The sequence below is a fragment of the Sipha flava genome, unplaced genomic scaffold (assembly GCF_003268045.1).
Source record: "Sipha flava isolate LNK unplaced genomic scaffold, YSA_version1 82_pilon_pilon, whole genome shotgun sequence".
Classification (NCBI taxonomy): Eukaryota; Metazoa; Arthropoda; class Insecta; order Hemiptera; family Aphididae; genus Sipha; species Sipha flava.
Genome location: NW_020273624.1, coordinates 1,142,062 through 1,214,150, shown reverse-complemented (window position 1 = coordinate 1,214,150; position 72,089 = coordinate 1,142,062). Strand labels below are relative to the sequence as shown.

Genomic DNA, 72,089 nt, shown 5'->3' with positions numbered 1-72,089 from the left:
GGGTTCCGGTCCCGCGGACCATCTACGTGTGTACTCGTAATAATTTTTATTCTCCCTAGTTACTATGAAAATATTTTCTGTGTATTGAAAATAGTCTGACCGATATGTTTTCAGGTGAAGGACAAACCGTAGTCGAGACGATGTTTTCGTCATCAAGTAAATAGTAAATTCTAGAGCAAATTCATATCAAAAAGATTTTTTCTGCACCAACAGTTGAACTACGTTCTATAACCAGTCACCGTGAAAATGGATTTTCATACTATACTTTATCAGGCGCAGAAAAATAACACCAGGGACAATGAAGTGAGTAATGTCAACAGCAATAAATATTTAGTTCATAACCAGATGGAACTTAAGTGCTTTTGAGTTAATGTAACCATCATGTACTGATACCATTGATCATAAATTTATAATTTATGAACAAAAATAATCTTTACCTTGGAAAAATATTAGTCCTCTGGACTGGTATTGATACTTTGAAAAATATCTTGAACCTAGCATTGAATAGTTACTTAAAACCGTTTTTTTTGACTGTCGATTAAAATCATTATGAATTGTATCTTAATTGACCTATTATGTGTGGGTACTTATTTTAAAAATGTATGTTATGTCTGATAGTTCAGTATGTTAACTAAATAACAAATTTTAACTTAGTAGTGTCATTTTTTTATTAGAAATGCAATACTGAAATAAAACAATACTCATTTATTTAAATTGTTTAAATAAATCCAATTTTACAATTTACACTTAGTAAAGTAGCACTTTTTTTTTCTTTTAAAAAAGCTGGGATTAAATAATTTTAGCATTTCTAAGTAAATAATAATGCATTTTTCTGCTAGGTTAAATATTTTAAAGCTTCATTGGATCCACCAAAAAAAGTTACAAAAGAAAGTAGACAGTTATCTGAGAGCATTAAAAAATTCTTAGCTAAAAAAGAAGAAGAAGATCGACAAAAACAATTGGAAGAACAAAAAAAAAAAGATGAATTGATATCATTGAGAAGTCAAGATCGAAAATCATTTAAACGTGTACAGTCTATGTTAAATCGAACAAAATCAGCAAATAAATCAGTTATTGAGGATGCTAAAGATGATGTCAATACATCTGTTACCATGGCAGGTTTGTTAATTAAAATTACTTAGATTATTGTTAAGGTAAACCATAAATTAAATCCTTTAGTAAGTATTTTTTTTTTCTATTAAACTTTGAAACTATATGTTTACACTGTTTATTTTAATACTATTATTATTTATGAATTATTAATATATTTTTTATACACTTTAATGGTACATAATATATTTATTTTAAATAAATATTATTTTTTTAATTTTAAAACAATGACACCAAAGGAATTCATTCAAGATCACTTGTTCAATTTTAATTCACTCATTCAAGATAACAGAATAAATTTTAAAATGCTTATTATAAGTCCTGTATTGTTTATATTAATTTGACTAAAAATACCTATATATTCTATGTTCTTAATTTCTATGTTACTTAATTTGATACAGGATTTCATCAACCAGATGAAGATGACTATGGATATGTTTCAAAAGATGCCATGGATATTTATAATAATATCATAAATAAATATGTTAATACTCCTGCTGATTCAAGAAGTTCGAAAACAGTAAATCACAAAAGTCATGATATTTCTGGAACTAAAGTAAGTATACTATATTTACATAATATTTTTGATAAATGGTGCAAAATACTGTTGATTTAGTATGAAGTACAAAGATTGGTAACAGGTAAATTGTTCTAATAAATTTAAGATTAATGTATCTTTAGTTTCCTAAGTGAAAGGAGGGAGTTTTGGCTATAGACAGTAGTTATTAGTTATTAAAAAAAGATATATAGTATTGTCTTAATTTGAACATCAAAATAATCACAAAAGAAGTTATGAGTTACAGTAAAAAATAAATTACTTGTGAATTTTACTTTTTTTTTTTGTATTTTTTTATCGGTTTTTTTGAAAGCTGTAGAGAAATTCATCTATTAGCTATCTAGATGTATACTCAAGACACAGTTTTTTAAAACAAAAAAATAGATATTCAGAGCAATTCTTCTGTTGAAATATTGTAAACAACATAAACATTAATTAATAAAAAAAAAAAAAATGTACATATCTTAGTGAAACAAATATATTCTTTTCTATCTTCAAAATTTAAAATGACAAAATTTGTTATCAGAAATCATTCCTCCACTTAAAAATTAAATCAAAATTTTGATAACAGGCATAACATTAAAATAAAATATAACACATGCGACATATATTCGCTATTATATTTACTACAATAGTAAAATCAAAAATTTAAAAAAAAAATTTGTTTATGTTTTAGGATCGTGTAAAAGCAGCACTGTTGAAAGAAGAAGAAGATCAATTATTACCACATAAGCGGAAAAGAAAACCTAAAGAATTAGAAAATATGGAGGATAATCAAGTAGATCCAGAGCCACAACAAAAAAATTTGAAAAGTGATACAGATAAAATTAAAAAACGTCCTATGCAACCACCTCCATTGAATTTCCAGGAATTACTTAAAATTGCTGAAAAAAAGCAACATGAACCTATTATTATTGAAAAACCTAAGAAAGAAGAATCTTTACCCATGATGACTAAAAAAGAAAGAGAAAAATATTTAGAAGAAAAAAGAATTGAAACAATGAGAAATGCTCGGCGACAAGGTAAAATTGCACCTTCTACTGAAAATCCAAAAGAAGTTAGACCAATTGAAAAGGTACACAAACCAATTGCATCTTCTTCAAAAGTTGATTTAAATGCTGAAAATAAATTAAAAAAAAATGCTTCTGTATGGACCAAAGATTTAAAAATTCATAAAGAGCTCAATAATAATAGTAAAAATGATAAATATGTACCTAGATCATTAAATAACTCAGAAAGTGTTGGATTTAAATCTAATAGTGGAAATAAAAGCATACCTAAAACCACTTTGGAAAGTAATTCTTACAATGACAAAAAATATAGTTCTAATGATGAGCGTTATTCACCTAAACCAAAATCAATAAATGATAAGTATATACCTAAACCAAAACATACAATTCAAGAAAAATATTTACCAAAATCTAAAGGCATCTCAAACCGTGATCAATATGTGCCAAAATCAAGTAACGATTCTTATGAAAAGTATTCACCTAAACCTAAGAATTTTTCCCATGATAAATATTCATCAAAACCAACTTCTACTGAAAAATATGAACCTAGAGCGAAAATCTTGACTAATGAAAAATATCTGTCTAAACTTAAAAGTCAATCTGAATTATATTCACCTAAAGCTAGAAATGAACCTGAAAAATATGTGCCCAAGGGAAAGAGCTCATCTTCCACTGAGCTATATACACCCAGTGCGGTCAAACGATCAGTTGATAGATACAGTCCAAAACCAACGTCATCTCAAAGCTTAAAATCAAAATCTATCAGTTCAAAAGATAAATATGTCCCAACTCCTGTAAATAAATCTAAAAATGTACCACCCAACAATAATGTTAAGCCTAAACAATTTCCGCCTAAAGACATAGTGCCCAAACAATTTCCTCCTAAAGATATGGTGCCTAAACATTTCCCCCCTAGAGACATGGTACCTAAACAATTCCCGCCTAGAGATTTGGTACCTAAACAGTTTCCACCCCCTGATATGAGAAGACGAGATGATCGAAATATGCCCATGCGGAATAAACGTAGAGTTATTGAATCTGATTCAGATGAGTATGATTCAGAATTAGATGACTTTATTGATGATGGTCCCGAAGAAGGAGCAGAAGATTACTCAAAAGTTATTTCTGAAATTTTTAAATACGACAAATCAAAGTAAAATACACTTATTATTATCATATAATTTAATTCTTATTATAAAACAATTTATTTTTAATTTTTTAGATACAGAGGAATAGATGAAGATGATGAATGTATGGAATCTGACTTCCGTACTCTTCAAAAAGAAGAATATCGAAGTTCTCGAGCTGGTAATTTTGTTTTTAATATTTCAGTGTTAGCAAATTTTTATTTTACATAAGAATTTTCAATTTCTATAAGTCTAATATTATTTGAAACTTTTAATATTTTATCAAATTACTGAATTTCAAGTAATATATTTATATTCAAATATACTTTAAAAATCACAGCTTTGTATATTAATTATATTAATATTAAAAATCTAACTCAAACTACAAAATAATACAAATTAAAATAATTGAATAATAAGTTTATTAAATTTATTTATACAATTATTATTCTTGTTAAATAATTTAAATTTTTTAAATTTTATTTACACTACATTCATTTATAATAAGTTATCTTTTGTTTTAGGACTTCTTGAAGATTTAGCAGACATTCGTAGAGAAAAAGCCATGATGAAACGACGAAAAAGGAATTAAAATGTTTAATTGTATTAGAATATTTTAATTGTATAAGTAAGATGTTTACTTATATTTAAAAATGTGTTACCTTAATCTATATAATCTTGAATTTTTAAGATTCTTTATAACTTTACATTCATAAAGATACCTAATTTTGTTAAATCTAATAAAAAAAATTAAATAAAATTTTTTGATATATTTATTCAGTTACTTTTCATTGTAATACTATTATGAGATAAATATTTATTTTGAATTTAAATGATTTTTCTAAAAAAATATTACCAAGAGTGTTCAAATATTATATTAAAATCTTAATATCAAATAAACACCTTAAAAAATATTTCTTTGTAGCCAATTTATAAAAATTTTATTAATGATAATTTGTTGTACTATATTAAAATGATACAACTAATTGTATTTAATATTTAAATCTATAATATTCCAGTAACTGGTAAATAGTTTATAAATAATAATGTTTTGATAGATTCAATAAAATTAAAAATTGTTAAATTTCTTCTAAAATATGTGATATTTACATGATTAAATACATTTTTATGATAAAATTATTTTTCTTATAGTTTAACTATTAATTTTAATTAGTTGATTATTTAAAGAATGTCAAAAATAATAATTTACTTATTCATAACTGATTTATTTTCTTGGCAGAGTATATAATGGATTTTACAAATAGTTTTTGAAAAACAATACGAAAATATAATATTTTCTATCATTGTGCCTAAATACTTTATACTTATGTGCGCCTTAGTACTTTATGAAGTATATATATCTGTAGACATTAGGCCTAGCTTTAATTATTTTTGTACAAGTAAAGATAATTAGGTTCACCACCATGAGTATTGTGGGCTAATTAATCAGTGATAATATTTATTTTATGCGGTAATGTTGTGACTTAAGCAATTGTGTTTCATCATGCTTAAAGCAATTTACATATTTTTGAAACTATTTTTGTAACCCAATTTATGTGCATATTATATACTGTATTATTTCTATAATTTAAAGTTATTCTAACTTTACTAGCTATTATAGTACTTTTTTTCTGCAAATGGGGATGGTATACATAATTTTTAATGAACTTTTCTATGTTATTTTTTTGGTCATATTGTAAAACATATTTTTATATTACATTAATGCCAATCACTTTTTTCTCCTAAGTTTTTGTACAGTTGAAGTTGTTTATTGTTAAAAATTTTTCATTAAAATTATATATTTATTATAATTAATCAGTATATTATAAGACCTCCGAATATTTGTACATACTAATATTGTATATTATCAATCATTCATTCTGTATACAAAGTATTACTTTGGGAAATTGTTTGTTATTGTTTTTTTGATTTATTAAAATATATTTGGCGTAAACCATTTGTGTTTGTTATTTCATTATTTTTTCATTACATTATAATCGTTACCAAACAATTAATAAATTGTCTTATTATAGACACATAATTTAATATTTTCTGTTTTATTTTCGGCGGTCATCAACACCGCACACTTTCCATTCATAACCGCACATTTTACATCGTTCAATACCACACACATTTATTCTATTCTTAAAAAGGGAAATTTGATGAAAGGTCGTTAGTTCAAAACCATACACATTTGATTAACAGTTCTTTCTCCCTGCATACTTTGAATGTACGGTTCACGTTGCCGTTTCGTATGATGCTCACTCATAATTGTTTTTTTTTATCCTGTAACCTGTTTGGGGTGGTGTTGCATAGCAAATCGGGGGATATTTTCGTTTTTAACTGTTCGAACGAGCGCAGCGATCGAATGACCCCGCCTGGTCTCGAGTTGCACTCATGTTATTTTAGATAAATGCATACGTTATTGATATATATATCAATGTGTGCTGTATTGAACGGTTTAATTTGGCAGACATATGTAGGATTAAAGTATAAAAGTGTGCGGTTATGAACGAACGCCCTTTATTTTTACATTGAAAGTAAATTCATTTATATGCTTGTATTTAAATTCTTCATATTCTTTGAATTTTTAAATTTTTAAAAAAATCATATTTCGAAGTGTAATTTATTAACAATAATAATATAATTTAAACTACGAAAGTAATAAATGTTTCACCACCAATAATAAGAAAGTATAACTCGATTGCTAATACAGAGTGTCATCTAGAATATATTTCCGTGCTTGAACAGTAAACATCATAAGATTTTATAACAAGTAATAATGCTGAATAAAAAATTTACCATAGTCTGATCGAAACAGGAACCGACCATGGCCTTCCACAAAAAAAAAAATCCTGACGCCATCACTGGATCAGACCATTGATGATAATATTGTGAGATGTATAAGTTAGCCTTTAAGCATGCGCATCCCCAAAATTTTCTTTTGGGGAGGGCTAAATTAATATTGAATTAATATTAATTATATTGAACATTGTCAGGTTGGGATGAACTGATACTTAAATTCTTACGTGGATGAACAATTCTTACAATTTTGGTCTATCTACCAAATAATTGTTTTACCCCTGAACGGTATGTACTCAAAACGTTTTACCACTCATCCCCGTAGTACTATCCTACGTACTGTTTATTTTTCAAATTTTGTTATAATTTAAAAATGTTCTAGCTTGCAATAACACCTAATTTAAATCCCTCTAAAAGTGATTTAATGGACCGATTTAACGAATGTTACCGAATGCTTGAATTCGTCCATGGATTCACTAATGATTCTGCCGCACCGTGCAGATTATTCGTTCGTGTTCGTTCCTAAGTGCATAGTTTTCTTCGGTCATACTTCCCTAGAAGTGAACTATTCCGAACGCGAAGGAATCCATTCGCAATCAGTCAGACCGTTTATACTTTCTCGTTCGGTAAAATTCGCTCTCGTTCGTCCCTGTTCGGACAATAGTCTCTAAACGCTAATAAATTATATATAAAAATAAATATTAATAGCACTAGTGTTCTCGCTGAACATATTAAACATATGTGTACAAATACCGACACCATATACTCTCAAGATGTTTTTGATAAATTATGTGTATAATGTGTTTACTCTCAAAACGCTCGCAAATAATGAAACTCGTTAACCTGGGAGAGATCTTGTCGGTGTTTTCACCAAACTTTTGTTTATGAAAGTTAGCAACGCAGTAGTATAACATTACATGAATTAAATGGCATCATATAGAATAATTAAGAATATTGTTGTTGAATATAATTGTTTGTTTTGTTTGTTAACCGCGTCATATGGAATCATTAGATTACAGACGTGGAACAAATTTATTTAGGTGTACTTAATTGATTTTTATTAATTATTTTCGTACCTAGGTACATCAAATACGAACAATTTTATTCGTCTTATTAAATTCGTTATTTATAAATAAAACTTCTGTGGCTTTTTCAATTATTTAATATTAAATTAATAAAAATACAACCAACGCATCTTTTTGCGTATAAATATGTATGTATCGTGAAGTCCTGAAGATACAACAGTGAATTTAAAACAGTTGAAACCGTCTGTAATAATTTCAAATAATCGTTTTCAATTTTCGAACACCTAATAAACTTTTATATGTTATCAGCTAACAACCAGTAATATTGAATGTATACTTTTTCGAAATCTGTATAAAGAAATGAAAAAAAAGCTATGAAATGAGACCACAACAAATTACGATTATATCATAATATTATATAGTTTATTTTGATTTATTTTTGTAGTTACTATAAAAACTATATGTATATATTATATTTCTTTTTTAACTTTACTACCCTAGTGTACAAAATCAATATTTACTTTTGATTTCCGAACAACAATTTTATGTGTAATACACAATATACTCGTATTGCACTCGGAGCCGTCCTAAGGATTTTTAGTGCCTAGAGCAAATTAATTCGAGGGCTACTCAATCGCTCAATCATCACAATAATATACAAGTACGATAAAAAAATACACATCAAACTTACAAAATGTTGGTAAATATAGGTTTCCAAACTTCAACCAATCAATGTAATTTAAATGCATCGATATAATTAATTATATTTTATTAATTTCTAAAAAATATGTATGCATTTATATGGCATTTTATACGATAAGAGAATTCCAAAGAGACTGAAAGATAATTGTACAGGAGTGTACTGAGACCAACTATGCTGTATGGTTCAAAGTGTTGGACGATTAACAGGAGAATAGAACAGAGTGTTGCGGAAATTAGAATGCTTAGATGGATGAGTGGAGTGTCAAGAGAAGATAGAATAAAAAACGAATATGTGAGAGGTAGTATTGGTGTAGCATCTATACTGGACAAGATGAGAGATAATAGACTGAGATGGTTTGGGCATGTGATGAGACGAGAAGAAACAAATGCAGTAAAAGTTATCATGAAAATGAAGGGAAAAGAGATTTGGAAGACCAAAAAACAGATAATTAGGACAAAGGTAGCCGATCCCAAATAGTGATAAGATAGTAAAAATACATTTCATAGTTTTACTATTTTAAGAACCTTTTTTATAAAATTTTTCAGTTTAAAAAATATTTTTGAAAAGCCAGGGGGGAAATGCCCAAGCTTGCCCCATTCCCGGCGCCTATGGTTATAATTATTTAGAAATAAAAAATGAAAATTTAGCCTATATATAGAGCTTAAATATCAATTTAAGTTAATTTAATTTATTATTTTTTCATAAAAAAAATAGTTTAGAAATAATGTACTAGTATCAATAATCTCCAATGGATAATGCCGAGTATTTCTAATCAATCTGGACTTAAGGAGGACACCTTTAAATTTTTCTTAACTGAAGCCCGGGGAAAAATGATTTCCTTCCCCTGCAATGGCCCTGATTGCACTCATTGACGCACAATAAATAAAATGTATAAAATAAATTTACGTTCATAGATTAATAGAAAAAAATTTATACCTGGTTCACATACTTCACATGAAAACCAACCATTACCATTTGGCTCCCACTCCCAAATTAAGTTTTGAAGCAGCTCCTACAATATTGTATTCTATATAAATACAATTATTTTAATGAAATGTTTGGCGTTAGTCAGCATAATATCTACTAAATAGAGGCATAATATAACAACAACAGTCGACAACAACTTATAATAACAAAATATTAGATCTACCAACTATCTACGTGATATCTTAGTCCGTACTCTTTACTCTTATGAGTCATACAATATTATAGTGATGGAAAAAAAAGTAAGGGGGGCTTCGTACAGTAGGGTCCCACTGGTAATCGGCGGTCTAAAGTATAGGCCAGTCCGACCCTGAATTGAACTCGTAACAACTGATTCAATTTGATAGTTACGAATTCAAACTATACAGTTATTATTTACCTAATAATATTACGATTGTTAATACAACATAATATGTATATTATTACCAAAAGTTTACCTACCTCGTGGAATTTCAAAACATAAATGTAATACAGTTTTGAGCTTATTTGAAAAGTTGAAAATGCATGTTGGTTGTAGTCACTGGTAAGTATTACGGACCGACCAGGGAACAAGACATATTGCTTCGTCATGGGTCCGATGACGAATTTCTCGTTCTACCAATAGATTCTTTCGAGACGATAAAACGTTTCTTCCGCGGAGGGAAATCTGTGTAGTGGACCATGTAGAGACGTGCCAAAGAGAATAACTTTTGCTTGTTCTGGCCGAGGAGCATCTATATCGATATACGGTTATAATTTACGACGTACTTGGACGTCAATAAATTACATGTGATGTAGACACCACAGAGAGATATATATATATATATCTGTGATAGACACACGGAAGCGTGGTCTCCGTCGAATACTGCGGTACAAGACGAACGGTCGTTTGTTACACGTGCAAAGGCTATCATTGTCGGGTACGGGTATAAGACCGTAAGCGTCTTGGATATCAATCGATTTATTCAAATCGTCGATACCATACACGTCTCGTATGGCCAAGAAAGAACTACAAAAGAGTATCCAGTACTCACGCTACACACGGATACATCGGCGCATGGATGATGGATGTGTTTTACATGTAACACAAACGAGTAAAATTAACCGATTTGGTTTATGACGAGTGTGACGTTTCGGACAAAATGTTAGCGAGACCCCTATGCCACCAACCGTAAGACATATTGCAAAAACGCGTGCAGGATCGAGTTTTCAAACTAAGACCAATAAAAATAAATTAAATTTTATCAAACTCCCCGCGGTCTAATATTTATCACAAAATAATATTATATTTCTTGAATCATGGTCAAGTATTGCAACCTTGGGTGCAGTCTCGGGCTACTTCGAAACCAGAATTCTAAACTCATAGTTTTAAGATTCTGCTGAGAGCGTTGGTTGCAATGCGTCGAATTATCCTCCTCATCGATGTAACGTTGCGGCAGATTAACATTTGACAGTAGTTATTGCGCTGCATTCCAATTATTATATCCCGTAATAGTTTGAAACGATTCTAACGATTCAAACATTACATTTATAAATTTATAATGTTATAAGTTTTCAGCGCTAATATTAGATTCATAGATTACAAAATTAACTAAAACGTACCACATTATACAGTTATATTGTATAAATAGTACAAACTGCTATCTTAATAAATCGTGTATATTTATTTATTTTATAATAATCATTTATTTAATTTAAGTTTTACTGACATCAACATCATATTATTTGCAATCGTTTCTTTTTTTAAATTCCATAACTATAACTTCACGTTCGTACTGAATGTAGTACGCTTGGTGCATTATACACTACAACTACACAACAGAAAAGTAAATATCACGGCTTAATAAACTCATAAAGAATAATAAGAACCGAAATGGTAAAGGTTTTACTTTTCAGAAAGAGATTTTTTTACAACTAGAAATATAATTACAACGAGAGGTAGTCTTAACTGAGAGAATATAAAACTTATATTCGTGAATTCCTTCAGCATTAAATACTAAAACTAAACATTTATAAATAATGTTTTTCCGACGTTTTTTCGTTAAAAATGCACGAATGATATTCATTGAATGTACTAATATAGTTGAGTAAATATAGTTATACATCGTTGAGTTGGACAAACGTATTGTAAGAAACAAATAGTTAGAAATTTCATTTTTTGTAGCAAAAAAAAAAAAACATTGGAAATTTTAAAAGTGATTTGTAAGCTTTACAAAATGAAATGTTGACGAAATTAAACGACATTAGAATTTAGTTAACTATATTTTATGGTTTCAAAATATAATGAAGTTCGTCTATGGCCACATGCAATTTTTTTCAACATTTTAGATGTCCTTTTTTTTTGTGTAAGTCAGAACATTTAATTTCAACTTATCTTATTAAGAAATTTAGTTCTTTTACTATACACCTTCAGATAAACTGATCAGATAGATTTTGAGTGCACTGAAAATAATTTTTAGTTTTTAATTTTGAAAAATTAATACATTAATACCATTCACCCTTCCCTGTATTTTATCCGACCCCGGAGTTTCATTCTTTTTTTGTGTGGTATGTTAGTTGTATGGAGTTGGTGCAAGGTACTATGGAGGTAGTGCCAAGCAGGGACGTATTTAGGGGGAGTGATATAGGTGTTAGAACACCCTCCTCCCATCGACCTTATTTTATGGTATTTCACCAAATTATAAACATACTTTGATCATTTGAATAAACGTTGTATACTACTTGTAGGTTATACATATGCTGTCTTATCGTAATCATTTTCATTTATATAAATACATGGAATTTATTCATGTAATACGGGGGAGGGGGCAGAGGCTCTACTTATTATAAGTCTATTAAATTTTAAAACACCCCCGTTAAATAAATCCTGGATACGCCACTGGTGCCAAGTGATATGGAAATAGTGCTGGATGTTACAAAGATAGTAAGGAGGTTATATGCAGGAGTTCTTTGGGTACGGAGAGTAACCTTTATAATCATCAAATTTCAATTAAATAAATAGTTAGATGATATTACAAGAGAAAAACAATATATGTAATACCAGGATTTTGACGAATCTTGTGTATACCATAATTAAAGAAAAAATAAAATTTCTAAACAATTATAAATCTTTATTTATAGATTTCTAAAATTTAAGAATAAAAAAAACTTTGTAAATGAATACGTTAATATGTAGAAATTTGATTAAAAAATAAATTTAAATTTAAACAGTTCAAAGAAAGTATTATAAAAAACAGTATTAGTACATAAATATTCAGAGCTGCATAGTTCTTCAATTCGTGGACGAATGGTTGACAAGCTTACACATAATTTACTCTCAATATCTATTTTGCTTATTGTTATTTCCAGTGTCGAAAATGCTGATTCACACATGAAGTTGGAAAAAAAGCAAATTATTAAATTCTTATTTGCTAATTTCCGCGTATTCGTTTTGCAAAGAAATGCAATATAAATAATTTTACGATCTATAAATTTAGATTTTAATGTTGTACTTAATGATAAATTTCAAATAAATGAGATAAGAATCAATAAGAATATATTTATAATTGTTCTTCTTATATGTAGCTTTTATTATTACATCATAGTATAATATGTTAATACTTTAAAAACACCGTTTTAATTAATGTTTTGGTGACAACGCACCACGGTAATACGTGACACACTAGTGTTGAGAACCACGGCTATATACGATCGACTATTGTTTCATGGAAATCCTATTTTTAGTTTTAACCATCACTAATATTAATTTATCTTAAAATAAAAACAAATTAAACAAATTCTTCGGAACCTTTTTTCCTTTTATTTTGAGTACTTTTCTAGATTCTACGAACTTGTAATGGGTACCGGACAAACCGAATGTCTGGTCTTGAAAATTCAAAACTTTACCAACTTAATTGGGAAAATTGAAAAATAATACATTTATATTAAATAAATCTAGAAGTAAACGAGTTAATAATTCAAGTCGATGTACCAGAAGGAAATAAGTAAAACTAACTTGAATTCTAACTTATTAGTTTGGCCAGCCGTGTGCAGGACGCGGGAGCGAGTCGCCCGCTGAACGCGACCGTGTCGGTGTTGTTTCGCGGACTGCACACGTCGCGGTCGTACAAGATAACGAGCGAACGTCGCAAGCTGCAATTACATCTGTCGCTATATTGTTGTGTTCGAACGGTCAGAGTTTATCTGCTTACCGAGCGGTACAAACGGAAATCGCGATGAGGTAGGTAACAATTTAACCGACTCCATACCACCCTTTCGTGGGTACGTTGTACGTAGGTGTTGTTCGATATGACGTACCTTATAGTCCGCGGTTTACGACGTAGCGAAATCGATTCTACCAGAAATGCTGCCTGGTGCTTTGTCATTATTGTTATTACACCGATAATGTTAACATCGGTGTAATGGTGTGCATCATTCGATCATTCCTGCGATAGTTGCAAGTGCACAGCTCATCGATATCTGAATATCTACAGGAAACAAGTAAGTGCTATTTTATTTGGCTTGACAGACTGTCCAGTTGCGCTGATCGGCTCTCGAACCTTTACAACCCCTCGGGGCCTCGAGCCCTCCCTTAAATAAGTAGGAAGGTAACAACCCATAATACATTATAAAACTTACCACCTTACAACATCACCCCATTAAACATTTCTCTTTTTATTTTTATTTTGTATTTTCGGGATAAAGTCGACATTAGCTGTTTTTCGTGCATTTAGCTAATAGACACGGCTTTGCTTACGTATACGGAACGTCAACGTCTCATCCGGATACATTCCGTTAACATTTTTTATGAATTCGATAATATTCATGACGTCTAACGATAACAGTTGGCTAACGTTGTATTGTCCGTTTAATGTTCGGAATTGTCCAAATGGTAACGTTTTACCCGTAATGTGCCGGTTTGAATAAATGTTTTCGTTTTACGATGTATTGTTATAAAGTAGTGATATTGATAGCGACAGTTGTGTCATATTCGAGAGTGACGATGTATTTACCTGTATTTATGGAAACCCGTGATTTTTTTGCTGTTAGTTAATATTTGCAATAATCGAATGATACCAAGATCGAATGACAAAATAGGTATTATTATAAGATGAAACAATTAATTTGCATTCAAATTAATATATTTTATTGAAAATTCATTGGGTATATATAGAATAATCCCTAAGATAACACAGGTTCTGGAGGTAATAGTTTTTATTATAAAAAATGTATTATTCTTGAAAAAATTAAATAATCAGTGTACGGAGATTACAACTTACGTTGTAATCCATCTCTAAAGTATAACCTAATACAATGGAACTGTGAGTTGTGTTTACCAATTCCGAACCGACAAATCCATCATCCCGGTTGAACATCACATGAAAGTCCATAGATTAAAAATCGGAAAACAAATTTTCATTTACTGACATAAACAATAATATAATAGTGTTCGATTTGATAATGTATACAATCATAATTTCGTAGTTATGTTTTGAGTCAAGTGGTCTTAATTTATTAAACTGTTATTAAAAATATAGCGTTATTGTTATTAGTTTGTCACCGGTAAACTGCAAAGGGTAACGTTAATGTTTCATATTAATAGTAAACGGAGGAACCTGTCTTAGATAAACATTTTATTTGATATTTTCAGACCATTTTGTGGATATGAATTGGTAGGATTGAGTGGCTATTTGTTTGAAATGGAAAAATTCTTTATAGTCTCATGCGACGATCCAATCACAAACAGTCCATGCACCTTGCGCGCATGTGTGATTATGTGTGCGCATAATACAATAATAAATAGTAATTATATAATATAGTTTTAAGTTCACTGGAATCGAAGGTCTTGTATGACACTACAGTGCACTACCGAGTGAAATACTATCCCAGTGTGTCACAAATAAATTGGACAATTAATGCACATAATAAATTAACAATAAAACAATAAATTTGTACTTCCTCCGTACATGAGTGAAGTGCAATAAAACAATACAACGTGTCGCATGAACATATACGGATTTTGATGTATCTTCAGATAATAAAGACAATGAAATTCTATTTTCTTATGATTCTCAAAGATAACGATTACAAGCTATATTTGTATCGTTATTAAATTTTATGTTTCGGTAATGATTTATAAAAAAAAACATTTAATTTTATTATCTTCAAAAAATTTGAAAACACCTTCTAAAGTGTATTCTTTCGAACGTATTGACGTTCCAACTTTGTACTCTTATCTTAATGTATATGTTTTGTTATGTATGTTTTGTTTACATAAAAATAGTGTATTTTTTTTTAATATCTACCATAAGTTGCGTTTTGAAATTATAAGGAAACGAGATAATATCGTACGTCATTACAGTGTATTATAGTAATCATTATTGTTACGTTTAATCGGTTGCTTTTTTGTGTACAAAATACCAGCAGCAAATTATTTTGAAAACATTTCCCGGCCATCAATATGTAACACGTCCGCGCACAACCATCTGATCCTGAGTCGTAGCCCGAAAGCCGTGGGCTAAGAGTTTGTAAATATTCACCGCCGCGCGCTGCTGCCGTTGAACTTTAATCTCGGTAATTACGATGAATTAGCCGTATGTGTATAAAAAGGTTTTACTTGTAAAAACGGCGTTTTCGTAACGTTTTAACGGCTTCAGCAACAGCAGCAGCTATACAATAATAATTATAATAATATATACGTTTTACTCTAAATGTATATATGTATAGAAGCTCAACTACACTGTGTACGCGTATTATAAATATATACAGAGTACGTCACGAGAATATTGACTATTTTGATGCCGGTGGTGGACAAGGAGGAAGACGTTCGCGAACGCTTCCGCTACTTTTTACCACCTACTTTATGCCAAACCGTCATTAGATATCCTGTGTTACTCATGTATGTCGTATGCATCGTTTCATAATACGCCTAGCGATATACCTTGGTGCGAATTTTCGAGTTCGTGTAATCCGCGAGAAAACTCCGCAGCGAATTATTTTAGGTCGGACGGAGTGACTATCGTTCCGTTTTATTATAGGAGAGTAAATACAACGTAAAGAATGGTTGGAGCTTCAAACGGATTTACATTGGACAAAAATTGTATACCTACATATATACAGAACCATTCTTAGGGCATGTGATGTCCCAGGCCCTAATATATATCGGGGGCCTTTAAATATATAAATTATGTAATTTTCGTACTAATTAAAAATTACTTACTGATTCCATAGCACATTATGCTGTACGAACCTCTACCGTATTCAAAAAACGTAATGTGTATAGAACAAAAAAAGCAAGTTTACACTTTTCTTTTATTTTGACTCGTTAAGACTAGCTGTTGTCTAAATTTTTACATTCAAAATTTATCACGATTCATTTTAACCCTATCCACTAGTGTCATACGAGGAAGAAAACATAATTTTATTTTGTCATTGATAAAACTACATTATTTTTATAAAGAGCTAAATTTAATGTTTTGTTTTAACCTTCCTTAATTGAAAAAATCATTAATTAGTATTATAGTAATAGTTTAAGATTGCAGATAGGTTATGAAAGGGTTTATGGTTATTGTCTTATTACAATAAATTAGTAAAAGTTATATAGTTTCCATCTCTTACTGCTAATCCATTGGACTTGTTTATTTAAAATATATGTGAAGCTTCAGTAGCGTCGTACTATCAAAGTAAGGAATTATTATTGATATATTTAATATAGTTTATGTTTTTTTTGCAATTTTATAGAAATTCAAAATTCATTTTTTGAAACCGGTATAAGGATAAAAATACGAAACCGATAATACGTTTTTCACGAGGCTCCTTACTTTCGAATAACACTAAGACAAAAAAAACTTATATCTAAAGAGGTATTTTCATTAGGAACAACTTAACTTTTCATATTTTATGCTAAACGATTATAAAGTTTTTGTATGGAGAAAAATATTATCTTAATTAATACCTATAAAGTTAACGAAAAATTAATTAATTTTTTTGTTGAACACCTGAACTCCATAAAAAGTGATAGGGTTACTTTTTATTTTTTAAATTATTAAACTCACAATTTTGTTAAATACTCGTCATAAAATATATTGTGTGACTTTAGTGATTTTTATCTTTATTTTTATTTTTAACAGAGTGGCGTTTAATGAAAATGTACAGTCTGTAATATTACACATATAAAGTCAATTTAAGGTTTAGGATAATTTTTCTGTTTTAGAAAATTCGTTTAAATTATCCTTAACGTCTACAACAATATAATTTTCTATATTAAGTAGACCTAATTCATTGATCCTGTATTGAGATATAGTAGACCTTAATTATGTATTGATCCTTGGCATTGCCGAAAATGATCTCTCACAAGTAGATGAACTGACTGGTAATATGATTGCTACTTGAACGAGTTTAAATAAATTTGGAAAAACTTGTTGTGTAAGGCAAGACGGAAATTATAAAAGTTCGCTAATTTAAAATACGGTATGTTAAAAATTCAAAAATTAAATAAAACGGTATCATATCATGAGACGCTAGGATAAATCGACAATTTATTTGACGAATTTCTAAAAGGTCAGTATTTAAAAAGACGGTAACATTTCTGACGTACAACACCAATGGTACCCTATTTCAATATATTATTTAATATAGCATTGGAATTAGTCGTAAGAGAGAGTAACAGTAAGTGAAGTTAAAATTGGAACTGACAAGCAACTAGTATTGGCTGCTTATGCAAATTATTTTGTTATAATGGCAGAAAATGAAGTAAGTCTAAAGGATACTAGGTACATAGAAGTGACTGAAAAATGAATAGAGAATTGGGTTAACAATAAACGAGGGTAAAACAAAATACATGATCAAATGGATTAAAAAAAAAAAAAAAGAATAGGCACAATTTATGTTATAGTCAGTCGATACATTATAAGTGCACACGGAAAAAAAAAATTACTAAAATTTTATATTCACGGAAAATGTAGTAAGAATCACTATTTTATAGGTGGAATGACTAAAACAGTATAGTTATTAAGACTATATAAAAATAGTTGGTTTCAATAGTGAATATTACTATATTTTATAGTTTTTTTTTTTTTCATATGTTTAAATCAACTATATTTTATAGCCCAAATAATTGAATACTATAGCAATAGATCAAATTGCTATAAAATATAAGTCGAACTGTCGAAATATAATTCGGCGAAAACTAAACACGCGCGAGTCGTAAACACAAAGGTAAAATAAGGCACGAGGCAACACGCGCGGCATGAAATAAAAATTCTTAAGAATTTTGTCTCTTGCAAAACATATTATCAGCTAATGGATGGTGGTCACCATTACCCTTATGTCAGTCATTTATTTATCATACTTTGCGACACTTCTACAAGAAAGTTTGACGCTCTACGGCTCTCTAAGTTTCAACGGATTCAAGTCAAAAAAGTAAGTTTTTTACACTATATACTGAATATGTAGTATATTATTAATGTATACAGTTATTTTCGAGTTTTATTCAAATTATTTAAATAAATATCGACTTATAGTTATAAAGTTTATTAAATATAAATTAATTACCGAATTGTATAGGTCTATAATTTCTTAGATACCTACCTACTTAAATCAGGAAACAATTTTTTAAAAGCAGTTAAATTTAAATTTTTAAATGTTTATACGTAGTAGATGTAAAGTATACAATTTATGTCGTGTTTATCGTTGAAATTATACATGAAAAAATATTACTTTAAGGTTCTGAATGGAGCGAAATATAAATATAGTTTTACTATATATGATGTATATTTACTTGGGTATTATTATTAATATTTTTTGTTAACACTTTTCCCTATAGAAATGCTTGCCTGAGAGTTTATATAAGTAACTTTTTGAATCAGAATTTGCTCCTATATGGTACTTTTTGAAAGTATCATAATTTTCGAAATTCTCAATAGTTTTTCCAAAATTTTCCAAAAAAGCCCTATAAAACTTTTTTTTTATCCAAACTTTTTGTAAATTTAAATATAGATAGATAATAATATAAAAAAATATTTTTGTGAAAGGAAATTTTGAATATTTTAAATTTTCTCTAACACTTATTTCTCATCAAAAAATAAATTTTTTTGGTCTCGTTTTTGGTCTCAAAATTTTGAAAATTTTTCAACGACTAAAGCAGAGTTTGAAGTTTCTTATGTTGATAATCCACCAACCACCATCTATGTGAATTCGAGTAATAGTAAAAGTTAATTGCAAAATATTAAAAAATTCTTTATGATAACGAAAATATATTAAATTATAGATCATTTTATTAAAAAAACATTGGAGCAATACCATATGGTCTCCTTATACTACAACACTTCAAGTCATATGGGTCATTAATTTCAAAAATGAGAAACCGACTTTGTGGAATATTAATAAAAGATGAACTTTTTAAAACTAAAGGTGCAAATAAAATTGAGAAAACACAATTTTCGAACATTGCAAATGGTACATATTCGTAACATTACATATAGGTATTCTGACATTTAAAGAATGATGCATGTGGGTTAGATGCAGATGCATGTGTGCATATATTTCCATATATTTCATTAACAATTAATCATTATAAACAAAATATATTAGGCACTGTAAAAATATTTAAAATTATTTTGTATCTAAGATGTTTTTTAATTTATTTTATTTTCAACTCTACAACTATAACTCTATAAAGCAACTTATTTTTAATAATGTAGTAGGTAAATATTGTAGTTTTATACTAAGTATATGGTTTGTTAAAAACTATAATAAATAAAAAGGGGTTTTCATACTTAATAGGTATAGAAGAATTCTTTCCTTCAGAAAATAAATATGTCTATTTCATCCCTTATTATAAAGAAGGTAATAAAGTGAGTCCTAATTGAGGAAAATTGTATGACAAATATTGTAATTTAAAAAAGGAGATAAAGAAAATACATTTTCAAAGTAATAAAAGACATAATAAGGACAATGAAGTTTTTATCAATGAAGAAGGCATCTATTAATTATTTTTAATTTTTAATTTTTAATAAAATATGATTCTTATAATGTGAAATTGACATTAGAATTAGATATTTATTATAATATTAATTTGTAATTCTTATTTATTAATACTTATTGCATACCTATATTAAATAGATATTTTAGATTCAATAAATTGGCTAAAGCATAATATAGAACCAGAAATCATTTTACACCAGTTATGGGCTGAAACTGCTCATTATAGAAATACTAAGCAAATCAACGAAAATGCTATTCATAAATATCCAGCTTTAAAAAAGGCAACAAGTCACATACTTGTAAGTATAGTCACACAAACTACAAAAGGTGTTCTTATGTCATAATAGATTTAAAAAATGTTTGAATTGCAGTATATTTAATTAATATTAAAATAAAAATAAATAAATTTATTGCTTTCAAATACATATTTATTAAATCTTAATAATAAAACAATTTTTTTTTTTCAAATAAATAATTAGAAATATACACAATGATTTTTCTTAGATTGATATGGATTTTTCTCATTTATTACCATCAAAAGACCAATATCTTTTACAAAAATTTGATGTATTCAAAAATAAGTTGAAAACATATTTTAAAAAACAATTAAACTTAAATGTGTTTCAACAAAACATAATTAAAAAAATTATATCACCTGCTAAATTAGGCAAGTTGTTTACATAACTGTTAACATAACATTACTAATAAAAATAAAATTGGAGTTGGTAAACAGAAAGGTTAGTACTTATCTGTAATTTGTTTTAGGTGATGATGATTTAGCAACTAATCAAATACTTCTTTACCTATTCAAACAGTGAATATTAAAATTCCAAAGAAGACTGCCAATGAAGACAATCAAAAAACAGTTAAATATTGTATGTGGAAACCATCAAAATTAGAACAAGCTAGTGCTGTGATAGTCAATATCACAGTAAGTTTTAAATATTTTATTTTGTATTTATCTAATTTTTTGTCTCAAAATTAAAATATTTCTTATAGGTACACAAGTATTTATAGTTTTAATAAAACAACAGAAAACATAAAATCCCAATACCTAATGCTTAACATTTAAAACATAAAATAACACTAAAATATAAATTAAGTAGATACATTTACACTATACACTCAAGTTATAACTAGTATAAGCCATCTTTTCTTAGACTATTTACCTACATTGTTAAATTAATAATTATTTAGTTTGTAATCTAATAGCTGTTGTAAACATTTTATTAAATAATACCAATACCACAGAATAGGTACCTTATCTAAATGATATCTATGATGTGCTTTCTTGTGTCCTTAGGTACCTATCTACAATCTTTCTTTATTATGTAAATATTTTTAAATTTTGTCATCTATATTATATACCAAATTTGATAATTTATAATTATTATTTTTAATATCTTAGTGTTATGATGGTTAACTGTTTTTTATGTTCTTATGAGGCCGAATGCCTAAATTATTTGTTTAGTCATTTTAATGTATATCATGATTTAAAAACAATAGAAACATTTAATTGTCCATATCAGAACTGTTTACGTATTTTTAATAATATTGAAACCTATACAAGACACCTTAAACAACATGACTTCAATTCTAAATCCACAAAAGACATAGGTACCTAATAAAAATTTTCAATCTGTAAATAATAATCTATTTGAACAAACAACAAACTGTGTACCGTCTTCTGATAATGATACAAATTTAAGTTTAAGTATTATAGATGATAATAAACAAAATCATAATTTTCCTAAATATGATGATTTAAAAAATTTACAATCATTAGCTTTAAGTATGATTTGTAAATGGTATAGTGACACAGTTATTCCCCAAAATAAAATTGATATTTTAATTAATGATAACCAAGATTTTGTCGATTCAATTGTTTCAGTTCAGTATTCAGGTCCTTATGATTTAAATAACCGCGACGTTACATTTTTTGTTTCATGGGTAAAAATTAATGGGCTTTTATATAACTCCAAGAGTATGTCCGTTATTCTAAAGGTATGTGATGAAAACAGCGATATGTTACTATTATTTGGGTTTATTAAAAGTATTTTCATTGTCAAAAACAAACCATTTATTATATATGTTTTATATAAAACCATTTTTTATAATGAGCATTTTGGAGCATTTAAAGTAATATTGACCAACAAGTTAAATTTTATAAAACTTAAAGACATAGAAAACAGTTTTCCTGTTCACCATAAAAGCATTAATGATGGAAATATATTGATAAAAATGTAAATAACCAAATTTTTTTATTATTGTACTACCCATATTATATTTATGTTACTTATATTTTTGTCGCTAAGACTACACAATGTAATAACTAGTATGATATTTAAAAACAATATTATTAAAAAGCTGTCCTAATTATATTAAATATTCATTATATACATTTTTTTTTTTTATATTATTTATTGTAAAAAAAATCTATACTATTTGTTTAATGAGAATGCACCACGTCGCACATGGCAAGGCACCAAGATGAAATTTGGAACAATTTAATACTCCACCACTTACAATTAATTATTATTAAATTTGTTATATGACATGCACGGGCTCGACCAGATTTGTGTCTGCCGCCCACGGTGAATTCTCATTTGAAAAAAAGTAATATGTCCATATAATATAATATATTGTATATTTAATCTATGATATGTCCTATTGTTATTTGTTTTTAGAATAATAACTATATACAAAATCTTTGATATGTTGTTATTTTAATTGGTCATCAAATAACCAGTAAATTTGTTACACAAATGAAAAAAATAAATAAATAAATATTGTATTTACAAAAACGAAATTATATTTGGTTACTATATTTAACAACGTTTTTTTAAAATTTTATAGGTAAAATCATGTACTAGTCAAAAAAATAGCAACTATATTAGGTACAATTTGAATGAATAAAATATTGTAATTTTATAGTAAAAATTACTTTATATGACAGCAGGTACTGCTAAATATATAAAATAATTAAGTATAAAATTTGGTTACGAATACTTAATTTTACAGTAGTGGTTATTACGAGTTAGCTCAATAAACTGTTTATTATAGTAAATTAAATTTCTACTGCAGTGATATGAACTAAACCTTCCAGTTCTAACTATTAGAAATTTTAGTGTGTACTACTATAAATACTGTTTGGACAACCAAATAAAAATATACAATGAACTATAAAATTTTAGTAAAAATTACTTTATTATCTAGTAACAATGACTATAATAACTTAACTAAAACATTATAGTAAATCTCACTAATATTATAACTATCCCTATAGCAATTATAAAATACTGTTAAATCTACTATTTTAATAATGGGTTGAACTGTTTTGTTTTTCCGTGCATGATTTAATCGAAAATCGATGAAGAAAAAGAAACGTCAACATATTTAATTATTAAAGATTTTAAAAGTTTGTTTTAAACTTCTGATTTATTTAGAAGATAAAAATCAAACCTTTAATTTTACATGTACATATAAATTTTTTTTTTTTGCGTACAAACTATATTTTAAAAATAGTATTTTTTTTTTAAATTCATACGAATCACACAAACATTTTAATTTAAAATGTACAGATAACGTGTATAATCAATATAAGTAACGGGTATGTTGCAAATTAGTAGACGCTCCAGAGAAACTCTTTATTTATCCATGTGTGTACGTGTTCACATCCCTGCGAGACACGACAAAATACCACTCGTATTTCTGACGCAGTAATGCGTGTTAATACGACATGACATTTGAAGAGCATTTCTCCGATGACTATTACATTATTATTGCGTGCTATATAATAATGTTTATACATATATACACTACTTTTTCTACGTATATATATATATATATTTGTACGTATATCACCATTCAGTGACATTCACTATTCACCGCACGTTTGATTTTGTCCTTTGGCTCGCGGACAACGTCATCCAAAATAATATAATACATATTTACTATGCGATCATGTATACATGTATGTGTGTTTGCGCGTGTGATTTATTTACATGAGAATACACATGCATATTACTTGTAAATATTTATACCTTGTACATGGCTCAGTTGAAATCTATATGAAAATAGCACGCGAGTTATACTGATATTTATGACACACCGTCAACCGTTTATAATATTAATACATTTCGATTAAGGTAAAAATCTTCATTATGTTAGGTATTTCAGCAAGTTGTGTTGTGACAACAACAGTCATATCTTACAAAGAACTTTATTATTAATCTGATTATTTTATTTTGGATAAGGAGAACGAAAACTTCCGAATGCATATTTTGTTGTGCTCGTAACAAAAAAAAAATTGAGAAAAAAAAACACGTTCCCCTTTTAACTGATCAATACTCGTAATGGAATACAGTTTTTTTTCAGTACTTTAAATGTTCGTAACCCAGTTATATCCGTATGTTCCAACTGATGATATCTTATTATTGAAAATTAAATGTGACAAAGCTACATATTTCCTATTATATACCAGACTATAGTAAATTTGTACGCCATATTGATTACACATGTATATATTTATTTATTTTTTGTAATTATTATAAATTATTACATAGCTCTCGTACAGTTCGACATGTGGGCACTTTCGACTATTCTTTCGTCATTAAATCCAAGACGTACTTTATCCGTACTATCATATAGGTAGCCAGTGTAACCTTTTTTTAAGTATGGATTCGTTATTGTTCACGTAATAATTAGTGCCTCCCCCCTCCCCCCTAAGTTGCATTCTCTACTTAGCTTAATAAATTTTGTTATTTTTTTATTTTATACCATTGTTTAAGTATTTACTGTTATTCACTTCTTCCACATTGTTCCTTCACCTTTATATAATGCTGATATTTTGGGATTACTGTGACCTTCCGTGAATTCTTCACCTATCAAAAGTTCATACGTACAATATTTGTGCAATTTTTTTCTCTTTATGAAATTTGCTTATTATTTAAAAAGAATCGCAGTAAAGTATGAGATCTCAATTTGCTGTCAGTAAAAATATATTTTTTTAGGTCCTATTACTTAATTCTCAATCAGTAAAATATCTATTACGCTTTGTTTGGTCTACTGCTGTATATCTCCTAATATAATAACCTCAAGATTTTGTTATAAAGCCGCTACACTACGGCTATATAATTTTAATATATATGTGACCCGGCTGTGAATTAAAATCCATAGTAACAACAAGTTGTTGCTACAAATCATATGAAGCCTATATATTTATCCTTGCACTTTTAGCGTATGCAAAAAAATATTTCATGCAGTATAGAGCAGAAAGACTGAACCAGTAAAATTTGTATAATAGCCAATCAAAAATCCACCACAACTAAAACACATTATTTTTGCGTTTTATAGTAAGTATGATGCACTTTGGTTGCCTATTATACAATATTTATTGTTTGCCAACTTAGTCTTTCAGCCCCGTATTGTATATTATACGATGGATACGAACGAATATAATACTGTACATAATTCACCCAGCTTTTGTTCTTCAAGTGAAAAACGTATATTGTATCTAAAAATATCAATTTAGTAGCTACGTAAATAGTTTATATATCACGTATGTGGATACAGTTTTTCGAAATAATGCATACCTTTAATATACTCGGCAACGCTTTGTAAGATTATGCTAGTATAAATATTCCTTCTACACTATTACAGTCAAATTGGAAAATTGAATAATACCTCCTATGCTTTTGTACAACTCTAGAGATATATTCCTTTATGAACGACTACATATAAAATATGTAAGTTTTAGTAAGAGAATGTTTTTCTTCCAACGTACATTAGCGTTCAAAAATATATTTGACTACACAGGGCATTCCACATAGTGTGTCTTTGTCTGAGTCCCAGTAGAGGCGTAGCTGGAATTTTTTTTTTTTTTTAGGTAGGCCCACTATAAACTTTCTACTCACCGATGGAAATGGGGAGTTTTCCCAATTTTTTTATTAACTTACCATAATTTCTAAGTTGTCAATGATTATTCTTATTAATTATTGAATAATTAATTACTTAAAACAAATATACACGATATTAGCGGGCCAAATCGGAAAGAGAGAACAGAGGTATTAATTATATATGCAGGATGAACGCCCAACCGAATCGCATTTATTTCCCTGTGGACCTGCCGAAAAGCATATCGATTAAACAATAGTATTGTCCATCCCGAAAACTTTATTAGATACACGCCTAAACGTATATATGTTTTATAGACGTCTATTACCCTGCCCCCCCCCAAATCCAAAAATATGTGACTTTTTTCATGCTTATAATAAGTACGTAATTTGTATGAATTTGTAGGACTATTTTCAGAATTTGAACAGAGCTTGTTCACCGAGAAAAATTCGTTTTTCGCGGGAGGGGCTGGAATAACATTATTCCAACCCCTCCCAACAGTAAAAATACACGTTTTACAAAAATTTATTTCGCGAATAATTAGTACGTAATTTGTATGAATTTGAACGACCAATTTACCGCTTTTATTAATAGCAAAATATTATATTAACAAAATATAAAATTTTTTTAGAAGAATTCTGTATGCTTAAAATCTCTTATATCATTATACTCATAATTTTATAATTATTATTTATACAAAGGCGTACTGCAAACATACTATTCCTATTTTAAACATCTATATGTTAGATAACAATGGTATGAGATAAAAATAGTAATTATTTTTAATAATTACGTACTAATTATTCGCAAAATAAATTTTTGTAAAACGTGTATTTTTATTGGTGGGAGGGGCTGGAATAACGTTATTCCAGCACCTCCAGCGAAAAATGAATTTTTTTCGGTAAACGAGCTCTAAACAAATTCTGAAAAAAGTCGTACAAATTCATATAAATTACGTACTATAAGCATGAAAAAAAAATCACAGATTTGTTGATGATGGGTGGGGGGGGGGAATGAACATGTTTTATAGTCATCCCGCAGCGAGACCAACGCATGAGTTGCACACACATATTTACCTTACCTGGGTGTATTGATAGTCATCACTGCGAATATAGGAATAGAACCGGTTAGCACTCAACCGGCTAGCTATATTTTTATATATATATACATGTATACGTAACCTGTTGCCTTATATAGAAGGCTTTTGTTTTAGTTCCGCAAAAAGATCCTGCTAGATAAGGACTTCTTATCCTTTTAAAAGCATTGATTGTCAAACACTAACTTCGGTGTGGTGTAATGAGAGTTAGTCTACTAACGAATACACTATATGTATATAATATGAAGTGTGTATAATATATATATATATCCATAAAAAAAAGTTAAAAAGTAAAAACTTAATTCAGTGTTAAATATTAAGGGGTTAAGGTGTTGTATGGGAATTTTAAGATAAATAAATAATTGAAATCAACCTCAATACTCTGTGCTGAAATTTTCAAGACTAATTTTTTTTAAAAAAATCAGATTAAGTATAAAAAAATTAATTTCTCGATAAGAGAAAGAGAGAACACAGAAAGAAGTGCATTCTTTAAAATTAACATAATTTTATCTTTGCCAACACATTCTTTGAGTTTGCAATCTGAATTTTATGAACACTCAATATATGGTCTGCAAAGAAGTGACAAATACCGACTTAAATTTAGAAATAGCTTTATGAAAAGAACAAGGTGCATCACGAAAAATCCCAAAGATGAGAGAGTCGAAAGATGGAAGGAAGAAATTGGGAACGAAGCAGTATGGATAATGCCAACGGAAAAACTCGCACCCGGTTACAAGAATAGTTGGGTAATATGGAGAAGCCTAATTTGACTACGAACCAAAGTCAACCTGAAAAAATGGGATCATCTAGAAGACTCATCGACGCTATATGAGTGCGGTGAGGAATAAATAATGGATCACTTACAGGAATGCTGTAAATTCACAATCACCTGCAGTGAAAGGGACCTCATGGTGGCGAACTATAAGGCAATAGACATGGCCAAGTATTGGTTAAACGATATTTGATGATAAGTGATAGCGGAGGTTCAAATTACCAAAGAAGTTACCATTAAATAGTCTATTATATCATTATAGTTTTATGTATTTTATATTATCTAATAATTTTTAAGTTTTAATTTTTTTTTTTTTATTGTAAGTTATGTTCTATATTAATCTTGTGATCACATAATTACACTATATGACAGCTTAATACGATATAAATAAATTAAATTCATGTAAAAATGTATTGCATTCAGTGTGTATACGATAAACTTTCCGAGAACTATTGGTTTTAACTGGCTGTATCCAAATTGCATGCCACGTCTCAGAGGTGTATGTCCGAATTGCATGCCGGTTCGATTTTGGCAATTTTTTTTTTTTTATTTATTTTTAATATCCTGGGATGCTGTATTTTATCAATCCATTTTCCCTCTTATTTTGACGTTAGTTCTACCTTTCTTATCTATTATAGGTAATATTTCAGAAATTACATCATATAATTTTAAAGTTAATCGTCTATACTACTCTATTTCTTTAGTCAATACTCTATCTTATCTATATAATAATGTTGTTATCTGGTAATGGACATCATTAAATGTCTATACTTACGTACGTGTACATACCTATAGATTAAAATTAAATTTTAAACATTTCTAAAAATAAGCTAAATGCTAAATTACCCAAACACATTGCAATTTTTAAATATTCGCCTAAACGCATGACTTTCCGGCATATAATTTGGAAATACACCTCTAAGACGTGGCATGCAATTCGGACATTCCAATTTATGTTTATTTTTTTGGCATGCAATTCGGATGCACCGGTTTCAACTATATTTCTATTGCTATTTTTTTTTATCGCAAGTAAATAATTCTTCGCGTCTTTTATTAGCTTATATATACAACGGAGTAAAAAGTTACTCGGGGGAGGGGAAAAAAATACGTGTTGGACCGCCTAAGAATAAGTTTTCGATGAATTTTAAAATTATTCAGTAGTCGCTTTAGATTGCTCATACGACTTCAGAATAAAACATTGAATGTTCTGATGTTCAAGTATATAACATGTATGGTTACATATATATATATAATATAGATACATTTATGTAAATATAATATGTATGTATTATGTATACGTGTTTCTAAATTGTCCTTGAAATAAAAGGAAAAAGTAAAACTTCTACACAAAAACTATAAAAACTTTTCAATTTGAAGTCTTCAAGATTTTTCAAAAATAGTTTACATCAACGCTAGTAACCGATAATTTAAATAATAACAATTGTGTTCTGAAATAATAATACCCAGAGTATTGGAGCATAAAGCACATAATATATTATGTGTTGCTACTAATATCATTGTTTATAAATACAATTTATAATTAACGGCAGTATAATATAAATAAATATTATTATATTTTATAGTCATTTTTTTGAACTGACGTTATACTAGAAGGTAGGGCCAACGAGAGAATTTTACGTTGATGTACCTAGGCCATGGGCGCCGCAGGATATTTATCAGGGAGGGGCATAATAAAATCTAACACCAAAAAATACATTTAAAAAAATTAATTTCTTGTAAACTACAAAATGTGTTAAAATTATATTAATAACATTAAAGTTATCTAACAAACGTCATGTGCGTATATTTGCATCTGTCTTCATAAGTTGTTTACATACTAGGCGCTTAATATCAATTCACAAAATTAAAATAATTAATTTTGAGCGATTAATGTAATACATATTTTGTACGCCTTAAAATATATTGTTATTACAATACTGTTATTTTCATCAACCCCACCTACTAAAGTAAAAATATCGATGAAATGTTCATAAATCATAATAAAAGTTAAAATGTTTAACATTTTATTTGATTTCCATGGAGCGGGGGGCAAATGCCCCATCTTTCCATCTCCTCCGGGCGCCCATGACCAAGGCCAATTTCATTATAACTTCGAGAGGAGAGAGTGGATCAAAATTTGAACCCCATAGAATCTGCAAGCTGTCAAAATGTATTGAAATTTACATTTATTACTAGAAATCCATTTAATTACAATAATATCTCATTTGAAACTTTTCTTCTATGAAAAAATATATAGATACGAAGACACGTCCTTCGGAATTCAGTCTTGTGTGTATAAGTAGTGAATTTAAAGAAGCAAGATTTTCAGATTCTTCCTTATTATATTAACAGTACATCAAATCGTAATACGTAAGTAGTTATCATAAATTATGAATAATATTTTCAGCTAAATTTGAGTAACATAAAAAAAGAAAACATTCAGTTTAATTGTACTTTTTACCAATATAGATTATTTTAGAAAAATCCGGTGTGTCCGTACGTCACTATTTCAACGAGTCTCACGGCTCGTTCGCTCTGATGTACTTCTAACTTATATAAATCAAGTGATTGTTTATTTAAGCACCTTAAATCTTAATTACAACTGCCACATGATTTTTATATATCAATCGGTAGCCAATTAACCGATAATATTGATCATCGTGTGACAAAAACTCAAAAGCCGTTTTAATTAAAAATAATTTGACATCGTACACTGCCCAAAGTGATATCAAATCGCATAAAAGATCAAACTGTCTCATTTTTAGAAAGAAAAAAATCGTGTACACTCTATAGATTAAAGATATGATGCGGTATAGGGTGCAAGCAGTGTCGCACACAGGGGGGGTCAGGGGTGTCGATTGACACCCCTCAGAGAATTGGTGGATGACTAGTTCTGTGTGAACTTTTATGAATATTTGTTTAATTTAATACTAACCAATTTTTCAACTATCCAAATTAACATAATAATAATGTTTACCCTAGAACTAAAGCATCACATGAGAGTAAGTAGAAGGGCTTAATCCCAAAAATGATGCTATACAAAATTATAAATTAATTCCCAGAAAATTGAAAAATAATTAATATTAGGTTTATTTTAAAACATTTAATTTTTATTATTTTTGTTAGTAAGAATAAATCAAAAAGCACTTAAAAATAAGGAGTTATACTATGCCTAAACTCTGATTTTACTGGTGAGGATGGATGGGTACCTCGAAATATATATTTTCGACACCCTTGTAAAAAATCTACTATGCTTCAATGGTTAGGCATACCCATCATCTCAAAAACCATATCAATACATTCGTACACTAGTCAGGTACACGGTGAATGAGTATCAGAGTTAAGAATTAAAAACTCCGGTGTTCAGAACTTATAACCGAAGAAAAGAATTTTGCGCCGTGATCCGGTGGTACAATATATAGGTACTTACCAGCCAGACACTCATTAACATCACACTCGTAAACGGTGTTTATATATTTTTACCTAAACACGCTTTTTTCCTTTATCACGCTTTTTACCATAACATGGTATCTTCATTAAACACGCCATTTACCTTTAACACGCTTCTTACCTTATCACGCTTTTTACCTTAATACGCTTTTATCCTTAACACTCTTGAATTTTGAGAAAACGTATACAGTATACCTTGTATTAGAAATAACAGTTTTTGGAATTTATGGAAGGCCAAATGGAATTATTTTAAATTTTTTGAGGAATTGAATAAATAAATATTCTAACTTCATTAAAATTTAAATAATATCATTCATTTAATTTCATATTTGTTATTTAGAAACCTACAGTAAATCAAATGACATTGAGGTTATCCCAATAAATAAAGAATATATACATTATTATGATCATCTATCTATAGTGCTTAGAAAATTATTTGCGAATGAGGATATTGACTAAGCTGTTAAACAAATTTATGATAAGATGAATTTGAAATAAACAAATTGCAATAGATTTTTAACCATTTAAGTTTGCTATTTTTCCAAGTATTTTTATTTACAAAAATTTAATGAAATTTCACAGCAAATGAAAACATCGATTTGGGTCAATAAATGGACTTTTTGATTTTGATAAATCGTTATAAATATAGATGATTCTTTTATAAATTCATACGTGGCAACCACGATTTAAGATACACAGGTTACTCAACGTAACCTATAGCAATTGGTTTCCATAATGGTATGCGTCGTATATCACTAAACATCAGTTTTTCAGTGAGGTTGATCGCTAGCGCTGTCTGTGCCAATAGTTTTAAACTATATATTATAAATAATTGATAATAGCAAATTATAATATGGCTGAATAATAATTATGAAGACGAGGTATCTTTAGTCTTTATGACAGTGATTCTTATCCTTTTTTCATTCATGTCACCTTTAGCCACTAGAATTAAACACCGCGTCACCCTAACATCAAAATAATAAATAATCTTAACTGTGTATTTTAGAATAATTCTTGAAATAACAAAAACAATAAAAACAGAAGAAAACAGTAGAACACCTTCAATTTATTAAGATGCATTGTTCAATAAACATTGATATTATAAAGTTTATACTTAAAATTAAAAAAAAAAAAGAGAAAATTTTTTAAAGATTTTTATACTTATTTGTTTTATTTGTATATAATAATACTACATATCTAACGACTGTAAAATAACTAACGACCCCGGTTAAGTCGATAAAAAAATCGATAATACATCGATTTTGCGTTAATAACAATACTGCACATATTCATTGGATCTAAATAATATAAAGATGTAAACTTAAAGGTATGCTATTTACATGACTGTTGTGGTAATAATATGGTTTTATTAAAATTAATTTTTTTCTAATTTTTTTCCTTTTCCTGTGGAGATTTCGTGTCACCCCTACACTGTGTCCATGTCACCCTTGGGTGACATGTCACCCCGGTTGAGAACCACTGCTTTATGATAATAATATTATCATAAAATTATGTATTTAACTACATTAATGACATTAAAACATATATTTACCTGCCAGACATTCATTAAAATCACACTCGTAAACAATGATTATATATTTTTACCTAAACACAATTTTTTCCTTTATAACGCTTTTTACCATAACACACTATCTTCATTAAACATGTCATTTACCTTTAACACGCTTCTTACCTTATTAAGCTTTTTACTTTAACATGATTTTTTCTTTATCACGCTTTTTTCCATTATCACGCTTTCTACCTTAACTCGGTTTTTACCTTAACTCACTTTATACCTAAACACGCTTTTTTCCTTATCCAGCTATCTTATGCATCTTATAGATAACGAATACAATTTACCTTCTATTAGAAATAACATTTTTTGGAATTTATAGAAGGCAAAATGGAATTATTTTAAATTTTTTGTGGAATGAAAAAAATAATTATTTCAACTTCATTAAAATTTAAATAATATCATTCATTTAATTTCTAGTTGTTGGTTTTGAAGGAAACAAATTGCAATTTAATCATTTAATTTTGCTATTCTTTCATGTATTTTTATTTAAAAAAATTTAATGAGAATTTACAGTGAATGGATTTCTATTACTTCAAACTTATTGTGCTACCGTTACCGTTACATACTATAAAGATCTTCACTATGACTACAAACGCTTGTACGTTATTCCAAGTTTTTATAAACTTTTTCAAAATTCATACATTTAAAGTTTTTATTTAAAATAAGTTTATTTTTTGCTATAATTAATACCTATACCTTATATTATAGATAATGGTATAGGTAGTAATTTACATGAGGCTAAAAAGTCAACAACGAATATGATATTTTTACTAAATGATCCGTATTATTTTCTACTAAAATAATGTGCAAAATAGAAAAATTTCATTATGAGAAAAACGGTAAAGAGTAGGGATGGTCAAATTATCGATGATTGAGGCCAATACATCGACTTTTATATTTTGTTAAACCGATATAAATATAGATGATTCTTTTATAAATTCATACGTGCCAACCACGATTTAAGGTATACAGGATACTGATCGTAACCTATAGCAAATGGTTTCCATAATGGTACTATATATAAATTTCTAACCCGGATTTTTATATTTGTACCTAAACACGCTTTTTTCTTTAACAAACTTTTGTTCTTTTACAAGCTTTTTACCTTAACCCGCTTTCTACCTTAACTCGCTTTTTACCTTAACCCGCTTTATACCTAAACACGCTTTTTTCCTTTAACCCGCTTTTTACCTAAATACGCTGTTTACCGCTTCTGGCATTTCGGGTGTTGATTTTGGTAGGTATAGGCAAATTACACGAGGTGTTTTCATTTGTTACGAATGAAGAATATCTGTTAGTCATTACGAACGTAGGCTTAGGTTTTTTTTTTTTTTTGATCAACTGAATAGACCTCTACAGAGATTTATTAATTTCTATGAATGCATTTCATATATGAATTTTACTTGACGCACTCTCTATGCGTTTATTATTTAATGTGTTTTGTCCATAGATTATTTAAATTCGTTTTATTTATTTCAAGTTCGGCGATAATGAAGGAATCGAGGTCATTATCGCCGCAGACGAAACGAAAATATAGGTAAATTATGTCGTTTCGATATTGAAATTATATATTAACAATGGGGAAAAACAATTAAAAAAAACCACATCATTTTTACACATCTTACGTATGATAATAACGCAGATGTCGTAGTGGCTTCAGTATAAATATTGGACCACCACTTAGTTCTATATTATATGGGATTGAATAAAACCGGATGGAGCGCAAAAAGTCGGTTAAACGTGAACTTATATTCATACGAGTATATGAAAAGAAAATTAACGAAATGTATACATCGAGTTAAAATAAATTACGTTTTCAATAGCGGTCGAGCTTTGGGAAATTTCAAAGCAGTCAATTTGTCCGTTACGTGTTGTGTTGATCTGAACATGTAGTACCAAATACTCGGATATTTTTATGACAAAGACCATCAGTGTTGTTCTGATGATCCCATAAATGCAAACGTGTGACGAATGTTTTCAATACCTGAAGATAAAATTAAAAAAATAAGTCTTAAAACATGTTTATTGAAATGTTGGTTTCTGCCAAAGATGAAAACAAAACGCAAGTAACATCAAATAAATGACTGCGATTGGTTTACTGAAGACATTCGATAAATTTACAATGCAGGGTCAATATCATTATACAAAAAATTATAGTTTTCCCGAAGGATGGTTACGGGTTTCGGATGGTGCCCCTTGGCCCTCGGGTTCCTTATTTACGCGTCCGGTCCCGGGGAATAGACGTGCAAGATAACGTGCAAGCGTGAATGTTGCCATCACTCGGGGATGCGGCGAACGACCGGAAAAAGTATATGTACACCGTAACGGAACTGCACTGGTCGTTCCATGCACGACTAAACCGAATTTATTTTTCGCGAGTTTCCATTTCGTTTCGAATAACGCTGGGCGTTGCACACCGGAGGATCGCGTAGAACGGTAATGTAATAACACCGCGGCGCGATTGGCGTAATAAATCGTTACTGTTGTACGATTATTGTTATTATTATTAATTCCTGTCCGAGTGCTGTGCACACCACAGCGGGTGGACTTTTTGTTAGAAAACAATTTTCTCCTTTCTTGCATAGTCGCTCGGTTCGAGGTACTTAAATTATTATTCTATTATGTACACGTTATTATTATTATTATTATTGTATACGTTTCCTAAATCATAAATGTAATAATAATATAATATAATATAATATATAATTTATATTATGTAAAATGCACGCATATACTGTATAGTATACAGTAAACGGATGTGTTTTTTTTTTTTTATCAAGTATTTACTTGCTGATATCGATCGTTTGGTACAAACAGTATTATTAGTTATTAAAATTATTGTTTATAACGAATGAATTATAGGAGATTAATCTCCGTCTTTTATGGGAAAATTAAGTCTAACTCTAATATTAAAAACAATATTCAATAAAAGTGTAACCATGCAAAATTTATATTTCAAACATGAAATTAATTAAGTAGATAGGAATATATCCTCGTAAATATACAAGACCGCATTATAAATGCCATAATGTTGCTGCATGATGCGTGATTTAGTTTTGGCTTAAAGAAGTTCCGGGTTGTTGATTAATCAAGCACTCAAAAGTTTATTACGCGTTTAGTGATCTCTAGTTAAATCGTGTATTAACAAGATTTTACTGCAATCTGTTTATATTATGATATAAACAGAGTACACTAAAATATACTACTAAAATAATATTATAAATAGTATTATACATTTAAAAGTGATCAATTTAAAAAGTCCACATCGGTTACACAAAGTTTATGGGTCGACATTTATTGATGAAAAGTTCAATACGTATAATTAGTTAGTATTATGATTATATTTTTGAAAATAACTATTATATTAATATATTAACCTAACCTTATTGGAATTCTTACGTTGTAGAGATACGCCATAGCAGCGTTTGAAACTTTCTCGCGTGCGCTAAACATAATACGAGATTTTGTTTCAGTCCGTAACGAAGTTTAATAGTTTTTTTGAAAATAAGATTTTCCTTAGCATAAATTCCAAATCTACTTTCGAAATTTTGTGTCATAGCCGTGCATTCATAACCAGCAATGATCAGTACCATTATCCGCTATCCAGATTCTAAAACTATGACTGGTACAAAATATTTAAACATCGAAAGGTTGGCCATTTTTGTTACGTTATTGTAAACCTTACGCTTTTGATTCTCGAAACATTATCACTGAATCAAAAAGTACGCTATATTGTAAAAGTGTGTCTAGTAAACAGGATATACCTTTGATGGTACGTTGTTCCTAAATAGTGCGGCCCAGTGGTGTCGAACCCTGTTTAGGTCAGGTCACGGCCTGACCACATTTTTAAAATAAGTCCGGAAATCAGTGGGGCCAATCTATGGTTTGTAATATTCTGATCTCGCGATTATTCTCGCAAAGAATGCTGTACGGATTCTACTTTGAATTAACTAAATTAAAACACATAATTAAATATTTTGAGGAACGGTACGGTACGGTTTCTAACTAGTATGAATCATGCTTTTTGTAATTTGAGAGCACAAATTATTCTTCTATGCAAAGTAAAAATGTAGGCTTTGTGGCCACTGGGATGCCTGGGGCCGTTGTATTTTTATTTGGCCTGAGTAAAATTTAGAAGTTACGCGCGCACGTTTAAACTATGCTGGGTTCAACGAGTGACCCTTAAAATGTATTTCAACTTATAGAACACGCGATATATACTGGCCACAGATTTACTTTCAATACATACTCCGTAGGGCTTACGATATGCCTTCATCTAAGTTTTTCGTTTGGAAACTGAGTATTTCTTTCTTTTTTCTTCTTTGGATATGTTCTCTAAGCGAAAATAAAAAAGCAAAATAAAATAACTAAATCTTGGAAATTATCGAAATCTTAGAAGTCAATAACGATAATAATTTGTTGATATGAGGATTTAAACGATTTAACGCCAATGTAAGATCAATGTCATCGTATTTAATTATAGTACAGTGAAACCTCTATATAGTGGACAGCCACGGGGAATTAAAAAATGTCCACTATAAGGAGTTGTCCACTATTGAGAAAACCTCTACATAGTGAACACTTATGAGAAATTACTAAATGTCCACTATAGGGAGACACTATAGAGAATTGGTTATACACTGTACATGAAAATATACATTGGAATATTAATTTATTATTTATTATATATTATTATTTATATATTAAAAAATTAGTATAAAAATGCTTATAAAAATGTTCGATGATTATGTACAGTTAAAAAAAATCTGTAATATTTTTTTGTGTACATTTTTTCTGCTCTTCGCAATGAATTTGTAAATTGGCTACCATTGATAATGCGATTTCTTCTTCTTTATTTTTAAAATATGTTTTTAAATTATTTATTGTTTTCCAAACTTCTTCAAACGTTGGATTGTATATCGACTCGTATTCTTCTTCTTCTTGTTCTTCTCCTTCTTCGGGTAAATCGGTTTCTTTTTCACTCAAATTGTCTAGATTACAATTGACTAAATCTGATATTATTAATGTATTGTCTTTTGTAAGGATATTATTATCTATAGAAATATAGTCCTCATTTGCAACAGTACTCGGTACAAGTTCTGAGAATATGTTCAAATTTGTAACATTGTCATGTTCTATTACATACTCTGCTGTATCGGACGAAAAAAATCCCGACTTTTTAAAACAATTTTTGACTGTCTCTGGTTTTATATTAAATAAAGCAGTTAAACAATCTTTAGCTTTTTTACCTCCACGACAAATTTCGTTTTTTAAACACAATGTTTTATCAGGAAGTGCTCGAAAAAATAAACCCGTTTCATCACAATTGAACATATTTTTTGGTTCATAGTCTGAAATTAATGTTTTCAATTTTTAACCAGTTTTCTACAGCACTTGAATCAACAGAGTTACCTTCACCACATATATTTTTAAAAAAAATGTTATGACGTTCTCAGAATTTTTGAAGCTAACCATTTGAAGCTTTAAAACTTTCTAGACATACCTCATTTGCAACTTTTCGTCCTTTTTCTTGGAGCAATGGTCCAGAAACAGGTAAATTATATGAACGGGCTCTACAGAACCATTCAAATGTAACTTTATCTACAAGTGCTCCATCCGATGTTTTCGAAAATGTTCTCCTTATATCTTTATTGCCATTTTCAGCGTAATATTTTTTCAAATTACACGCATCTTGTAAAATGTTATTCACCTGTATTTTTCATTAAATAAGATGTTTTTTAGATAAATTAAAACCGTGACTTGCTTATGCAAAATTTTTCTGCTAGTACACGAAGACTTAAGACTTTCCGTTTCTTTAGTTTTAATAATATTTATTTTTTTTTCTAAGTTCAATCTTTTTCTTTTATTATTATTCATTTTAATGCAGGTACGTGTTTATACAATGTACACAATTAACGACCGAACACATAACCGAACCTTTAGTCATTTTTCGAATAGGAAACCATTAAGGTAAGATGAAATATGGACGAATGTATAAGAGATAAATATGGTATTTTTATTTTTTAAATGTTTTCGATAAGTACATGTATTGTGTCCATTTATGAGAGGTAATTTTTAATTTGGTACTAGCTTATTGTGTCCACGTCCACTATTAGAAGTGTCCACTATTAAGAGGTTATAACTCTTATTATGTGTATACATTTTTGCCGGGGAACTTAGAAGTGTCCACTATTGGGAAGGGTCCACTATTGAGAGGTTTCCATTAATAGAGGTTTCACTGTAATAAAAAGCCACGAAATGAGACGTTTATTCACGAATCATTTCCGATAAGTCAATATTATATACGTGTACAGATTTATCATAGTATATAATCGACTATAAACAGTGGAAATTTGAATCTAACTCAGGTCAAATAATTTATTACTTTATAGACGATCTGGAATATTATTCGACATAATAATTTAGTTTCTCAATAGTAATATATAAAGTAGTTCGTCCTTTTATAATTATCGTTTGACGCACAAGTTACATTGTGATAAATGTACATAATTAATTTAATTCACGTAAATCTGTATTTTTAAATCAACTTGCTATAATGATAAAATCAAAATAAAAGGACTAGACTATCAGGTCGGGTGAGACTCCACGGTCGAGCGGGATTCTTAAATGGGTGAATGGTATTGCTGTATTGGTCTTTTAAATTTGAAGACAATGCACCATTGCTCATGAAAAAACGATTCTGGGTGAAAGAGGTTGATGGAAAAATGGAAGGATTGACCATTACTAGATTTGGACTTTTAATAATCAAACTTTCTAACAAAAAAAGACATCTAAAATGATGGAAAATCGAAAATTTCAAATAGTGTATACAGCACAAACTTCCTTATAATATTTTGAAACTATGAAATGTCTAATCACTAAAATCGTTAAATAAAAATTCGTTGAAATATCCGACAAACTAAAGTACAAACTGAATGATTCGTACCGAAATGGTGTGGTGTAACAACGTAATAGACGCTCAGTTATGGATTAAACTATAATATTTAGACACAGAAAAACAGTATTGTGCTTATGGTTTCACTATTAACATAATATTATTTACATAAATATAATATATATTATAGTTGTAGATCAAGGACAAGTCTGAAAAAAATAATAATAGCAAGTTCGCTCCAGAGATACGTGGAATTAATATGTTAATATTAATTAACATCGTCAGAGCATAAGTGCGTAACTATATAGCCATGATCCATACGTTTTTAGGGTGGAGATTTTCCGACCGTTGCCGCATCCCTGCAGGGCGCAACACTAATCCCCTTTGTCGTTCATAAAACAACATCCCTATCCCTTGCGATCTTACACCAATCACCAACCTGCGAAGGGTGAGAGATATGGAACAATTTCAATAAATCATAGATATTACACGTTTTCACATGGCTTAACCAACTTTTATTAAACCGTTATAAATGAACATTTATTTTTTTATATATAGCCATTTTTTATAAAATAATACAGTATGTTGACTTAATCGGCAAACCTGTTGGTCAAGAATGAATTATTTTAAGTGTCTATATATAAAAAAATAATCTATTATTGATAAACTAGAATTAACACATAGATTATAATTTTATGTTGTGTTTATGTCAACCTCTTGTTAAGACTCTCTTACTCTACATCTAGGTGTAGATACGTATATACATTAAATTTCATTAGGTACTGAGTGGTTATTTTGTGAGAAAAAGTGTTGCACATTACATGGTTATGAAAGTTATTTATTATTTTTCTGATACAGAAGTGGAGGATCGAAGAATAATTATTTTTTGAAAATAAAAATATTCTTTGAAGCTTGAATTCCAAACTTATTAGACATTTTAAGAAATTTGAAAATAAGTTTTGAATGCACTATAATTATTTTATTTTTGATCCAATGAGATAATTTACGAGATTAAGTGGAATAAGTGTTTAAAAAAAACATAATTTTACCCGTTATTCCTCGATCAGAATATAAAACCATAAAAATTATGTTTCCAAAATGGCTGACTAATGACTGGCGCAATGAGAGACGTATTTTAGTAGACAAAAGGGGGGATGGCTCCCTAATGATAGAACTATCAGTGTTGTTTTATGTAATACATACCTGCACACTCATGGAATAGATGAAAAAAAAAAATAACGGATTTGACTATACAAAAATGTATTATGTATTATGTATTATGTATATAACGTCTGCTATAAACAAAAAATTGTGTAGAAATAGAACAGAGGAGTTAGTAAAATAAGTGTATTAGAAAACGAAAAACGTTCGGTGAAATAAAGTGAATTAACCGTATTGTAGACGATTAAATAATTTTGACACATCTTGTTGCTCCGCGGTAAAAACTCTGCACTATTTGTTATGCAGACGTGATGGTACAAAATACAGGATCAGAGGAGTTGTAGATCCTGCGGGCTGAATGTTTTTATGATTCCGGGGATACGCTAAAATCATATTATAATAACAATTAAACGAGTGCGTAAAATATACACGTTATCGTACTGTACATAACATTAAATTATATGCTATAAACATACTATACGCAACGAGTTACGGTTTACAATAAGTAGTTTGGCTGTAGCAGCATCGAACCACGTTAAAAAATAAAATAATATACATGATCATGTGTCCGCGCGTTCCGGTCCAGAGAGTTTTGCTGTTATAACGCGAATTTTCTCTTCTGCACAGAGTTAATATAATTATTATTATTATTTCACTACATAAGCTTATTTACCGCCAAACTACAAATATGTATGAAAATGTATATGTATATGTGTGCGTGTGCGTGTGTGTAACTGTACCTATGTATAAATATGTACTTGTGTGCATACAATTAATATAGATGTAGGTTTTGTATTTTATGAAACTTTGAAACTTACTACCGCATATCCCTTTCTCTTATACTCTCCTCGAATATTACTGACCCAAGTATATGTAAAAATTTTAAATTCGTACGTATTTTATTATTAATCTTTTGAAGTACAAAGGTCCGCCCGCGGCAGTGCCAGCCCTAAAAGGGGGCAAGCGGTGTGATCGCACCGGATCCAAAGCTTGTATGGGGCCCCACAAATTATGTACTACCAATATCAATTTATCTGCAAATAAAAATAATATAAAGTCTCGGTACGTAAATTGCAACCCATGTGGTCGTGTGGTTTTCTCAGGAAACGGGTTGTTATCGTCGTAAATGAAGAAGGGAACGATTACGCGTAGCTTTGAAGTATTGTACGCCCATGCACTTTAAAATTCTTTATCGTCGACGACGTTTTGAAATATAGTTATACTATATATTTAGTTATATAATAACATGAACAAACATAGATTTCTATAAATTATTAATAAATTAATATATATATATATATACATGGGTCCCTGCCCTACTATCTGTGATTAAGACGGCCAGCCATCATGAACGCAGCGCAAGAGTCTAAAAAAAATCAGAAACAAAACAAAATTACGGTTGAACGATGTTATCGATAAATAAAAGCTACTAAATAAAAACTGAAGAAATTATTGATGAACCGGTAAAAAAAGAAAAAAACATTTACCTTTTTTATTGTAAATAACTTACTAAAACCACTTATCCTTATGAAAATAAAAAATAACGTATACTTCAACGTTGTATTTTTATATGATGGCGTAATTTAAACTTTTATCCTTAGCGGAGGGATAAAAAATACATCCATGATATTATCCTTTACTCTTTCTACCTCACCTGTAGTATCATCGCGCATCATAAATTTAACTATCCGATTAATATGAACGGGAAACAAATGTTCGACTACGAAGTGCTCGCAGCAATAGTAAACAACAACATTACCATTTGCCGAAAGGAAACAATATAAATTAATTTCTATTAATTAGTAGTACAGGTACCTTTTTATTATTAAGTACACGGTGAAACTTAAAACCAATATACAGCCAATGGCGTCGAATACTTACTTGAGTTGGTGCATCTGCACCGCCTAAAATCGGTTGGTGGGTACAGGTGACCCAACGTGGGTCTATATAATTTTGAAAAACTGGCACTTAGCAGCCAGTAGGTATTGGGTAGTAGATAGCTACTTAACACGAACGATTATAAATATAAATATTTAGAATATAAAATAAAATTACAAAACGTGTGTTTACACCGTTTACAAAAAAGTAGTTCGGCACCATCGCACACAGTGGTAACATGTATGCAAAAGAAATGTTGAAATGGTTACGGACTATGACTACCACTCGCACGGCTGTTTAAAATTCCAGCGAACAGCAACAGAAATTGAAAACATATTGTTTTCGAGTTTTGGACGCTGATGACGCGTACCGTGGTACACTTACGTTCGATACTACGGATTTCTCTGATCTTCTTCTGGTCCGTGTCGACCACAAATCCGTTTTATCCTCGTGTGCACGAGGGACACTGCGCTGAACAACTATGCATAGGTAGCGGGTTTATTTTTTTATTTAATTTTACGCGCTGCAAGTATCCGCGGTATAGGTAGTGGTATGCGTTTGCCCCGATTTCCACGAGCGAAATTACAGAGGAAAAACAGTACTAACACGTGTGTCCCGTATACGCAGAGATGGAACTAGGAATTTTATGCCTGGGGAAAATGTTAAAATTACGCCCTATGATAGACCAATATTTAAATACTCTTCTTGAGAATTTTTTTCTAGTAATTAATATACAATCATACTTGTTGAGTTTTAACCTAACATCAATATTTAACAAAGTTAAAAATATCAAATTAGTTGTTAATAACTACAAAAATTACCCTCTAAAGTTTTACGCCCGGGAATGAATTTCCGTCTTACACCTTCTAGTTTCGCCCCTGCGTATACGTATTGGAATATCGCACTGGCGGCACCCGGTCACCGTAGCGGCACTTTTGCGCGACTATTAATTAAAGTCATTTAATGTTTTTTCGAGGTTCAATTTCAATTATTTATTATCCGCACTGGACCATTCACTTCAGAACACGTGTTATCGGGGGCCCTGTCGCTCTAATGGAAACCGTAGTGCGGAGCAATGATTGTCGTTACGCGTTGGCAGTGGTGTATTTTCGGAAAGGGGAGAGTCCTGGGTCTCGATCCCACCCCCAGAGAAGAAGAAAGGTTCAAAAGTCATACACGACTTGCTGCGAAGGCGCAGAGAAAGTGAACATTAATTTATATGTGGACGTAATGTTTGAACAAAAATATTTGTATGATATCATATTAAGATTATTAATTCATATCTTATACGTATTTTATATATTATAATAAAATCATTTACTTCTTAGAAAAATGTTAAACCCTAGCTCTCCCCACACAAAAAAATTTAAAATACGCCACTGCACGTAGGTACGCGGTGCCTCGACGCGGAAATAGGATTCGACAAACATCATGCGCGGTCGCCACTGCCGACCCACGTCATAAAGCCCTTCGTCCGCGGTTGTAAGATATCGTTTACACGACGTTGACGAGGAGATCTAACCAGTCGGCTCACCCGCGTATGCTGCCTACCCAACGGCTTCCGTTCACCCGGAGTACATCGAGCGTGACGAGTGAAAAATAAAACAACTACCCGGATAACCGGAACTGTCCATTTAGAAATTCGGTGACCCACGCAGCAAATGTTCACGGAGCAAAATGAAAAGAAAAAAAAAACATCGATAGAGCCAAACATTTCCGAGATTTCGGATACTAGGTGTAAACGGTTTAGCATTCACTCGTGTTCAGTTGATGATTCATATTTATTTTGTCATTAGAAATAGACATGTCCAAGGTTTCGAAACGAAACCATTTTCCCGAATATTATCGGGAAACCGCGGATACAATGGAAAGTAACATCTTTAAAGGTTTAAGTAGATACCGTACTTACGTGTTCGCTAGTGATCTAGTTGCTGCAATAAACTTACATAAGCGTCAGAATCATTTTTCTAACACAATTTCCCGTTAGAAAACGCATTACTGTGGGTCTAATAATTTGCTTTAAACTAATTACCTTGTTGTTGAAGATATACCGTGAATAATAATAATAAAGAAAATAAAAATATATTGCTCGGTTCAAAAATTATAACTTTACGTGTAAATAATTGTTAATATAGTTTTTAGAACATTTTGCCATGTTTATGTCTTTATCGAGTAACAAAAACATATTAACATATTTTAGGAGTACACAATACGGCAGATAAATGGCTTTAGTTTCAAAGTATGTTCAATTTTAAGAAAAATAGTATAGACGCCACGTTTCGGCTAATATTTTAAAATCAATTTTTATTGATAAGTAATAAGCTTCAACAGCAAAGGTTATTAGTCTACATTTTGTAATGTCTCACTAGATTGATCACGAAAGAGTTATGTATGAAAGGATAACAAGAATTAATTATTCTATTCATTTTGATTGTTAGCAATTCGGTAGTGGCTATTCAGTGGCGCATTTATTATATATGCGCCCCGGGGCAAAATAATTTTTCCGCCCTTCCCCTTTATAAAAAAAATACATATATATATAAATAAATTCAAAGCTAAGCAATAAAAAAATTAATTTTATGAAACAAATTATAAATCAGTTGTTTTACGATATTGTATTAGATAATTTTATAGTAATACATATCCTAACGTTAACCTAAATTTTTTTTTTTCAAAGTGAATATTCCTTTCTTAAAAAAATATATATATATATATATTAAATATAGAAAACGGAACACTTATTATAGGCACAATGATTAACAATACATGGTTTTTTATTAGATTATATATATTATATTTATTATTAATTATATATAATAAAATAATCGATAGCTTATAATTTTTTTCTTGACTTTTGAAAAGAAAAATGTTCAATAATATCATTAAAATTAATAGTTTTCGTTAAATCAGCTTAAATGTTGAGGGTTGTTAATTAGTTAAGACGATTTTCTCCCGTTGTTTATCTTAATTAAGTTTTGACCCTTTTTAATGTAGAAAATGATTTTTCCGTTGAACAATTACTTGAAGGTGTACATAAATAGTAGCATCCTAAGAGCAATATCAATACAAGGATATGATTCAACTAAACTATTTTCTTTTATAAATGCTAACATACATTGAACACTTTAGGTACAATTTTACTACTTTTGTAAAATTTTTAAATGTGCCCTAAAGTGAAACTGCGTTTTGTGTACCCGAGTCTTTATTATAAACATTGAACAAAAATATAATATCTTATCGAATAATAAATGTATAATACCTATTTTGCAATTTTACTATTACCTAGGTGACTAGGTATAGTATAATTTTTTTAATTTCTTATTAAATGCTCAACAATATTTTTTAAAATACTTAACAATACTGAAAAAGGTGTGAAAATTAAAAATATCATGAATACATCAATAATAAAAGTTAGAATATTTTGTCGCTCCCAAAAATTTGCCGCCCGGGAAATTTGCCCCCCTTAAATGCGCCACTGTGGCTATTTATAATTGTGTAGTTTATCTTATCACGTAGTTTAATGAATTTTGATTTATAATTCAAAGGAATGAAAAGAAAAGCCGCGTCATGACATCATTAGTCTCGGGCTCACCATAATTGTGTAACATGTACATGTTAAGATCGTTCGATTCACACAATAATTTACGTAAGTTCATTTCAGTTATATTTTTAAATTTTTTTCACCAGCGACGATAGTGGAATCAAAATTTCTATAGCGTTTGGTTGTTTGGTTCATTTAAAATTTTAAAAAACCTGTGACCAAGAATTTTACGAACACTCTGGAAGAATACATTCAAGGTACATAATATATACATAGAAATGCGTAATTAGATAAGATTGTGACAAATTATACTTCTGGGTCATCGATTTCCATGTTCAGATAGATGATTTTAATATTTAAAAATACTTAACACTCGATTGAATTACTGATTCTTCTATTATGTCTAACGCGAAAAAATTAAACAATAAAAAAAAAATCATTTATCTACATATCTATGTATATTAAGGCCATTTAGGAATAGTGATACCCTGGGTTCCCTATTATTTTCACGTAAAAACAAAAAATTTAAATTTAAAACGAAAATGTCATCAGTTTGACTAATAACAACTATCAGTGTAGACTCTAAAAATTATACGTAAAATAAAAAATTATCTAACGCATAATTTCACTTATTTATTCATTAAAATAAAATTATAATTTTACAAATATTTCCTGAATGCGGACACATTTATTGGTAAGATAGGTAATTACGATTTACGATCAGCCCGTCCCAATAGTCATGTAGCTATTATAAAGATCTACAAAAAATTTGATTTTTTTTTTATTGAATATGCAATAAATCATATTTAATAGTTGTACCCACAAAAATACAACACTTATTAATAATTTAAAGAACAATTTTGTTGTTGTTATTTACGGATTTAGTATAGTAATTACTCAAGTTAAGATTAAATTTCGTTATTAATACTATATATCCACCAACAATATTTACCTACAAAATTTACCAATTAAATATATTACGTTTATAATATTCACTCCTCTTCTAAGATTATATACATCAGGATATTGCTAATTATGCGCTAAATACCTAAATTATATTAGTTAATATTATATTTGTTAATTATTAATAAGAATTAATTACGCTTATCACTGGTAATACGTATTTTCTATAATATAAAGTTATTTTAAAAGCGTTTTTTAATGAAACAGTTAAAATATAAGCATTGAGAATAATGTAATTCTTAATTGTAAAAAACATAGTAAATAATTTACTTTATAATGACTATTAATGATTTGATTATTTCTTAGCAGTTATATACAAAACTTTTTTCTATATTTTACCTCTAACAGATTTTCTATTCTTATAGCGCCAGGAATATTAAAATAATTGGATTTTGAAATTTGTCGTTTCCACGGAAAATATAGTAATTTATCAAACGCACTAGATTGTACTGTAGATAAAAATAAATTTTACTATCATACAATTTTTTGAACAATTTTTATAAGAATTAAAAATGTATAAAATATAAAATGTGGAAAAGATTATTTAAGTAGACTTTATGGCAAATTAAAATCTTAATAAAACTCTTAAATATTTTAGAGCAATAATTAGTTCAGATTAGTGTTATATCACGAATAATATCATTCACTAATGTACTTCATGAATCTTATACCATCGGTAGTATGCCTATCTTACTTAATGTGAAAAAATGTGGAAAGTTTAAAATTATGTTAGTTACACTATCTTGTTATAAGATTTACATAAATGTTGACTACAAACAAGATGGAACCACTATATACATAAAATTATTTTATTCTGTCCTTGAATGGATTAATAATACTTACATATTCATGCATTGCCACACTAGTTTATTGCATTTCATAAAATATTTTGGAACTAATTCAAAATATTATTTTATAATCACTTTTAATGTATTGCAATTACAATTTACTTGCAAAGAATAATTATTAATAAGTAATGAGCAATGTGTAATCAATAAGAATATAGATGGTCATGATACATTTTCAAACATAGATTAAAACAAAATATATTATATTATAATATATTATAAAAGACAATTAAAATAGTATTAAATCAATATTTTATAAATAATAAAAACACATAAATAGTGAAAAAAATTAAAATTAATCATCACATTATTCCATTCACAGCTTTTGGTGAGTTTGTGTTTAGTTCCTGCATAGGAAGTAAAGTTGATCGTTTGTAACTTGAGTCTTCAGTATCATGTATTAACGAAGAATGCGAGGAGTATTGCCTGCTGTTTCTATTAACACCATTTGTGTATTTGGCTTCATGTCTACAAAAAATGTATGTTAATAGATGTTATTTTATACAACTATTTTATAAAATTCTATCCGCTAACCTATCTTGAAGTAGTGTTTGTTCCCTGTCATTTGTCTGAACAATGGTTATGACTTTCAGCAATTTAGTAACCGTGTTATCCAAATCAATGACTTGGTCTAAGAGATCAGCATCTGGAGCTCGGAAGTCTTCCAAAAATTCAAAGTCAATGTTTACAGGACTAGTATTATTCATACTTGACTCCAATTGTTGTCTGGCAACTATAGCTTCGGAGAGGTTATTCAAAGATTCACTTTCGGCTGATTGTAAATCACTACAATCTAAAATTTAATTACATTATTATTATTATTATTAATAGTTTTTTTTTTCAATATAAATGAGTAAAAATAAAAAATAAATGACAATGCTATAAAATTTGTAATTTTCATATATCACATATAATTAAATGCATACCATCTAAGGAATCAGTTTGTGATAATAGGTTACCAGTCGACCCATTTCTTTTGTTGATTGGAGTATAGGTTCTTTGTAGTTCTTTCATAGATTCTGATGTATGGAGATGTTTCACTGGAGAACAGAGTGATTTAGGAGAGCAAGGAGATTCTTGTGAATTTTGATTAGCTGAAAAATTTGAGTCAATATAATAATTAATAATGACCAAAAATTATTTATAAATCTAACGAGTGTTTACCGGTTTGGTTTTTATCTATTTTTCCTTTGTGCCAGCTAGTTGGAGCTGACTTTATGGCAGAAACAATAGCTGACATTAGACTTTTAGAGTCAGACTTCTTTAATGAAGCAGTTGGTTGTTCAGAATCACTGCTGCTATCTCCATTAGCATATGCCTCATTGAAGTATACTTCATCCTAAAAATATTATAAAGTAGTTAAGGACTAAAACAATGGATTATAAAATGAATAAACATACTTCAATATCAACTTCTAAAATAGAATAAGACTTGATGAGTTTGTCTAAAAGTGAATCAAGACGATTTCCTAATCCTGAAAGACCAACAACAGCACTTGACATAGTTGCTTCTTGTTGTTGTAACAATTCACGACTTTTATTTTCCATCACACGCATTTTTGCTTGTAATGACAAATTCTCTTGTCTTCGTTGTTCAGATATTCGTACTAAATGTGTACATTGTTCCATAGTTTTAGAAGCTTCTTTTTCTTTTATAGCTAACTGTTCTTTGTAATCTTTGACCTATAATAATAATAATAAAGTATTAATTTAATATAATAACGATATTTATTTATTATAACAATTATTATTATTAAACAATATTAAACTAACTTCTTTTTCTAGTTCTTTGATTGTGTCAGATAGCATGGATTTTTCAGTTTGCAAAAAGTCTTGTATTTCTGTTGACTCCATTTCATATGCTTGATTAGCTTGCAAAAGGGATTTTTGAGCTGCATAGCTTTTTTCCAAATCCTATAAAAGAAATCAAATTTAAATTACATTACAAAATTATTAGGCAAGTTATTATTAATCAAAACAAACCTTATGCAAGGATGTGCACAAAGTCTTAAGATGGGCAAGTTCTTTTTGTTGTTCATTAATAATAGACGAAGTGTTCAATACTTGTTTTTCTAATATTTCTAGAATATTTGAAGGTGATGGATCCAAACAATCTTAATAAAAAAAATAAAAAAATAAATAAAAAAGCTTGATTCTTAAAGCATACAAGATAAAGATATTACCATTGATTTGAAAAATATTACACAATCGAAGACTATAAGCATCAATTTGTCTACAGGTATCCAAATTTTCATGATTCAGTCGTTCCTGTAATTGTTTTAGGCACTTTTGTTGTTCATTAAATTCTTTTATTTTACAGTCTAATTGTTCAGTCTTTTCCTTCAGCTCAGTCTCAATTGTATGGATCTTTTTTTCTACTAAATTAACCTATAAATATAAGTTTAGTGTCCACATTATAGGAAAAACATATTTTTTATTTTGAAAACAGAAATATCCAATATAATTACTATGTTGATCAATTATTTTGTTTAAACGTAAAAGAAAGAAATACCTGTACTTCAGCATCATAAGTTTCAACCCTGTTTTCGACCGGTGGTAACATATTCCCCAATAACACATTTGATATGTCTTCACCAGTCAGGCACGTTTGTGAACAAACTTCATGATATATTTTTGTCTTGAAGGTTACTGGTGGTGGTCTAGTAGCTTTAGGAAGAGTTGGTTTAGCGGGCGACGGTGACAATGAAGCTGTAGAAGAAGCATTCTGCGAGAGTGCACCCTGTTCGATATGCTTTCTTCTCAAACTGGCTGCTCGGTTCAGACTAGGTTCTTTGGGTGGTGTACCAGTATTGGTACTCGATGCAGTGACGGCAAGATTTTCCTTAGACTTTCTCCTACGTCTGGGCAACGTGGCGTACCTGTCTAAAGATTTAACCATGTCATACGTGTTGACTAGCTTTTTAACCGTGGAGATTTTCGACTGTTTGGCCACTGTGTTCAGATCGGTTTTTTTCGGTTCAGTTCTGGACGGACTGCTTCTACTTGTTTCGAAGTGGAAAGACGACGACATGCTATTAGGCAACTTCGGCGGTCGATCAGCCGTTCTGCGCCAAACAGGCGTGGTAGAACTGTAGTTCGTTGCATCGGGGTAACAGGGCAACGAGGATGGTCCACTGCCGCCGCCTGTTTCAGTCGGACTGAACGGACCTAGTGGGCTCTTGCATGGATCATAACAGCCTGACGCCAAACTCGAGTCGCACGATACAGCAGGCGTTACGTCAACGCCGCTGTCACTGCCACAGCAGCCAGCAGTTTCTTCCACGTTCAGGTGTAAAGAAACCTTCCGTCTTTCCTCCTCCGTGATCCCGGAGTCCATGATTAATAAAACTGGTAATTCTGTACATAAAAAATATAAACGCATATATATATATATTATGTATATTAATGTATCATAATTCAGAGAAACATTTAAAATACACGATTAACGAACGATGCATGCACATCCGAACATGCCTACTACAATAATATGAGCGCGTCTAGTTTTCTAACAGCTGATGAGTTCTGCGATTTTCACGGTCGCGGAGTGAGACATCACTATCGCCATCCTGTTGAACAAGGGAGTTGCCACGGCAACTGCCCTTGGGCATTGCTCAACAACATTATCCTGCGTGTAAAACACCACAGCAGCGGCGAGACTACGCGTGTTGTGCGTGTAGGGGTGCACACGTTTTATTATTATGGCGGAACAACATATTTGGCGGGAAACCTCTGTCCCACGCGTTTGTCCGTGAGTCGGTGACGCGTCTGGGGAAATACCAGCAGTTGATGCTTACAACGACTAAAACGAGCATTACAACATTTTAGCCGCTACGATTTATCCCGCGGTCGTTTTTTACATTATTCACAATGAACGGTTTTGTTTTAAATTTCAATGCGTCCCTCAGTTGAGAATGCGGGAAGCATCTATTGTACATCCTAGTGTTGAAGAGAAATAGGTTATCCGAGATACAGCAATGATTCGTATTGTTTAAACGGTGTATTTATTCCTTCGTTTACGGATATGTGGACCGATTGTTTTATCAATGGAACAAGGCAAAAAAGTTCAACGATTGTTCTGTAAAAATTAAAAGGTTTCAATAACACCTACAGCAGCAGCAAGTTACAAGGTTGTTCTCAAGCGCAATTTTACGGGAGGAATAAAAATGTATCTTTAATTTATTCAGTTTCAACTATACATTAAAAAAAAAAAGAAAGTTATTGTTTGAATAAAAAACGTACGATAGATGTATGCACTCTCGACGAAAATAGTATTTTAACTATGAATTCGTAACAAAATAAAATTGTACAACTTAAAGATCTAACTGTACATCAGACTTTACCATCAAGATCAATTTACTCCGAATATAAACACTAAACACATATATTATAATTAAATGCACGCAGTGTAATTTAATCAAAATGTATAAATACACGTACCTCGTATGTAACCCAAGTAAGTACAATATATACCTCTACATTTATTTATATATGGGTTATTAGCACGTGCACACGACGGTATAATATAAACTTTGGTTCCGAATGTAATACTGTCCGACAGAGAAACGTAATACGATAATGAAATATGAGGTCTTCGTCGATATAGACTATTGGAAACTACGAACGCGTTTCGTTCAGTCAATACACTAATACTAGTATATTAATACACGCACGAGAACAATGTCACAACATGTAACACACTTTTGTTGTTGATTTTATTTATTTTGCTAGTTTCAATAAATCACACAGCGCAACAACCTAGGCAATAAGAATATCTTTTTTTCTTTTGCGTAACTACTATATTGATATAGCATATATATATGGGGAAGAGGAAATGGAATTAGATATAATATAGACTTGTGATTTACAATTTACATTGTCATGACGTAAGGGATCGCTGTACAAGTAGAATTAATTTCGACCTCTTTCCTTTACTTTTTTATTTCCGGAAACGTACCCACCCACGCGCAACACTATTGTAATATTATAGTATCACAATATTGATTTGAATTATCGATAAATCGCTAATAATCGTTGACTGTGCGTAATGTGATTTATCGCACAAACCGTGTGTACGGCCACGATACATAAACACTGTTACGCATACCATAAACACACGATGACGATAAAAATAAACAAAAGATGTATTCCTTTCCAGCGTAAGAGAATGAGGAGTCTCGGGAAAACGTATACATACGTAGTGGAGTATAAATAAAGTTTGGCACGTAAATAACCGTACTCTGCCAATACAACGGAATTGATACGCCGAGCTGTCACGTGTCCGATGCTAAATCTCGACAACGTATAACGTGTGGTCATGACCGGGGGATGGTATGGTACTTGAACATCATTTCCGGTATTTACTGTATGCTTTTGACACGCAAAAGTGTAAGTTATTAGAAGCGAGGAACGAGGAAGATCAAAAGGAGAAGAGACGACCAAAATAAGGCAATGAATATAAATATAAATATAATATTTTGTACGTAATAAATACAAATTTTCGGGCTAAACAGTAATTGGATACAAAGGAACGAATCAAACTGAAAAAAAAAAACACCTTTTCATGAAAGGTATCCGACTTGCGGCGTATACTGTAAGCCATTTGATGTACACAGAACATTTAAATGCTATCGAATGGCTGCTTTACGAATATTGAACACATGGCGTACAGTGACCGCAAAATACGAGCACTATCACCAAACAAACATATTGCAATTTGTCATTTGTTGTAAACATGCATCTCATTCGCTTCCCGCCCACAACAACTGAAAAAGAGCGTTTATATCATGCTTACAAATAACATAAATGAATCGTTAACAATGAGTGAAGGGGAAGAGTATAAGTGCTCTATCAGACACGATCCCACGTTTACTATAAAACCGTAGAAATATCATGTAAAAATAATATTGAATAAATAAATGAATACGTTTGTCGAATCAAAACCATTGTGACCTATTTTGGCAGTTCATAGTAAACGTTATACAAAAATAACACAACGATAAAATTAGTAGTTAGCCGTAAAAATAAAAAAACACAGACGTACGTCGACATATCTATACATGGTTAAAAATTATAAGAATCATTAAGAATAACCAGACCGGAAAACTTAAAAAAATCAATAACATAAATATTACAAACTATATTGGTTTTTGTAAATTGTTACAGCACTCAACATTTAAAAAAATATAAGCCACTGTAGGCTAACAAACTATAATATGTACAGATTTTCTTCGCATCCATTGTATTTACTTACTTATTTTCATTAGAAATTTACGTTTAAATCGTATACATGAAACACAATGTGAGGAGTAATGACCTATTATACACGAACCAGATCCGCCTACTGTTTTTCATTTGAATTTAGAATGAAAGTACATATGCGCTCCGTGGGCTAAACAACCGTTCATCGTATATAGGTACATAGGTACGTCATTGATGAATGGCTTTAACAAGTTGGGTACAGACATTTGGTGGGTAGTATATGGTAATGCAATAATCATAGCTTTAGCAAAACGTTTTTCACAAATAAAATCGTTTTTAAAGTTAATTCTGTAGCACACAATGAGAAGAAAAAAAATAACAATTTTATTGATAATTGTACAATAAAGACAAAATTTCGCTGGAAAACTATGGTATGAACGAAGAAAAAATAAGAACGCCATATTATACACTAATGAAACAAAATTACTTTAATTTTTGTACAACTTGTTTAATTGTTGACGCATAAAATAAACGTTATTTTTTTGTAGGCGAATAAAATAGACCGAAAATATTTCACAAAGTCTATGACCTTCCACTTTGACATTCAAGTTTGACCAATGACTCTCGAGAGGATTAAAATTAAAAAAAAAAACCCCTATAACAAAAATCAGATAAACTACTCTCTATACGTATATAACTAAAATTCATTGGGGACCGTTGTGTAGTGTCATTTATTTTGACATATTACAGTGTGTATTATCAATAGAACTGTTTTTTTGAATCTGGACCTGAGCATTATACAGGTTTATGTAAATTTTTTTGAAAACGTCTGAATTTCCTGATAACGATCTTAATAAAATAATATATATTTATATAAGTACTGAGTTAGGTGAACTAAAGCGCAATAAAAGAGAAACGTACCAATTTCATTTTTGTATATCTTGATACTAAATGTTGATGAAAGAGACTATGAAGCAGTAGGGATGTTTATTAGGGTATTTTAATTTTATCGATAGTTTAAATATTAGTCGTGCATTTTTAAAACCAGCAAAATTGTACAAACATAATTACTTTTTTCTACAATGATTAAAAACCAAAACCACCTTTTTACAATAAATTATAAAATACAGTATTCTAAAGAAAGTTGAAGATTTTCAAAACAAATGTTCAAAAATGTTTTATGTGTTTTTCCATAATATCGGCTATGGTATAGGGCGAGTTAATTTTTTTTCAACGCAGATGAAAAAAAAAATAATACGTGACAAATGGTTAACATAACGGAGAAAAACTATTTATTGAAATCGTTTATTTTTCGTAGCAAAAAATAATAATATTATAATTTATCCTCTGTACTAAACAGCTGTGCTTCATATGTGCCGTAGAAGAAAAAAACCGTTAATACGTCGTTCATCAACGATATATGTACATGAAATGATCGAATCCAAGTTCGTGGACAGCGTTTCATTGAAATCTCTGTGAAAATTACATTGTGCATCGAACAATATCAACAATACATGATAATATAGAAAAAATACGCTGTAAACAGATGAGAAGCCAACGACAGCGATTGGATCACAAGGTGTAAAATCGCCAACCGCAGACGCCGACCGTAGTTAATTTCTGCAATGCAATACAATATAAAAAATACGTCCTATGCTCAACGATATCCCCTTGTGAACATGTATTACTTACAACTCGGTATGAATATTATAACGCCTCGTGACTAATATCCACTGTGTGCTGTGGTCTACACGTGTATAACAACAACCATATATTGTTGTTCCGGAGGTCAAACGACTCAATAATAAGAGACGTGCTACAAACAACAGTGACGAAAGCCGCGAGAAATATTTAAAACAGAAACACCTAAAACTGTTTGAGTATATCGGAAGCTATGATTTTCTATTTCTGTCTACCACACATGCAATTATAGATGTATTTTCATTCCAACATACCAATTAATCTTGTAATGCGATAAGAATTTAGGATTTAAATTCGCCATCAAGTCTTCTTTTGGACGACTTTACTAGAATTTAAAATTTTATATGCAATAGGTCGGATAAATTTTACTTTTAACATTTTTTTCAATTTCTAATTTGATTGATTCAATTTAATGGAGTTTAGGAAATCAAAATTAAGACATAAAATATTCACTGTTCCGAAACCCTTAACTACAATAATACGATATGTCACATACCAGATTAATATGATACACAGTATAACAAATGTATTATTTGAAAATAAATTATATAGGTTATTGTATATGTTCATAAAATAACATATATTATTATTATTGTAATTATTCACTATAGATATACGGTATCCGGTGTACAATGCAGCAACGAGATAAGAATGACTGTTGTTTCATACAACTGTTGAGGATAAAATATTTCGATAACATTACTAGTAACTAGTATAAGGTTTAGGTAGTAATGAACGCATTCATAATATGCGCGAAACTGACCGAAGACTTGACACAAACCAAATACCCTGGCAATATTTTGGCATACGCGTGTTAATGCGTGTAGTTGGTAATTTACGATATAGTAAGAGCATTTATATTCCACCATCAATGTAATTTAACCATAACTTGACGCCGGAGGGTTATTATGTTTCGACTAAAATATGAATGTTTTCAAGAGAAACACAAAGAGCAAAAGAAAAAAGATTATTTGGCGGCGGAATAATGTCGTGTTAGTTGCGAGATTCGAGGGAGAGTCGTCCACAATAACTCTGATAGTGTCGTCGTGGCTTTTTTCAAATTTTTTTTTTTTATATTCTTTCAAGGTTGACTACTCAATTTAACCTACCGATTTTTTTAACGAAACTTTTGCGTCGGGAGATATATATATATACATATATAATACTATCTCGTGATAACGTGACCCTCTTAGTCAAAGGATTAACTGGCAAAGTACCTACTACCTCTACGTACTATAGCCGTTACGCGTGCAGCTGCGTGTAAAACTACAACTGTGATATTTATAACACGAAAAAAATAAAAATAAATCCGGAGATTTTGCAAGGAGTCGGGTAAAACGTTCTGCCGCCGCATTTCCAAAGTTAACTCCTCGGTAACATACATGCTATATACGCGAAACATTCCGGCATGAAGTGCATTGTGTTACGGGAAAGGATTTTTCTAATAGTATTCACATTTTGACGACACGTGCAAACACGAATTATATATACCTTTATTATACGCGATCGTTTTAGTGGGGTAAACGAAATATCAAAATGCGATTCATTAATAGCGAAACAACTGACGACGATTATTCAAATTGTATATGAGTTTCCCATCATGTACGATTATTAACATGATATTGGTAACTGGTTGTTTATGTTTATTTTCTTACGAGCACGCGACTCTATTTTATTAACCTGTTTTCCTTGAAACGAATTTTGTTGGCCCCCGAGCCCCGCGGTACGTAAGTAGAGGAGGAATTAAGGACATCTGTCAAATATCAAAACATAATATTATGTAATAATATACAGGTGCTATTATTTGGTTATTCAGTTATTAGTTATTACATAGTCGACAGTGGTAATTATTTCAGTAACTGGTTATTGAAACTATTTTAACTACACTGTTATATAGAATAATAATTATTGGGTATGAAAAAATGTTCGTATTCAACATGTTCAGAGACCTCGATAGCCTGAAAACGTATTGTTTTTACCGCAGAATACACTTAAGTACCACATTTACTTTAGTAATTAATCGACAAATTTATGTTGTGATGAATATATTTTTATATCTATTACTTTCATTTTTTTCTGATACATTAATATTTAACTTTTACTGATCGATTGTTCTATTTATTTTTTTAACTTAGTATGTGTAGTACAGCTTTATGCCTTTGCATAAGTACAGTGAACAAATCGATGTCCACAGCGAAATAAAAAATATCATTTGAAAAGCCATCAGGACACAGACAGGATGTAACACGTGTTTCGCTTCACTAATCTAAGCACATAATAAAAAGGTGTATTGTTAATTTAAATTTGATTAACAAGATACAAAAAGATACAAAAACTTTACCAAAAACAATACCATTTTTGTCAACCGGCATTTGACAACTAAATTACTCGGTAACGGTCAGACACTTTTCTACCCATGTTTTTGCTCGCAATTTAATGACCCCGGCTAAATGATTTTCGTAATGTAAAACCCAATCTAACCTAGTGGGAATAAAATCGTAGTTATAATGAATTCGTAGCATGTGTTATGTGCATAGGATTGTAATGGTTATACTCTAAAATCCAAGATCATACGGGTATACGGGTAATAGTATGGTTACGTTTCTGTTACCCACTACTTTCAACCAATACCATGAGCTACCCGTATAACTAAAGCTTTAAATGTTTATTTTGAAACTTAAAATTTTCATCCCCTCACATAATGATTTATTCAAATACCTACGAATCATAGAATAAAAATATTTTTGCTGTCTTATTATTAAGCGTAGTTTAAAAAAAGGTGTGGTTATTTTAAAACAAGATTAAAAAAATAATAAAAATAAAAAAACACTATTTTTTAACCTATACTTGTATTGACTACACTTAATCATGGGTTCTTATTTTGTTATGAACAAAGGTCGATGGTCAATGATGATAATAATATTATTTAAATTTTCAATGAAATGTAGGTAACACATTAATCTTATTAATTATAGATTAAGTATAGATCATGGATGGTACACCTAATAACAGTTTTATTTTCTATTGTTGGTAAGCGACCAACAAAACATACTGTTCAACAATCTGTATTGTTAAATAGTGTCTATAAAGGTTGGAAGCTTTAAGCCTCATTTTGATAAACAATAAAACTAATTTACTTTCGACGATATGAATTTTAAACCCTGTATACTGAAAGAGAATGCTAATTAATAGTGAATAGAAATATTAAAATTGTATATTTATACCTAATATATAATAAATTACGTTTTTACGTGAAATATTATTTCCTTGTATTTGCTTTTAATGTAAGTTTCTTTAAGTAATGTTTCTAATTTAATTATTAATATTTCACGTTTTTATGATTTCCAAATATATTTTAAACGCCGAGACTTAAGATACAAAAATTGAGGAATCAATCATGAATGTTTATTTATAAAAATAAAATAATGTAAAAGTATGTAAATAATATTTTAAATTAATTACTTGATTCATAAATCCTTGAAAGAAGGGGCAAGAACATATAGAATTTGCTTAGGCATAATTTATATACTCTTTACATGTTAGTAGAGATTTAACATGAGAGTTAATTTAAAATATAAATAAAATAAAAAAAGCATAATGGTATATGATATAGGTACTGTTTATATATATACATATATTCTTTATTATTTTTATTTATTATTATTATTATTTTTTTTTTGTATGGTTTGAATAATTTAAAATTAATAGGAAATATTTAAGTTATTGAACTATTTAGACCTTAACATTTTTTTTGGGATGAAGAGATTGCCATGATTTAATTTATAACAAAGATACCAACTAAATAATTTGAATTAGCACTAAAAACTAGACTTGAGCAAGGTTTATACATTTCATATAAATAGCAGTATTTAGTCATTATATAATTGATGCATATATGAATTAAACTGATTTGATTCAAAAATTATCTTAATGGAAATCCGAACACCGTGAATTCATTGTCAAAATTCAATTATAAACCACGAGAAGTTATTCAGTTTCACTATTGGATTTTTTCAGTTTGGCATGGCAAGGAATAAAAAGAAATTTTTGAAATAAGCCCAAATACCGGGACGAAAGGAAACTATTAACTTGATGAGTATTTCTTTCCACGATGATGGACTAATTACTGTAGTCATCGTTGTGTCTTTTAGTTTGGTCGATCTAATGACAACAATTCTTTCAGAGATTTTTTTCTTTTTCGTAATATTTATATATATATATATATATATAACATAGTCTTACATCATATACGACAATAAAACAACTCATTTTCGGGTATACTACATAATTTAAGATGCATCTAGTTTTATAAATAAATTAAATAGGTATTAAGGAATAATACTGTAAATACAATATATTGTTAGAGTTCAAACACTAGCACCCTTATTATCATGAGGTGTATGAATTTAGGTACATTTATAACGATTTATAGTGAAACACATTAAGCCATGCACACACTAGCACAGTGTTTCCCATCTTCTTTTACCGGCGAAACCTTTGCAGGAGCTTGAACGTTTTGTGGAACCCCAATATTTTTTCTATAATTTTAATACAGGCAAATGTTTGGTAAACTTAAATGAGTGGGCTATCGGACACTTTCGGCACAAGAGTATCATTAATATAAAAAAAAAAGACGGCTTTAACATTTTATTTTGTTTATTAATATTACAATATTATAAATCTAAAATATAATCTTGTTGAATTTAATTTATAAGTCACGATAAAACCACCTCAAAAGTGGTTAAATAACCTCTTATAAAGGAATTACTCTTACAAGGCTCCATAAGACTTGAAAATCGTCAACCAACAACTATAGCTCAGTCGAAGAAAGATAACAATAGTTGTAATAAAAATAATTCCTTAGAATTACATTCGAAACATATTGTACATGGTTCTACTTTAGAATCTACTATAGCTGTGATGTAGATATTCGGAAAGGAAGCAAAAAACGAAAATATTGCGATTCATATTTAGATATGAGATTCACTGAATTTGCTTATGGACATTCTCAGCGTGTGACATGTAGCAAAGTTTTGCCTAATAGCTCAATTTTCCCTGTTAAGCTTAAATGACATTTTGAAACACATTCTGATTTCATAAATAAAACTTCAGACTATTAAAAAAAAAAAAAAATTATGAGCTCCATGCAACTCAGAAAACGTTAGTATCTCATGTAAAGACACATTCCGAAAAAGCACTGAAAGCATCGTACTTAATAAGTTATGAATTGGTTTTTGGTGGCAAACCACACACCCTCTCTGAAACTCTTATAAAATCACTAATAGTGAATGTAGTGAAATGCATGGCGGACGAATAAACCGTGAAATGTTGACAGTAAAGTCATGTTTTTCAACGACTTCAAACTTTTTACAAGAAAACAATTTAACAATGAATGAATCATTATTAGAAATAATTAAAGAACACCTGAATTATATGCTTCAAAATTTGAATTTATACTTTCTAAAAGAATCAATTCGAAAAAAACTATGAGTAGATCATAAATTCATTTTTAGTGACATCAAAACTAGCAACTATCAACGCAGCAGAGTCGAGGTTTTCATTGATATACAGGGTGCGTCCCAAAAGTCATGAAATATATATATTTTTTTAATGATTTATTAACATTATAAGTACATTGTATTATTAATTTTCAAAGTATTGTCCATGAGCATCTATACACTTTTTTCACCGACTTTCCCATGTCCGGTACGCCCATTGGAAGGCCCCGACGGGAACCTCTCTTAAAGCTGTCGTCATGGCCGCTTGGATAGCTTCAATGTTGTCAAAATGATGTCCTTTGAGTGCAGTCTTGACCCTCGAGAACAAAAAGAAGTCGACCGGAGCTAGGTTAGGACTGTAGGGTAGCTGCGGTAACGTTGTCACCGTTGTGCTTTGCTAAGAACTCACGGACACTCAGAGACGTGTGGCTGGGCGCATTGTCGTGATGCAACACCCAGAAAGCTGAAATGTCTGTTCGCACGTGAAAGACCCTTTTTCTCAGTTTTCAAAATGTTCAGAGTCTCAGCTAATAACCTAACACTCACTCGACGATTAGATTCAACAAATCACATACACGACTCTCATTTTTATCGATTTGACTGGTTGAGGGCCGTCCAGAGCAGTGGTCATCTTCCACCCCTTTTTGGTCCTCCTTAAACTTTTTCACCCATCTTGTAACTTGCGCATACGATAGAGCAGACTTCCCGTAGGCTTGTCTAAGCAATTCGTAAGTTTCGGCAGCTTTTTTGTTGAGTTTTGTGCAGAATTTGATCGCCCAACGTTGTTTCCAAAGTATTTTCCATTTTCGTCGGGACATAATCTCAAAAGACGGGTGTACTTAATCAGTGACACTGACGTAACCGATGCTCGGTACAGATTGATGTTTGGTACACTGTGAAGATGATAGTTTCCCACACAATCTCCAACCGATCCAAACATGTCACGACCTGTAGAGGCTCAACAAAAAAATATATTTCATGACTTTTGGGACGCACCCTGTATAGCTCGGTTAGGAGATCATTCAATATTAAGTTTAATAGCTAAACTACTTTTACTGCCTTTTGATACTACGTATCTTCGTGAAATGGCTTTTTGTATACAGCTACAAAAACAAAATGTCGAACACGTTTGGATTTAGTAAACGATATGCGTCTTCAATGGACTCCTGTGACACCGGACATTGACAAGCTCAGTAGTAAAAAGCAGGCCTATTGCTCACATCAAGACTTGTGTATGTAACGTTGTATTACTTTTAAATATTAATTTTACAATATTGCCTAACCTTTCCAGTCATTGTCAACAATGACTAGGGTATACCGACAATTCCTGAATTTTCATCTTTTCCGGTAACATATACATAAACAAAACGCCTGATACTACTATTCATTCATTTTTTTCTCTATTTGAGTATAACTGTAGTAATTAATTAAAAAATACTAACAATAGAAAATATTAGAAGTAGCATAGGTAATTTTTAAAATTATTTTATATTCTCAAAATTGACTTTAATTTTTTTACATCATATAATTGTATAAACCATGAGACGATAACGGATTCTTATGTTAGACCAGTATAAGACAGTATTTTAACCTCGATTTTAATACAGCCTTCGGTGCCTAGCCATCGGAGGTAGGTCACTCCTAACTAGTCAGATTCAAAATTGACTGTAAGATAGAAAGTGAATATCTCGATTAATTCAAGCGTAATATTAATTATTTTTTAATAGATTTTGTAGATTCATGAGTTTTTTCTTAAATTTGTTTAACACGCACAGATTTTTAAGTGTCATGGTACACATACTATATACAGTTTTACAGAATCACAGGTAAACAGTTAAACAATTAATATAGGTTTACATGAACCGAGATTTAACTTGTACAGTACAGTCAATTTTTAAAACTGAAAATACTAAACAAAGCAATTAAAAAAAAAAAAAAAAAATCGACAGCATAAAAAAAAATTCATTTTATCGATTAACAGTAGATACAAATCCAGGTACAAAGGTTCGGAAGATTTTGCAGTTATTAAGGTATTTATAATTATAAATATTTTGTTTTCAGCAAATTTGATAAATGTTTTAGGCAAAATGTAAAATCCCCAGTTAAAATAATCAACAATGTGTAATAATAAAAACGTGATATTATGGAAGTAACTGTCAGACATTTGACGCCCAAACTACTTGAATGCCATACTGTCATATATGTTAGGGTCATCTTAATTTGAAATTTCATGAAAATGTCATGGAAAGGGCACTTTGGTAATAAATCATATTAAGTACTCTAGAATGTGGTTGGTTTATTAAAAATATAACTAACTCGGCAATAAGTTTCAATTCTTTTTCGTGGAAATCTAAATAGGTACATCGTTTTACTTCACTATTGAATATTTTGACGTAATACTCGTAGGAAACATCTATACAAATAAAATAAGAAACCATTTGACTTCAGACGACACTAGGTACACTGTTAAATAATCTCTGAAAGTCATAATTTTATAATATAATGCATAGATTGACTTTTTAATTAATAATACGTTTTCTTGATCTCAGAACTAAAAGTCCACTAAAATAAAAATAAATAATATCCGAAAAAAGTTTACTTCTTAAGGATAAGCTGATTTAAAAAGCAGGCTTTATACATAGTTTTAACCGTGCAATCATGCATTTTGAATGGCGTAAGGGCATTTTTAGTGATAAAATTATAATTAAATTAACCAGAATTAAGTTATGCTGAATTATATAAAGGTATAAAATCCCTAAAATAAAATTATTGTTAATCTTATTATATTAAAGCGAACCAGAATTTTTTTGAGGATCGTTTACCCAACACAATGAATATTATTTGGGTTAACTTAGTATAAAGATTAGGAAAAACTGCTTCAATTTATAATAAAAGAATGAAGACATTTTCTTCTACTTGGGTTGTTCGATTTCAAATAATTATCACGATTTGGGTTTCTGTTTTGTTGAATCATTTTGTATGGTCTATTCCTCTGGAACGTTTTTTTTTTCGTTTTCTCTTCTAGTCACAAAAATCTAAACTCACCTATAACAAATTATAAGTATCTAAACTAACTTCTACAAAGGAATTTTATTCTATGTAAGTGCTATAAATATCTTTAGTTTAAAATCCCAAATGAATATTTTACTAAGTAAAATAAATTTGAATTTGTGAAAGAGTTAATCAAAATGATGAATTTTTAAAAAGTGATGATAAAATATTCCATTTGATTTTTTTGCAGAACATAAAATTTATAATATTTAATATTAACTTAAAAACTAAAATTACTATAAATAGGTATATTTACTAAGAATATAATTTTTTCTACTATAACTGTAACGTGGATTGAATTTATTATCAAATAACAAAAATAATGTGTATAAATCCTACTTTCAAGACAAAAATAAATGTTTAAGCATTTATATTATCGTTTCTGTAACACGTCATTTACTTAGGAACGGGTTTTCGATTATCCGCATTTCAAGTAATCGTATAATCTCTGTTCATTACATCTATGTCTACCAACCCTTTTTATAAATGACAACATTAAGTTCGTCTGAAAATCTTACAGATAATAATTTAAACGAACATTAATACAAAAGACAAACTAAAAATCAATTAGAAGATCAAATTTAACTTGAAACAATTTACAAAAGAAACGAAATAAATACTTAAAATAACAACTAAATATTTAAATGTCATACATTTTATAAAGGATGCTCAAAATTGAAAGATATATTTTGCTGTAAATATTTTATTACAATGAGAATAATAATTCATAAGAATAATGTCGGTATAATTTTAGGAAAAAATATTCCATTTCAATAATACACATTTTGGATAGGTAATTATCGGAGTAGTTACGATGGCTCCTAAAAATAATAAATAATAATAAAAAACATTGATAATAAATAAATTTAAAGTTGTGAACATGAAAACGATCGGAACCGGTTCAGGGGTTGGTATCACTGAGCCGTATTTCCTGTGCTGCGAACCAACGGCAAATAATAAAATACAAATTGCTATTCACCATCAACATCAGGATAACAGACAAAGGGTATCCTTGCGCGACGTTGCATTTCGTGCATATACCATACACAAGATTAATAGTACTACCATAAAAAATAATCACTTATTTTAAACTGAAAACCAACGGAATATGTTTTTCCATCGTTCTCCATCATCTACATAATTACGAACACGATCAAGTACAAACGGATTTTATTTTTATGAAAAAAAAAAAAAAACATTATAAAATATCAAGTCAGAAGTTGTAGAGGTCTTAGTATTGAACTTTAAAAGAAATTACGAGTTCGAAGTATTTATAAATGTTAGCCGGATACATTTGATGGAAATATTTGAACGAGTAAACTTAGGTTCATAACAAATTCAGAACACACTTATTTATATAGATACAGAATTTTATATATCTTTTTAAACTTTTTATTGTTTCAACTGTTTTTGAAATTAAAGTTTTTACCTGACATATCTATATCTTACGTACATTCAAAAAAAATTTGTCACTCAAATAAGTCATATATTCCGTAACAAAGTTTTGATATTTCTGACATGGTTGCAAATGTTTTTTAGGACCTAGTACATTTACCCTAGTACATATCTTATTTATGATGTATAAATAATGAAAAGTTGTTTCAAATTTAAAAATTAAATAGATAACTTTATCATTTGTAAAAAACATGTATGATAAACCTGTACTAGTAGACACGTAGCACGAAGAGGAAATGGTCAATTGTACACGTCCTTGGGGGGCTTTATGGATAATTAACCACAGTATGCACGCGCCTATAAAACCATCAGGAAATCATCTGAGCATTTCCATTAAAAAATCATAGTTAATATTAATATAAAATAAATTATAAAATGTCAAATTATTAGAAAGACTGACCAAAAAAGATAAATCGTACAACAATTATATTAGCAAAAACTATAATATATAATTTGTCGTTATGCATTTATTATTGGAGTATAAAAAAAAGGGTACTTTACAAATTTTGTTATTTTATTTTCGAATATTTGAAAAGTATGAGTTGCTACCCATTAATAAACATATAAATATATAATAAAAGTATAGATTTTTCATAGAACATATATTTATCGAAATAATCTGTATTCACATTGTTCAAAAAAGCATTATGTGCCTATACCATATCATATTAATTATAGCAATATACTTCATAAAAATATAAAAGGATTTTTGATTAATTATAATGCTTAAAAATATGAAATATTTTAATTGAACTAAAAAGGTCAATGGCTTAGAATTATGTATATAATTTAATATTTTCTTCTTACAAATGAGGAATAAATATAAAATGTTTTTGAAAATCACAAACTATAAAAGAGGTTGTTATTAAATGTTTAACTAATTTGTTATTAATAAAATCCATTTTATAATGTGTGATTGCATAATGTAAAAGAAAGATAGCACAGATATTAGATTATGTTACGATTAAGAGGGAGAAATCTGCAATTGCGTCATTTGGTAGATTATTGCTGTTAGGGAAATCGAAAACAGAATAATTGATAATATCCGCAGCTAAATCGATTTTTAAATTTTAAATTTACCATTTATTTTACAGAAAGATAACTATTGAAGTATAATTGGACTAATACCAAAATACGATAAATAATAATCTTTATATATATATTTTTTAAAGTCTTACTTCTAGGACAACAGCCGTAGAATAAATAATTTAATTAGGTACCAATAATATATATATATCGAACAATAATACTTTCGTTTTCATTATATTTACCTACCTAATTTTAAACATGTTTGATTATTACATATGAACCTTGCCCTTATAGGTATTACAATGTAAATCATCATTAATTAATTGAGCTTTTCATCGAACCATTTACTATTAGGTATCTAATCAATTAAATGGTTAACATTTAAATAATATATTGTATTAAGATACATATTTAGATGGAAATTACTTGAAGAACGACTAAAAAGGTTTAGAAAAATTTAACATTATAAATTATGGTATGCTTAGATGCATGGTAAAAAAACTAATAAAAAGTACAATTCAACCATTGATTGGGTATATTAAAATAGCTAGTTTCAATCTTAAAATAATAAATCATTTACTATTTGGATTTTAAATCAAAGCTTTATACTTCAATTTACGATAAGCATATCAAATTCATAAATCTTAACATCGAGTTAAATATAAAGTGCTCGATATAATGAATAACAAATTATTTTATTGAATGAAAATAAAATTAATTAAACTATTTATTACTAAGACATATTTAAAAATGACAAAAGTAATTTGTCCTTGACCTATACTAACATATTTGTATTTGCCCTCTACGAAATGTCTTCCAGCATAAGCGCGCGCACGTTGGGTGCCAGGTTAGATTGGGGACCTTCCCGAAATGTTAAATGGGGCCTAATAATTTAAGTTAAAGAATAAAGGCCTATATTTTAACTGATGTTGCACGAATATGAATATGATTTATTTTAAAATATTTGGTTAAAAATAAATGCTGTTTCGTATTAAAAAAAAATTGAAGGTATCTGAAAAAAATATACGAGGTTATAAAAGGTACGAGGAAAACATATAAACTGGGACTAATACAATATTAAATATACCTACACGTTTTGTTAAGAGCTCAAAAGTATTGTAGGCACCCCTAAAATACAGGTCTATGCACGCTTATGTCCTTGAGTTAAAAGTATCCTCCATATGTTAAGATTTAAATAATTTTAAAAGGAAAAATGGTTCCAACAAAACCGAAAATGGTGTGCAAACCCAATTTCCCATCCAAGGAGCTTTTTGCAATTAACACGTTAAGTTATACTACGAATTATTAAAATATAAATAAAAAATAAGGTAAATTCAATGCATGTCACAAATAATTGAACAGTTAGGTATAAAAAATTTTGTTGAATGTAAGAATTCGTAATGTTTACTTTCATTTTCATTAAGTTTTTAATACATAACAGAGATTACATTTCTTCATTATTTTAATGAATTTTACGAATTAATTGAGATGTAAAACTATTTATTTTCAACATGTAACAAGTATTTCTTATTTTGGAATCGCTGCGATGATTGGTATTATCGGTGGCCACTATTATCTTATCAACGAATAATAATTTTTTCCTATTACACTCATTAGTATTTTTTGTAACGTAAAAAATGCATATGGCATAATACGGTTTACTAATAAACAAGGTATGACAAAATGTATATGCGTACATTATAATATATATAAATAAATACACGAGTACGCAGAATCGAATTTCCGATTCTCGGAAACGTTCAACATGATCTACATAATAATTTGGTGTACTCGTGATAAAGACCTACGCAGCAACGGCAGGAAAGAATATCAATCAAATGCTGGGAGTTGATATTTATACATACATCCTCTATGTGTATATATATTTCATAGATCGTAAAAAATATGAAATTAGCTCTCCTGGCGAGCGATTGCATTTTATCGAAACTGTAATAGTTTATAGTCTACGAAAAAAAAGTGATATTAATTCCTTAGAAAACATACGAAAAAACACACACATAAGACGGTCGGACGTTTACAGACGTAGTCCGCAATGATAATTTGTTACGATCAAGGAGAGGAAACGTTACGGCAATTGTTAAGAGAAAGAGAGAGAGAGAGTTGTCGTCAATGCTGTTTTGATTTGAAAAATGGTTTTTATATATTTTTTTTTCCAATTCATTCGTATACAACTCGCAACAACTGTAGGTTGGTAAGCGGGGCGGCCAGCTGACTCGATGCTATCACGTCGTTATTTCACACTACAACGACCCCACGAAGCGTTATTTCTACACGTACGGCACGACAGCGGAATAATACGACCCTGCGTTCTACCAAAGGCCCCACGTACACCGTGCACTCAACATACACAAGGCTGGACGAACAAACGTCGCTTTGATAAGGGTCGACGGTCACATGCGTTCTACGTTCGGTGGAAGGGGCGTTTGAATACGGATCCACGCCAGCTGCAAAATTCTTGTTGCACGGAGACGGAAACAATATTGAACACACGTTAAAAATACGATACACCCAATATTGCATGCGAACGTATTCGAACATCGGCGTTAAGAATAATCGCGTTTACTGGCTACTGGTAACGGAAAATATGCTGTTCGTCGATGATTTACACGACGGCCGAAGAACCGATTCCAAAATCGGGTTTAAAATCGAAATCATGATTACATACGTACACTATTAAATGGTGCGTCACTCGAGGTTTTCATCGTGAAAATCCGATCGGTTCGATGCGTGCCGTCTCGAAAAGAATTGTTACGCGTAATAGTAATAATAGCCGTAATAGCCGGACACGGAATCGAGAGCGGTAGTATTGTTATTCGCGGAATCGATGACGAATTACCGAGACCAACAGCACCGTACCAGAACGTGTACGCGCGGAACCGGATGGAAAACGAAAAAGGGCAGTGGCGCGATCGTCTGGGCGACATTTGTACGAAACGGACGGCGGTACGGATTGCATTGTTACAGTTCCGTCGGCCGACTGCGCGGGCGCGCGCACGTGAAAGTCGGTACCGGTTCCATCGTTTTCGTAACCCGTTGTTTGTTCGTAATAAGAACACGGTTTTCCCGCGGTTTTTTTCGTCCGGACGCCACCAACAACCCGTTCTCGTCACGGTCGCGCCGCTGCTAACCACATCACGTCCGATGTTAGAATTCTGACCGCGGTCGTGTTATTGTAAACCAAAATGTTTATCGAGAACGCCGCGTTCCCGCACACCACCCGGCCCGTCGTCGGAGATACCTACAGCGCGCATGAACCGTGCATCGCAAAAACTACTCGTTCTCCTCACCGACCTTTGGCGTGCGAGCTCCGAAGCGCAGATTGTCCGCGTGTCCGTGACCGTATCTTTTCTTACCGCGATCCTCACGATCCGGTGGGTCGTTGTGCACTGCTGCGGCGTGGTGCGACGCGCGAGTCGAACACGAACCCGGGCACTTATCGGCAAGAACGTTACGCGTACACCGTAACACCACGATTGTTCCGCACAGACTGCGTCGGGCAGAGGCCGCGCCGGGTATCAACACGCTGCCGCCGCCGCCGCCGCCGCCGTTGTCGACGTCACCGTTTGGGCGGCCGTGACGAATCGTCCGGCGGCGGTCGAACGCAGACGTGTTATTATTATTATTATTCCGTTGGTGGTGGGGATTGGGCGGCGGCGGCGGCGGGACCGGTATTTACGGTAGTCGAGTTATCGCGTGCGTACGTCGGGCGGGCGGGCAGCCGGGGGGTACACGAAACTAGACGTCACCCGCGTCGCGCTGTGTTCCGTTCGGCGGTTCGCGCGCGCATGATCGTTGTCTTTTCGCGGCCGTCTCGCCATCGGTTCCGCCGCCGGACGGACCGTGGCCGCAACGTATGCCTATATCGCGCGCATGCGTCGCGTGTCGATTTTTCCGCAGCGGACGCCGCGAGATTCCCTGCCGGAGGACCGGTGCGCGAACCGCCCGAGGACTCGACCGGGCCGCCCGGGAGCAGGTGTCGCAGGATTTCTCGAGCCGACCGAGTGCGGAGAGTGACCCCGACATCCACCTTTCTCGTCCCGTTTTTTTTTTTCTACCTCACGGACGAAACGCCACACGTTTCCGGGGAACCGGTGACGTCGGCTTTATCGTTTCACCGGACGATAACGACACATGAATTGCTGGTCGTCGTTTCGCCGAACCCGGGTACGATATTAACCGAAAAAGAATAATCCCGAGTTTATTCGTACCTCGCCGGTTTCTTATTCGTTTTTATTCTCGTTATTACGCCATGCAATGGCGGTTTATTTTATTCCCCCGGATCTATACGGGCAATGTTGACGAGTAACTGCTATTTTTGTACCGACCTCGCCTCGTTCCGCAGGAACACCGCCGATGGCGTCCCCGTGTTTTTCCAAAATAAATCCAAACTCTGTTATTCGCGTTCATCCGTATTGTAGAATAACACCACGTGGGGTAGGTTCGTACACCGTAACCTCTTAAAAACGTTTGCGAAACAACGCGTAATATTATTTATTCGAAGTTTATTCGTAGGTGTTCCGACGTGTAACACGAAATTGTTTTATTGTTTTCGAAGAGTGTTTCACTCGAACGGAATAAAATATCTAGACGAACATCAAGGTAGAGAAATATTTTTCCTTTGGCATACAATTACCGGAATAGGGATTCCATTAGGACGACAACAATCAATAGCCCGGGGCACTTCCATAAGTGTTTATACATTATATTCTGCTTTTGAAATACACGTTTGTTTTCGTGTTCGGATTTACAATGACTATAAAAGCTTGATAACATAATGTTATGCTGTATAGGCGAATAAACAAAC

At 30.4% G+C, this 72,089-nt stretch overlaps 3 protein-coding genes and 1 long non-coding RNA gene across 9 annotated transcripts in view; 2 read left to right on the top strand and 2 right to left on the bottom strand.

Moving 5' to 3' along the window:
* The window catches only part of LOC112693224 (protein SPT2 homolog), a 4,683-nt gene extending 104 nt beyond the window's left edge, over nt 1–4,579 (top strand). The window contains exons 1-7 of one of the 2 annotated variants that reach the window (XM_025568200.1): nt 1–26; nt 115–303; nt 840–1,119; nt 1,512–1,666; nt 2,343–3,829; nt 3,899–3,984; nt 4,328–4,579. The exon at nt 1–26 is cut by the window's left edge and continues 104 nt beyond it. In XM_025568200.1, the coding sequence (XP_025423985.1) occupies nt 247–303; nt 840–1,119; nt 1,512–1,666; nt 2,343–3,829; nt 3,899–3,984; nt 4,328–4,395 (2,133 nt within the window). In that variant the 5' untranslated portion in view covers nt 1–26; nt 115–246 and the 3' untranslated portion in view covers nt 4,396–4,579. Of the gene's footprint in view, nt 37–114; nt 304–839; nt 1,120–1,511; nt 1,667–2,342; nt 3,830–3,898; nt 3,985–4,327 lie in introns of both variants that reach the window. The other variant, XM_025568199.1, reaches the window with a different exon arrangement.
* A 13,925-nt stretch (nt 4,580–18,504) lies between these two features.
* LOC112693233 lies at nt 18,505–22,324 on the top strand. Its single transcript, XR_003149464.1, has 4 exons — nt 18,505–18,695; nt 20,397–20,557; nt 21,024–21,189; nt 21,258–22,324. It is a non-coding gene; the product is annotated as an uncharacterized LOC112693233 (long non-coding RNA).
* A 14,995-nt stretch (nt 22,325–37,319) lies between these two features.
* Nucleotides 37,320–38,994, bottom strand: LOC112693238. The gene is made up of 4 exons (XM_025568219.1): nt 38,985–38,994; nt 38,520–38,693; nt 37,944–38,398; nt 37,320–37,382 (listed from the first exon to the last, which is right to left on the bottom strand). Exons 1-4 carry the CDS (start codon nt 38,992–38,994, stop codon nt 37,320–37,322), a joined length of 702 nt encoding a protein of 233 aa, XP_025424004.1.
* A 9,600-nt stretch (nt 38,995–48,594) lies between these two features.
* Nucleotides 48,595–70,920, bottom strand: LOC112693216. Of its 5 annotated transcripts, none has more exons than XM_025568189.1 (10): nt 70,528–70,920; nt 50,845–51,689; nt 50,516–50,720; nt 50,316–50,446; nt 50,106–50,246; nt 49,734–50,015; nt 49,498–49,672; nt 49,260–49,427; nt 48,868–49,126; nt 48,595–48,801 (listed from the first exon to the last, which is right to left on the bottom strand). In XM_025568189.1, the coding sequence occupies exons 2-10, from the start codon at nt 51,667–51,669 to the stop codon at nt 48,636–48,638; spliced, it is 2,352 nt and encodes a 783-aa protein (XP_025423974.1). In that variant the 5' UTR covers nt 51,670–51,689; nt 70,528–70,920; the 3' UTR covers nt 48,595–48,635. The 5 variants fall into 5 exon arrangements, with proteins under 5 accessions (XP_025423974.1, XP_025423973.1, XP_025423976.1 ...); XM_025568188.1 differs by having other exon boundaries at nt 70,573–70,920; XM_025568191.1 differs by having other exon boundaries at nt 70,639–70,920.
* Nucleotides 70,921–72,089: the final 1,169 nt, after the last annotated feature.

Excerpts from the sequence above, each read along its gene's own strand:
- LOC112693238 (XM_025568219.1), bottom strand. Across the intron at positions 38,399-38,519 it reads AAGTTTTAAAGCTTCAAATG|ACTATGAACCAAAAAATATG; the intron begins GTTAGCTTCAAA and ends CATTAATTTCAG. Across the intron at positions 37,383-37,943 it reads ACAATCCAACGTTTGAAGAA|AGAACATATCCAAAGAAGAA; the intron begins GTTTGGAAAACA and ends ATTTTCGCTTAG.
- LOC112693216 (XM_025568189.1), bottom strand. The coding sequence starts at position 51,669 with ATGGACTCCGGGATCACGGAGGAGGAAAGACGGAAGGTTTCTTTACAC. Across the intron at positions 50,721-50,844 it reads CTTATGATGCTGAAGTACAG|GTTAATTTAGTAGAAAAAAA; the intron begins GTATTTCTTTCT and ends TTATATTTATAG. Across the intron at positions 49,673-49,733 it reads TTTTAGAAGTTGATATTGAA|GATGAAGTATACTTCAATGA; the intron begins GTATGTTTATTC and ends TAATATTTTTAG.